Below are 72089 nucleotides of genomic sequence, written 5' to 3' on the forward strand. Positions count from 1 at the left end.
TCAATTGAAAATTTAAACTTTTTCCTTAAATAAATGGATAATACCTGACATTTTGAGCAATTTGATTTTCTTCGCCTCTAAAACATTTTAACCGTCATTCCAGATGAGCAAGTTACTGGGAATATTATGGCTAACTGGGCTGATTTTGTCTTGTGGAGGAGTCACTAGAGTCCCTCCGGCTGTGTGTGATATGAAGCAAGTCCGGTACGGCATGCAGTTTCCGATCCCTTTCTGCCGGGCCTGCAAGGATGACACCTGCTTTATGACGAAACTGACGGAGGATGCCGAGCGCCAAATCAAAGAGGTGTTCACCGGATTCTTCTTCACTTCCGAGCATATCGCTCGAGTGGAACAGGCCAACATTCAGGCGCGGACTCCGAAACGTCGCAAACGGGGCAACGTGGATCATGACGGCGATATTCACTGCCCGACGTAAGTTCATTTCTTTTCGAATTTTGGCATATTTATTTAATCTGGTATCGTTAATGACATTCTTATACCATCATAAAAGATGAAAGACATTTCAGGACCGTAAGAACAGTTTTCAAAACAATGTTTAATAAAACCAACGCAGACATTAGAAAGAATGATATTTGGGCGGACTGCAAACAGAAGTAGTCAACAGTTGTTCAATGGGGCCAGGAAAACTTTCCAGGGGCTTAAATTTGATCCAGTTCGTAACTGTTCATCTATTCAAAGTGGATAGTCAACCTGATGAATTAATTTACAGCCCTTAGAACCATATTAAGCCCTTAGAACCATATTAAGCGGGGCTAGTCACGATTACGATGAGTAGTAATCATCGATGCTCCATCTGTATATACTCAGAAGAGAATTATACTCATTGTTAAAGTTAAGACGTTTAAAGTAAAGGCGTTTGATGAATATCCATGACACTCAGGAGCGTAGCGTGGATCTTCAAGGGCGGGGGGTGGTGGTGGGGAGGCTGCGAATTTGACAATGGCAGAACGACTATCACAGTATATTAGGGAGGGTCCATGGGCCGCCTAGGCCCCGGAAGCTCTGGGATATTAGATTGCCGGACAGAGGATCTGAGTGATTTCGAAGTGTTTCGAATGCAGATTTGGCCAATGTGTACACATTCATTTTCACATTTAAAAAAAAAAAACGAAAACAACTCAAGTTCAGCTTAGGTGGGGTTGAAAGCAGGCAGTGTAAAACACCAATCATATAAATAACCACAATCTAAATAAAGATATTTAACAATGACAAACTTGAACTGTCTTTTTGTTGTAACAGACCACCTTAGTACCCGATATTTTAAAAACATTTTAACTCCTTAGAAAAAATCGATCTGTTTTTCAGGCCACTATGGTTTTTCACCAAAGATTCACCTTTATTCTAGTGTTTAATTTGTGTTCAATGTGAAACACACTTTATTTTTTTTAGTTTATCTCATTATTTCTGTTGACAGACAGCTGACATGTCAAAATATAACACGCATGACTAATATTAATGGGATAGAGCGTGAGCTGGTCCACCTTCCGGTGATTGGAGAATACCAGTGGGTTCTCATTGGAGAATGCGCGTAAGTTTTTGACACTTTTACATAGCCCTCACGAATTATTCTTTAACATATTTTTGAGTTTGTTTAACGGGTTGATTTCTTTGAATCTTCCATGGTTGGTGACGAGAATTGGTCGAATAACTCTGAGAAAATCTTTTTCCCAATATTGTCTCTAATGTAAAACTTTGTGAATTCAGCCCCATCTAAAACCAGTGGTGAACTTGTTAATAGCATTCCGGCCCTTGTACACCGGCCGAGTACTGTGCACTTTTTGTTCGTTCCTGACACTTCTCGATGTTTGTACGCTCACAAACAGGTAGTTCACGATGTGTTTTTTCTACAAACTGGATTCCATTCGTCTGGTGCATTTGGTGTGAAAGTCATCTAGGGAAATGGGTGAAGATATGATATCTGAACATATAATATACCATGCAATAAAAGAAAATTGTGACCACTGTGTCCAGCCTCAGTTCGAGGTATCTCTATAAAGGTTGTTTTGGTAGCCATATTGACAAGAATATCCACAAGTTTTTGGTAGGAACTTTCCAAACCCGTAAACGCGTAGGTAGATTTCCTTTAACAAGAACGCAGCGGATTAGTACAGACTTCATTCAAAGAAATCTGAGATAAGAGGAAAAACTATTCCATAAGCTATCTTTACGACTGGATCTGGCCAGTAAAGTTCTGGACTGGACTCCTTATCCGGGGAACAAGATGGCCATATAAAGTGTAAAGGTCGATTTTTACCATGTGTTGTGCATTGATAATAATAACCTCGCCCGTTTTTCGTTCATGAATCATATGTTTTTGTTGATATCCTCTTTTCATTTTTCCCGACTTGGTAGAAAAGTGGACGAGGACTGTCCCGGAAGCTGTCTAGAAGAGACAACCACTCAGTTCTTACTGGTCTGGAATCTGGATCACCCACTCTGCCCAATGTCCTTTGAAGCGTTCGATATCAAAGCCTACTGTTCCTGCAAGAATATATCTACCAGATAGATACGTTTGTCCCGTAAAATACCCATTGGCAATGCGTTTAGCACGAAAACTTGTTACTTCTTCCCATTATAGAATGATATCTGTTTTGTATACCCGTTAAGACCCCCACACATCTGTATCAAATTTCTTAGTGTTTAACCTTTTTAAAAGGTTTTCCTAATATCAATGGACAATAACATTTCTATGTGAGCTCTGCATTTCCGAGTTTTGGCTTTATGGTTTTTTTTTTTTTGCATGCGTTGTTGTAAGTATAGTCTACAGGCATCCTCACTGGCTGATCGGCCTGTCCAACAGACCTGCTCATGAACACTTGGAACCTGGTCTTGGTCAAGTGGTTACCTTTCAATCGTCCGACAACCCGAGGTGGGATTTCAGTACCACTGTTAGACAGTAAATATTCAAAATCGCCTTGCTGCCATCGTTCTCGAGGCCACGGCCGACTGTGCTTCTCCATGTTGTCTTACATAAAGCTCGCTGGATATCTACCACATGCCTTCCACCAATGTGAAGTATGTCGAACGTGGGAGAGATCGCCAGCCACATTTAAGTGGTTTATTTCGAGCACTACGATTTCCACCCTACTGACCTCCATTATTTAAGTAAAGAGTATGACGTTAAACAAACCTTTTTTTAAAAGCCGAGAAAGATCTCTTTCCCCAGACGATGGTGATCGCATGTGAAAGTCCAGTTCTCCATTAGCAAAGCTCAGCTCCAGGTGTGCGTTGGAAGGTTTACCGGGTGCCAGGTGTCTCGCTATACCACCAATCATGTTAATTTTTGGCATCTTTGGTGGATAATTCATGTTCAGTTCAAATACATGTAACAGGCCATTGAAGTGCCTCAGCAAAGGGAACTATTTTAACCAATTAGTTTGTTCGTCTCAATTGTGCACGGCAGACTTAAGGTACCGTAATTACGTAACATCGATTGAAAACAACATATGATTAAAAGATATCTATTGAGAGATTTTATTGGATAATTCGGTTAATTTAAAAACTAACCTGTAACTTGCTTGTACTAGTTTTGGTATATTGAACGCAGTCAATGGATCCTCTGAAGAGACCGAAAAGGAACCTATGGCACTATGTCGTATAATAGCTGGGTGCGTTATACATTTATGGACAATGATGCAATTACTTTTTCACCTCTAATCAAAACATCGTGACAGAATTCCACCAATAACCGTGAAACGAATATTCCACTTTGATAATATACAGGAACATTTACTTCCACTTACTATATAAACACATACCCTTAAAATGGGATAAAGAACAAAACTGGTTCGACTGCGAACTTTTGTCAAAGGTAAACTACGAAACCGACTGCTAAGGAGATCCTAAAGAGTCTGTTTATACATGTTCAAAATAGTGCCCCGTCCATCTTAAAGTTAGGAATCTGACAATGAGGTTTAAAGGGATACAGAATCGATTTTGATTGGCTGGTGTGAAAGATAGGCATGATAAGGTTATGCCTAGCATAAGCTGAAGTTCAGGTATGTAATATTTATCCAGACGTGAGCAAGGATGTAGAATTTAACCCAGGAAAGTTTATCTCCACACTCAGCCAACCAACGTCGAATCTGTATCCCTTTAAATATTCATGATATTTTCACTTGTCATCAAAGGCATGATATACAAGATCAACTTTATTGTCTTAGGTATTTGTAGTCTCATTTAAATGTTACGAAAGCAGACATGCATGAATGTATTACCTTCACCCACCTCAGTTATCAACTCTTTGGGTAATGTTACGCTATAAAAACTTACAGCTTCGAGAGTAAAACTAGAGCAGCGACGACAGTGTGATAGTTGGCAAATGATCACATATGACCAGTGATATATGGCCTCTTGTAAATTTAACTCAGTCAGGGTTTTATTCTAATTTTTCATGAAAATGTTTGAATACAAGTAATGTTATAAAACACTTACAGCTTTTATTCTAGCTTTTCGTGTAAATTTGTGACTGCCAGGAAAATACATACCCAAGTACCATGGTTTAACCAGAATTAAGTAAAAAAAAATGCAGTGGCGTTAACTGCAATTTGTTGCAGCGTCACTGGTCGAGAATTACTTAAATGCTGTGTTGTCATCACATTTAACATACAATAACATTAAAACAATGCACACGTGCCGTGAACTATCTATATACTGTATAACAATGCGTATACATTTAACCGCACGCGATCGAACACTTGGGGCAACCAGTTCTGTAAAAGGTTATTACGTATATCTGTAATCGTATATCATGAAGTTGATATTATCAAGATGGTCAGAAAACCATTACCATAATATGTCTGATCTAATGTATTGATTTGCCTGATTACCTGACAATTTCCCACCAATACACAAAAATGCCCTCATCATGACATACCAGACAATTTAACATACATGTTGCACACCAATTTGCTTAGGAATTCTTAAGAAAGTCGCTAATCGCTTTTAATGCAATCAACCATAACATCCACATTGAAGTCGCTATGAAGCTTATATGCCTGCATGCATTTGTACACAAAAAACTATTACAAATTCGAGAGAATCACTTTTCATTAATGCTGTTATTTGGCTGAGTATTAACGAATACTATTCATACACTTCAGCACATGCAAGTCAGCCACAACGATCATGCAGTCATGTGTTTCCCTATGATCTACAGGCCATGCAATTAATGCATTTGCCCACTATTAGGCAAGTGGGCACATGATATACATATTTATACTTAATTGCTAAGAAAAACCCTTCACCTTAATTATTATCATAATTATTTGCAAGAATGGACAGTTCTGACGTCGGCCAATATGTTCAACCATGAGGTTTTAATGTACCTGTCTATACATAAACTATACTATATATATATATATATATATATATATATATATATATATATATATATATATATATATATATATATATATATATATATATATATATATATATATATATATATTCTGCATGCATATAATGATTGCGATCAGTGGAAAGGTGAACGGATAAATTGATTAGAAATGAACAGCAAACGAAATCGCTGTTTTTTATTTCCACAAATAAAATCGATGACAAAATACCACATAGGCTGTGAATCGTAACACTTTGTCACTCTGCAAGCATCACGTTCGGCACAAAGACAGTTTTTTATGCATGAATGTGTATGTGTCACATGACGACGAGGAGTCATTAGGTGTGTGTGTACATATACTGTGTCTTCTTGTGTTAGGGCGAGCCCATGGTGTCTCATGCCGAACACACCACACATGACACCCTGTTACATTATACTGACACCGTGCATAAATGAAATAGAAACGGTGTGCTTAAAATAAATCCGCATTCTCTGAATTACAGCAAAAGAAAGCAGTAAATTGAAAAATAAGCAAACTCCCATGAACAATGTGATCAAAACTATCTCTGAAAGCGCATTTATTTTGTTCTTAACATGATTGTAAATGGAAATTACATGCAATGAAATGTGGGATCACAAACATTAATTCATGCAAAAGTAAATTTGTCCTCATGTAGAAATTCATAATGTGTATAGATGTATAAATGCCATGATTAAGCAAAGGTCCATCGAGTATAACTTTGGCTGATAAAATAGAACGAACCCATTCATGTCCGAAAACCGGTCCCTGCATATTTTCTCTTCTTTTTACCAAGTATAAACCGAACCAGTACGTTGTATCAGATTCCGGACAAAATACAGTCGTAAAAACAGGCCGTAAATATAAGTTAATTAGGAAGCAATAAAATCAGTGTAAGAATTAAGCATTATGAAACCTGTCTATAACACACAGTCATATTCTTCTGCCAGAGAATGTATTAATTATAAATCTATCTACGTTAGGGCCTAATTTCCGTTATACAGACACACATTTTATCGCATATAGATAGGCGGTTCTTATTCAACCGTCCCTATCTTTCAGTTTATAGAAAGGTCATCCAGTACTTGCTATATAATAACTCACATAAGCCTTTCCGGGCTTGTACAACATACCATTGAGAAAAAAATACATTATAGTAGACCTTTGATAGATCATATAAACAGCTTTTATGAATTGTTCGCCTCATATAGTAGGACACACATATTTGCAGCTGCCACAGCTGTTCTTAAACGTTTCCTAATTTCTTAAACTATTTGTGATTTCGTGTGATATATTTGACTGCACACTATAAAACGCGTTTATAGTTGTGAGTTTCCTCTGTTCTCTGCCCCGTTTCCTCCCACCATAATGCTGACCGCCGGCGTAAGTGAAATATTCTTGAGTATGGCGTAAAACATCAATCAAATAAATAAATAAAACGCGTTGAGCATGGTGGGAAAGAGAAACGAAAAATCGTTTAAATCAACATTTGTTGTCAGACATTTCCAAAAGAATGCATTGTAGAGGTAAAAAAACGCAGCTTCATGAAAGTCATATACTTGAACTATATCACTTAATACTGAACAATGGTTGGTCGTGAATATAACGTGTATTACCATTCATAGCTTGCATTTAGTATTCCAGTTTGATTAATGAGACTGGAAGTCAGCGTTGTTTTCAGGGTTTCCTACGGGATATCGAGACAGAAAACCATGTCTGCTGTCTCACAGGTGTGTTCTCTGTACTTTCTCATTTACCTGTACAGGTGCATTAACCAGTAGGCATACTAATGATCCAGAACACCTCTATCCTTTAACCTGATAGCAAAGCCCTTTAATGGAAAGGCATAAGGCTGGGATAATTATAGTGAAAAATCTGTCCGTAGTAAATTTACATGGTTAAACGTCGGCTGGCTTTATAATTAGACTGACAACGTCACGTTCTTGTCGCGGAGAACACACCACAAGAGCTGTTCTGTCTGAAGGTAGCTATGTACGAGTGAAGTCAACGTACGACCGGACAGGTGCGAGCTAGCCGGGCACTAGCCTTTACCGTCGGGGGTACTTGCCGAACCCCTCTGGGTGCATGCTGGTAAGCATTACGGTAAGTTTTAAGTTTCAAAGTTTTGTAACAGACCTAACTTAATGCATGAACCACGTCCAGATAATTTTTGACCTGCATTCTGCTATCAACACAAAGGGAACGCGTGCATACATATATGGAGGTAAAAGTATACTACCTCCAATACACGGGGCGGAATACATGTGTAATATTAAATACATACATATCTTTGAACGTTTAAGTATTTTATGTGAAATCAACCCACTTCAATCGCATTCACTTTTCGAATTTGTCTTGTGGTACAGAAAATATGATTATATGTCCAGTCAAAGTACGATTGGTTCCCTCGTGAGTACGTCCTGCATTGTTTCTGCGATGATTGTTGTTGAAATACCACATTGACGCACAAAAACAAAGGTGGTTAACCTCCAAACATTTCTCATTTCTATTTTCTCTAATTGCAAAACAAAAAGAGTCTGACACACACAGCCTTAAAAGTCACAATAATATTTACACACTGTAGCCAAATCGGTCAGTGGTTTCTGGCCGAGCGATTTTAGCGTTCTTTCTAATGATGGTATATATACTTTGATCAATTCGACAGTTGTTTCTATCCATTCTCAGCGCTCTATTGCTGTCTTTACGTCATACACATCTGTATAAACTAGAGGATTTTGATAGTTTAAGAAGCCCATACAACTTTTACAGTCTGTAAGTTTGTCTTTGTTAAATTGTAACAAATTATGCGTTGTAAACGAACTTTGGCGAAACTGTTTGAAGTAAAGACTTCTTTCAACCGACATTTACTTTAGACCTTTCATTTGTGTGGTTAAGCCAATCACTGGGTCGTTCGAAAGAGTAAGGAAAATGCTCTCCATGTTTGCTCAATACGTCTGAGCAAAAGTCACTACTCTGTATCAGACAAATGTTCCCTGAAAGATCAGCCGATTCTTTATCAATTGCTTGTTTTGCATAAGTTTTAGCGTCGCTTATAACATTCGCTGGATTTGTCTGCAGGCTGTTGTTTCCATGTATATAGCAAGCCGGCCGACGTACTGACAGTGCTCCCTCACTGGAACGCCATACTGATGACACCACAGATATGATGCCCCAGTCAATCGGCGGTTTGATTAGCTGTTTAATTATAGGAACAGTATTTTCGTTCTCTGATACCTACACTTTGGGATATAGCCTAGATTCTAGTTGTGGTTCCAAACTCCGGTTTCAGCCAATGAATTTGTGCTATAGCCAGAAAGTATAATCTCAGATAACGATAATATTGCCGGCAGCATTTTTTTTTTGGTCCATTTTTATGTTGAGGGAGTGCAGTATTAGATTATCAAGATTTAAGCCTTAGAAATGGTTTAGCTAAAGCTTTAACGCACATCTACCATTGATAGAGATGGTTCAAGCTGTGTATGTAGCCTGTGGTTCATGTTGCTGAGATTTGCCTTTTCCAAGCATAATGAGGTAAGGGTTTAGTGCTCACACGTATATATATTCAATCTCATGCCATGAAACATCCAACACATCAATTACGCGTAATCGTATCCGCTTTTGGCGAGAAAAGTTACCAAATCTATGTTTTGTTTTACGGATAATAAGTAAAAATAAAAAACAGGCTTAAATTCTCATTAAACTTGCGTATTATATGTCAGTGACAAATGAATAAAGGATACTGATGATAATTGGCCAGTCTTTCTCCATACACCAGCTAATTAATGTTTGCATTCAACATTTCTAAGGTATGCGCAATGTCAATGCGGCATACATTGCTATAAATATATTAATAGCGCAATTGCATAAATATTATAACTGCACATTGTTAGCATATTTTATGTACGTGATTAAATTATATTAACTTGTTTTCTTATATTTCCTACAAAAATGTTCCCGTCACTAATTCATTTACTAGCATAACTCATTCAGTATAACTGGCGTGCTTTCTACATTGAGGTGCTTTGTTTACTTCAGCTTGCAATTTTTCTGATATCCAGGTTATTGAACCGCTTTTTAATATTCACACCAAAATATCGAAAATAGAGCACTCACTGGTTACCTTATTACTTTAACTCCTTGAGCTAAGGTTTGATTCAAAAGTTTAATCATTTATGACGATATGCTGAAGTCTATTACATGTATTTAGTGAAAAGATTCATATGAATGTACAAACAATGATAATAAGTATACCTGCTCACAAGTGGTTGTGAATAAATTTTGATTCATATCAGCTTGAATAGCGTGACACGACATATTTGATGCAAATAAGTCTGGGTGAGCATAGAGGGTTTTATTTGGAGTTTAATTATTATCACCTGATTGAAGAGTTAGACACGAATCAAGAAGTGTCTTACGTGAATGCCATGAGTATACATACAGGCATGGCGTAAAAACTTCACTAGGGTGCTGTTCACTCAAAAATGCATTTTTAAAGTTTAGTGTGATAAAGACAAAAATACGTTAAGTGTACCCGGGACTGAAAAAATAAAAATGTAGCAAACCTGAGCTTCGTCTCTTCGGAATTGCATTTTGACACATATATATGTATAAATGCTGATATTTTGCTTTTAGGCTATATATAACTATAAACTGAAACAAATTTGGACTCGGGGTTAGTACACAGATATCTTTCCAGCATGAGCTGGACTTGAACTCACAGCGATCGCACTGGTAAGGGGCGCCTAGGTCACTGTGCTGCGTTAGCATGAAAATCACTAGGCCACGGTTGCCTGAAATTTCCAATTAAGACCTGGTGTAGTTACGATGTACATTGAACATGGATTACACGTTTCGCACGTTTTGAGATGACTCCCAGGGGAATATTATGCGCTGTGTCAGTGTGGTACACATTACCATTTCCGCATCCAGTGGTACAAGATGGAAAAATACGGCCTATGTAGGACATTCCATTAGTCTGCTGATATGCCCATCCCCTCCATTTTAAGAACTTCTGTTAGGCTCATAAGTGAAAACTTATAGAGACTTAAAAAAAATGAATTCACCATTCTTCAATATGGATCTAAAACACACGCCTACAGGTATATATTGTATGTATGTTTCCCAGGTCTGTAGGATTAATCTTTGCCGCCATGATCTGTCACCTTGTAACCGTTCTCCTGACAATCTCCACACAAGGACTCCTGCTGAGTTTCGCACTACCTTCTCTGCCATTCCCAGGTGTAAGACCACGTAATGACGGCCATTGTGACAGCGGCAAAACAAAACACTGGCGATATGACGCCGAGATTGAAGCTAGTACGTGTTGGTTAAGCAGTGGTGATGAAATAGTAGATGTGTCTGGTTTTTCTGAGGAAGACGTTGACGATATGTTAAAACTGTATCGTGGTCTGCTGAAAACCGAGGACGAAATACGGCAAGTGCCTGTTTCCGACGCCAACATTGTTCCCCTGGACTTTCCTCCACAAAGTGGAGCGCCGCCTACCGGTGGATTGGGAGAAGGATTGGGTGGCAGTGGGGTACAAACCATTGGCCTCGGCTCTCCTGATATTGGCACGTCAGTTGGTGCCTCAAATGCCAGAAGTCCCGCCAGAGCATCTTCTGCAGCCACGGCAACCAGGACGGCCGCGGGCGTCGGATGTTGTTCAGTGTAAGTGTATTGCAGGGATTGCGTGGTATAGGGCTTACCACCTGCACATTGTGGATAGGAACTTTGAATATTATTGTTTTGAAAACCTTTGTGTTGGTCGTAAATTATATATTAGGCTACATATATATATGTAATAAAATTTCAAGGCAAAGTTAGGTTTTAGCTCTTTAAAATATACAATATACACTATATACTTCAATGCACATGTAAAAGGATGAAAAATTATAGCTCACGACTTAATCTTTTTGGTGTAAAATGTTGAATAAGAGTACACACTGGAGTGTGGGACACACACTGGAGTGTGTTCTTGGGTTTTTGTGCGAATCGTCGGTTATCAGTGAGATGTACATCATGGACATCTGTTTGGTGGCTGTCATGTCGGTTTGGAGAGCGGCCTTGTGAGTAGACCATTGTTGGGCCTGTGTGGTAAGTGTTAGGTAGCTTATACAATAATCAGAGTTCAAGCCAAATGTCTAAAATTCATTGCAACATATTGTATGAACACTCAAAAAATTAATCTGTTAATTTTAACAGAGAGCCTGTTGTCTGAGTGGTGCTAAAATGTAGGCCTATTCTGTTATTGTAACATAATATACTGTCATACTCAACATATCTTGTTAGTCTAATATACTGGTAATCTTTATTTGAATAGAATAATTGTGTTATATTTAACAGAACAATCTGTTTGCAAAGTTACAATAAATTAATATCATTTAGGATGATTGCATGTGACAGACGACATTACGATGAAGATAAAAAAAAAACTAAGCTAGATTTTAATCAGATTGGTAAGGAGCTGACAAATTAGTCATTAATCATAACGGCAAAAGGGTGTGCGTTTTTAATTGTAACGGTGTTTTTAAAAGCTCATGTTAGTTTTGTATGATTGGTGTGCATCTGCATTAGCCTGTGGTTAGGTAGGTGTATTCGTTTTAGTTTAGACAAAGAGCACGAATGTTTTGTAAAATGTTTATGTCGTTGGATTATATAGTCTACTAGCAATATGTGTGGGGGTGGGGGTAGGTATGAATACACAGTAGGAAAAAGCGGTGTAATTAGAGAAAAGCGTGTGCGCTAGCATTTTGCAGGGTCATCGTGAATATACAGTTGTGAAACGGTCTTCAGTTACTTGTGTTTTGCACAGCGCTGATTCTTTGTTATTAGATAAGCATATACGTCACTGTGCTTTGTTTGATGAGTTAGAATGTACAGTGTATAGCGCGTGCTTATATATTGCATGGTAATTTGGTATGTATAGAGTCGGTAGCGTGTTGTTAGCTATGCCGTAACCGTGCGTCAAGTACGGCATAAAACAACAACCAAATACATAAAATAAATAAGCGTTCGTGCTTGTATTTTGCATGGCGAGTGTGGATGTATTTCGTGGATGTATTTTGCATGGCGAGTGTGGATGTATTTGGCATGGCGAGTGTGGATGTATTTTGCATGGCGAGTGTGGATGTATTTTGCATGGCGAGTGTGTGTTTTGCATGGCGAGTGTGGATGTATTTTGCATGGCGAGTGTGGATGTATTTTGCATGGCGAGTGTAGATGTACAGCTTTGAAGTCGTGTCAGTAGATAAGCTAGCGTGTATTTTGCATGCAGAACATAATGTGTGTCCATAATATAATGGATGGTTGTGTTTTTTTTATGCATGTACGCTTGTATTGTGTGTAGTAAGTGTGATGATACAGATTTAGTAACGAGAGGCCCTGTTCTTAAGCGTGACCACCTGCATTCTGCATAATAGTAAAGTGTCTGCTGAAATTACATTAGCTACATGGTATTATTTGAGTTCTGTGTTATCATGTATTGTGAAATGCGTTTGATTCTGTGATATTGTTGGTTTTTGTAGTGATGTCGTTTCTATTGTACCATTTTTTTTCTCAGATTAGATCTATGTAGCCATATGTTCCGTCCTGTAGCGTTGTTGTTTCTGGAGTGTGAGTGGTTTCGTACTGTCTAAAAATTACTTTGTACTAGTGGCACACAGTGCTGTGACAGAAGTGCACATCCATAGTATTTTGTGTACCAGCAGTACACAAAATGTGTAATTTATATGTAACGCATTCACAGTGACTTGCGTATATATTTGTGGGTACCGCTGATACACATGCCACTGTGGATGTGCAAATTTGTGCACACTGTTTTTAGAGAGTAGTGATATCGGTTTTGTAATGATGCAATGACCTTGGTGTCATCCATTCTGTTTTATTGTACACTGCATATGTTCGTCAATGTCACCCCGTTCTGTAGTACTGCCACTTCTGAACTAGCGCCATTTCCGTGAAACTAACGGTTCTGTGTTATCATATATATTCTTTAGTGGCATTAGTTCTGTAGCAACGACATTTCCGTTGTGAAAATGGTCCTGTGTTATCATATATCTTCTGTAGTGCCATTAGTTCTGTAGTGTTCTACAGTTCTGTAGCAACGCCATTTCCGTTGTGAAAATGGTTCTGTGTTAGCATATATCTTCTGTAGTATCATTGGTTCTGTAGCATTTCCGATTTTGAGGCAACGCCATTTCCGTGGTCTCAACGGTTCTGTGTTATCGCATGTATTCTGTAGTGACATTGGTTCTGTAGTGTTGCCGGTTCTTTACTTTGTATTAACGTCATTTCCGTGATATCAGTGATTCTGTGTTATCATATATGTTTTGTAGTGGCATTGGTTAGTGTTGCCAATTTTGTAATAATTTTGTAGAAACAATGGTTCTGTAGTGTTGCCGGTCCTTTAGTAACGCAATTTCCGTTGTGCCAATGGTCCTGCTTTGTAGTATACGTTCTTTAGTGACAGCGATTCTGTAGAGTTGCCGGTTTTTTCCGAGATATCAAGGGCTCTGTGTTATCATATAGGTTCTGTAGTAGCACTGGTCCCTTTCTTTCATGTCTCTGTTATATGTGCAGTCATGAATTCTTTGTTGTCATATATATGGGTTTTGTGTTAATACTTAATGGCTTCTCTATCTGCAACACTTGCAGTTCTTTCGTATATTCTCTGGTGCGTTTGTCTGTCTCAGTGCATGGGTCATATTTGTGCTTCAAGACCCACAGGTAGCTGATGTATAGTACTGTAGGTATAACAAGGCTTCACCAGTAGTGATGACCATGTCGCTTACGTGAATAGCCGACAGTTGGCATAAATTAGCTGTGCACGAATGGGTGAGACTTCCTAGGTGGTGTCTGTAGCATGGCATTGTAGTAAAGCAACACTATAAATTGGTTGATACTTTGACACGTCCGCGATATTATACCAAGTTAATGCTGAAAGCGCAAAGCAAAGTTAAATTGGTACGTGAACAGTTTTCCGTGTGATTCTTGCGAATAATGAGTCATGTTTTGGTCGTACCCATATTACCTAGGGAAGTCATCTGATAGATATAACTAAAGTCGATGTAATTTTATCGATAAAATGCACCTACTTAACTTATTTCAGATGAGAGAGCGAGAAGCGCATTTGTACACGAAAATATTACCTACATGTCGGCCTATACATATATACATAAGTTTATTACGCAGAATGAATTAACCCGTGCTGATACATCCATATTATTCAACACTGTATAATTAATTATCTCTCTTAACACCCCTAGGACAAGGGAATGGACCAGACCGAACACGATGGAGAACAGGGACGGTGTACTGCGATCGTTGGTCCATTTTCCCAGCAGAGGGGTTTACCAATACATAAACACTGGCAGATGCGTGTGAGTTACATATCTGGAAGAGTTTTGCCTTGCTGGGCAGCGATGTCATTAGTTCAAACCACTATAGCCTTTGGTTATTGATGTACCGAGTTCGAAGCCGAATTCTACCGGATTACCTGTGACTAAGTCTGGAGGTTTATCTGGTACTTCACGATATAAATAAATATCCTCACTTATGGATATGAATGACCCTGATCATATGTAGTATGTGAAGCAGTCTTTAATCGGCGAAAATCTGGTAACGAAATAGAAAAAATCATGAATATTATGAAACCTTTTCAAACCAGTGGAAAACTCCTACCTTATGATGAAATTAAATTGATATCCCTTTTTTTCTCTCCTGACAGCACTAAAGATTCATACATCCTATACAATCTTAATAGAGATTCTTTATTGCAGTTATGTTATTTTCTTTTTATCTAGCGGAACAAGTGTTTAATGAATGTGATTATAAAACAAAGTAAAATCAGTTTGTGTCGCTTTACTGGTACTTATTCCTTAACGATGTTATACAACATCATCAAGGTTCCGAAAAGACCCATATCTATGTTCTACATGCCAAAATGCCAACATGTTCATACTTTGAAAATAATGATAGATTACCACAGACAAATGATGGTTGTGTAAATGTGAAATCAGAGGCCCCACGTAAAACAGTGTTATTTTTTTCCGGAACTCATTACGTGCATTCACAAGGGCAGGTTGAAGAGTTTGAAACAGTGAAGAACCTGAATCAGTAACGGGTGTCTTTGGAGAGCTGAATTATAAGTACACATGTACCAAGAGACTAGTCAATATGGTCGCGTGTTCGAATCCAGCTTAGGATGCTTTGTAACTCAGCAGGAGAATTAAGAGCATCGGGTCCGTATTTATCAAGCGATTTAAAACTTAAGTCATAAACTGCAAGTGCTTAAAAAGCCAGACTCAGAACAGAAAAGAACTCGAATTGTGGTTGGTGCATTGTTCTGCATTAAAGAACCGGTGTACAAATTTTAAAATTTCTGAAGTAAAACACTCTTATTGTAGCTGTTTGAATATTTGACAAGTTTTAAGACGTTTGATAAATGCGTGCCCTGGTTTCTGCAGTGTCTGGAAGTAAACAATGAGTAAAATATGATACGAAGTTAATGAAAAGTATGAAAACCCCAACACGAAGCATCTATCAAAAGCAATACCAGTAAGCACTCTGTATGAAAGTACCTCGATGTGTATTTTCATCTAACATCATATACCTCATCTTAGTGTTTTCTTGCCTTTAAGAAGTGTCAGATGACGGTAAATGCTAGACCTATTCAGTTTTTATTTACTTTATACGCATGCGTCGTGGTGATTATGCTGTTTCACCTCTGTTCTACCCCTCAGCTCCCCTGGATCCGCGTGCTCCGGGGGACGGTGTTACACGGACCAAATCACCATCTATCTGGCTGTATTCTTACCAGAGCAAGGAGATAATGTCATCGGATTCGAAAGTTTTTCTGTTGATAACCACTGTACCTGTTTTAATTTTGGGAAATAAACTAAAATGTCAATATTTCAATTAGTTTGTCATTAATTGTAATCATTGTAGTTGTAGAAGCAAGCGGATGTAGTTAGTTACTGCCGAATTCTGTGACGTTTTTGTTGAATTACTCTCTAACAGAAATAGAAATCTTGTAACACATTAGCCTATGGATAAGTAAGCTTGTGGACTGGTGCTTGCCCAAAAATTTAGGGTTAAGTTATTTTTAAAATTTCATTTAAATCCCTGCATCTCTTTACGCGAAACTGTCTACTGGTAGCCGTTTATACAGCGTACGGAAATTTGCACAAGCGTATACTGTTATGGTAACACGTTCTGAATCTAGGTGCCAAAATTTCAAATACCAGTCCTAAAACAAAATGGACGTTCCAGTTGAATACTCGTAAGACCAATTCCCAAAATAACGTTCAACACAAATCACTACAAAACAAAGAAAATGTATTTAGACCGCGAGGCAAAGAGAAGCAGTTGAAAAGACGCGAGAAATGCTCTAGGCGAAAGATACACGTGCATGTGCGACTTCGGTAAACCATTTACCCCGTATCTAAACCTGATCTTCTCTTTATAGGTATGTATACAATTCTTGGCTTATCACGTTGCAATAAGTACCATTTTTTGGTATGACCCCACTCGGGTCTCCAGACTTCGAGGCAAACGCTCTAACCATTAGGCCACCGAAGATGACCTCTACCATTTTATTAAGCTGACAATTAGAATATGTCCCTCGGAAAATGACAAAACCATAATAATTTTATGGCCACCCTTGTCCTAGCCTATTATCCATGTATCAGAGAAATGAAAACAACAAACACTTCAAATAAACCTAGCTAGAATTTAATTTACCGATCCAATTATCGTTTCTATGGCATATGATATAATGAACGATACAAATTACTTCTCTACAAAAATGTGTCACTGAAAGCGTTAAGCTTGCACTATGTACAAATTGTCACATGCTCCCCTGTGTACATCTAGTTCATCCCTTATTCCCACGTGAATTTGTTAAGCTAGTACACCACGACTGCCACATAGTTCCCAGCGTATGAGAAATCCCTGATTACAACTGTTTAGTCATGCACTACTTGATATCTACCGCCATTCCCAAGAAAGAGATTTCCAAATCTTGTACAAGATGGATCAGTCAGTCCATACAAAGGAAGTCATCTAAAACAGGGTTTATTCAGCTAAAATATACATATAAGTCGCTGGAAAGTTGGTTGTTTACTTTGTAAAAATGTCGTATTTATTTCCTAAGAATGCATCATATCTCCACACAGCACTGTCCTTATTTCACTCTGTATAACATTTTTCTCTGCATCCTGTGCTGAATCTCACCCCTTCTCAACATAAAGTGAATAACTTTGAAGATTGCTCGCTCAGGATATTTCTGAAAAGCAAAGATCACGAATATATAGCTACTAGCGTATTGCAAATACCATTAAAAAAGCTCTACTGGATTTTTTTAAAGGAATAATACAATTTTTTTACCTGAGAACCAGGATACGTCTTTATAGCTTTAAAAGGCTGCATTCATATTTATTCATTCATTTCACTGGTGTTTTACGTCGTACTCAAGAATATTTCACATATATGATGGCGGCCAGCATTATGGTGGGAGGAAACAGGGCAGAGCTCGGGGCAAACCCACGATCATCCGCAGGTTGCTGACAGACCTTCCCACGTACGGCTGCTTTAAACATTACTGTTTTCTAACAGAAAAAAAAAAGGCAATGTCCCATTAAATTCAATACTTTTCTTCTGAGGCCATCAATTTGTGGTGGGGCCTCCGTGGCTCAGTTGGTTAGGGCGCTAGCACAGCGAAATGACCCAGCAGTCTCTCACCAATGCAGTCGCTGCGAGTTCAAGTCCAGCTCATGCTGGCTTCCTCTCCGGCCGTATGTGGGAAGGTCTGCCAACAACCTGCGGATGGTCGTGGGTTTCTTCCGGGCTCTGCCCGGTTTCCACCCACCATAATGTTGGCCGCCGTCGTATAAGTGAAATATTCTTGAGTACAGCATAAAACACCAACCAAATAAATAAATAAATCAATTTGTGGTGAAGCACCAATGATCATATTCCCAATCTACAACAAGAAATCAGAAAAAAGACCAAAAACACAACAGCAGATCCACTTAAAATCACATTCTCAAAGACCCATTCTCACCTGACGCAGGAAGTCCTGGACAATGGCGTGTTCCGAGACTTGAGAGCCGATCACAAACCTTCTCTTCAGCTGTTTCTCTATCCGGCTAATCATCTCCTGATCTTCTTCAGTGGTGAAACCCTCAGCACCTGTAAAATATTACAGAGCATTAACATCTGATAACAGCAAACAGACGATCGACATCTGATAATACCAGGCAGACGATCAACACCTGGTAACACGAGACATATCAACATCTGATAACAGCAGACAGACGATCAACATTTGATAATACCAGGCATCTGACAGCAGGAGACATCAAAACCTGGTAAAATGACACCTATCATCAATGTTTGATAGTATGTGGCAATATCACCACCTGCTAACACCAGACACATTAACTTCATATTGTTTCTTACATTGCTTTCAACATTTACACCAGCTGCAGCATATCCCCATACTAGATATTTTTATCTGATTTTCCACTTGTTTCGCCATGCACTCTTCATCTCTTTTCAGACAGTACTATAACTTAAATCTAAACATATTTCATTGGTGTTTTATGCCCTACTCAAGAATATTTCACTTAAATAACGACAGCCAGCATTACGGTGGGAGAGAGCAAGGCACAGCTCGGGGGAAACCCACAACCATGTGACAATGCGTACATGTTTGCCAGGATACTGCAGTAACTTGCCTGGGTCGGTGGGCGGGCAAGGAAACCGCCTTGAGAGAGCCGTTGCTTGAAGAAAAATATTGTGATATTACCAAAATCTGAATGCAAAAGTCTGCTATCAATCAGAAGGTCCTGCTATGTTTGGTAAATTCCCTGAGGTCGGTACAGCCAGGTAAGCCAAATGCTTACACCCATGCAGGACAAGGACATACAGGACCACTAAAACATGACGCTTGCTCTCATGAAGATCGCCAAGCTAAAAGAAACATCGGCCCTTTGAACAAGTAACAGAGCCGATACTCTTTGGTTGGGTATCAGGCATTTTTGTTAGCATTTTCTATTTGTCACATTGTTTAATACCGATGGTATGGGGGAGCTCCTAGGTTTTGTGACGTCACCCCTGATAGTTTTAATATGGCAAAATGGCGTCACCAAATGAGTGGCTAGGTACTGACGATTGTTTGCTATTTATTCTGTTGATAAATTCTTTAAATATTTCAGAAAATTTCTGGCAAACTGCTTTATTATTAATTCAGCTTTAGTGGCTGACTTTTTGTTCACTTTAATGTTCTGGGAACAAGAACATAAACATTGCACCTCTCGCTTCTGTCACTTGATTAACATTGAGGGATCTTCCTGTGTTGATATTTAAAAGGTTACTTTTGTATGTAAATCATATGGAGGACAGAAAATCCAGGTTCACTTCTGTCATCCGAATGTTGTTGTATTTGAAGCTTTTTAATGGCTCTGAGAACAGAAAGGTCGCTGTACTGGGAACACAAGACAGATTACATTTTAGTACACTAGGGTATTTGACATCTTGGTAGTATTTTATCATATCGAGGCAAGGATATCCTTGAAACTGAACATCTCGGCATACCTGCCAAATTTCCGGAGGTTGCTGCATCAAGTGTGGACACCTGAAACAGACGAAGTGCTTCATCCACATCAGCCTCTGTGGCGAATGGGGCCAGCCTCATTTTGGCGAGAGACTCAGAAATACGAATGATGGCTTCCAGTTGTCTACAAGAGAAAACACAGAAATAATCACATGATTCAAACACAAATTAACGATGTTTGATCCAACTGACAGGCTTCAAGGTCAGAACTATGAAAACTTAACACTAGTTGTACCCTGGTACCAAATAGCACACTAAGCATGTTATGGGCTGTATCAAAGTACCAATATGCAAAGGAGACAACTCTTGTGATAACTCAGATAAATCTCAATGCAACATTCTGTGAATCTTTTTCTCCACAGCTGCTTTGCCATATTTGACAGTATTCCACAGTAAAATTTAAAAGCAAGTTGGCTTCACCAGAATAAAAGACTGATGAGTACAGGCAGCCCCACCTGACAGTAATAGGGATGCTGACTTTCTTCCCTGTCTCACGCTCATACTCCCCGGCTCCGTTTCTCATCAAGACGTAGCGATTCTTTAACTTCTCAGCAGCCTCTGCAGACAGTCTAGGTCCACATTTTCTGTAACAGAAGATAGTGATACAAAGTGAAGATTTTATAAGTAAATCAACCAAGACCATCTATTATTTTACTGAGCAAGTAGAAAATATAACGAAGCATCCAAACATCCACATTAGCACTAGTAAGGTCATTTATGCCGCAAAAAACAAAATATTCCACTTTTTATTGGACAGAAAGTCAGGGGATGCGTATATTCCCATATCCTGTAGCCGATGTCACATGTTGGCTGACTGGGTTATTCCCCTTTGTTCAAAAGTGAGTGAGTGCTTGGGGTTTCACGTCGTACTTAACTATTTTTCAGTCATATGACAACGAAGGAATCCTTATGGTGCATGTAATGTGCCTCCATGTTGCAGGAAGGAATTCCACTGCTCTTTCATCTAGTGCTGTTTCACTGAGATGCCTTACTTAAGGCAAGTAAGGCACCCCACCCAAGCCATTATACTGATATGGGTCAACCAGTCCTTGAACTATCTGCACTGAACGCCAAGTGAGGAACTTACAACTTCCTCTTTTAAGGTCCTAGGTGTGACTCAACCCAGGACTGACCCTGGATCTACCACCTCCCGAAGAAAATGCTCTACCGTGCTATTAGTGCCGGTTTGTTCAGTTGTGAAAACAATGGTCACATTGCCGAAGTCATTCCTGTATGTCATTATTCTGCACTAAATTCATGGGTCTTTAGCAGGACAAATTATCTACATTTTTACAAAGTGACAGAATAAGGAAATATATGGCATCACAACCCTCATATTTCCGCATCCTACATGTGTATCACAGAAACCATGTAATTAATAATACTAATCTGCATTCAATTTTGAAAAGTTCAGACAAAAAAAAAATATATATATACATATAAGTTTTTCATAATTCTTACCCTCTAACGTAGGCAATGAATTTTTTCAGTAAGTTCAGGCCAAGTTCCCCTTCAGCTGGCTCTTCTGTTGTTTGCAGGGAGTTTAAATGGACATTCATTACATGCTTGGCCAGTACCTGAAGAGAGCAAACAAGTCATGAGGATTCATCATTGCAAACTCACATATACATGTACTGCGTGAGGGCTTTTCATCACTTGTCAAAATCTGGCCGCCAAAGTATTTTCGAAATGCTGTGAAGAGTGGTGTATAGGTATGTGCAAGATAACTGGCAAATTTCTGTATGTATTTTCCATTTAGAAAACATGACACAAAAGCTTTACACACAAACCAGGTAACAGATGTTACCTGATAAATTACTTGTCTTAACACTGATAACAGACTTATCATTTCGACTAAATACTTACTGTGTCCCTTTTTTCATCATGCTCATCTTTGACGATGAAAATCATGTCAAAACGAGACAAAATGGTTGGCATAAAGTCTATGTTCTCTTCTCCCTTGGTGTCGTCCCACCTCCCAAACACACTGTTGGCTGCAGCCAGTACAGAGCAGCGCGAGTTCAAGGTTGTTGTGATCCCAGCCTGAAAACAAGCAGTGATTTGGTTCATTAACAGAAAGCACATTTTCTTTTGGGGTTATATTATGTGTCATGTTTCGGAAAATTTTTCACATGAAGAGTCATATGTTTGCATGTTCTGCCACCTAACCACACACCGGAGAAACCAGCTGACAAAAGGCCAATGGTACATAAATTTTCCAGGACTGTCATTACCATTCAATGACCCTTTCTGGCGGACATTTGACCATTTAGTGACATACTTATATTTTGCAGTGCTTCGTGCATTAATGACATTTCATCAACAAATTAATCCATTTCTTCTCTCAAATGTCAAATTCCTAAACCAAAAACTAGCCATCTGTAAACAGATTTTTTTTTGGTCCTTTTAATCAATTTACAGGAGAAAAATTTTAATTTCCAATTCCATGACTTTCAAGGATTCTCCAGGACTGCATGAACTCCATCTTTTAACAGTTAATATATTTACTTGCATTGTTTTCTGCACGTGCATTCAAGTTACAAATGCAGACAATAAACTTTGAAACAGAATGCCACTTCACAGGTTTTCAGTAACTGTTTTTTTACACATATCAAACGTGTGACTATACTGTACATGATTTGTCCCCTTTTTTTGTACCATTCAATTGTTATTTATTTAATTGGAGTTTAACAACATACCTCACGACATTTCACCTATAGAGCAGTGGTCTGGTTTTTAGTAGAGGTAACAGAATCCCAGTCCTTTCCGCCTCCACGGCAAATCTTGTTCCCCCACACCAGTAGTACTACTCTCAATCTCTCCCCTGCTTATCCTGTAACGCATGGCTTACCTTAGCTATAGAGATGGTCTGCTGCTCCATTGCCTCATGAATGGCCACCCTGTCATCCTCTCTCATTTTGTCAAACTCATCAATGCAAACCACACCCCCATCTGCCAGCACCATAGCTCCTCCCTCCATGATGAAATTACGCTGAAGTCAAGACAAAAGAAAAATATACCTTTGTCTTCTATTCAGCTGTACAATTTATCTTGTTCACTAATAGGATTCTTAAAATACAATCACACTAAATTTTTACTGGCTTTTTTAAGTCCACATTTTGTTGTTTACTGTTATGTTTTGTCAACGTTCTAACAGGTTCGTGTTTTTTTACTCCACATGTTAATACAGCCGAACCGTTCAAATTCAGATTGGAGTACACTGCTTTTAATCAGCTTGGACCTGGGTGTAAACTCACCGAGGCTGGGTCCCTAATGACGGACGCTGTTAACCCAGCAGCACTGCTTCCTTTACCCGATGTATACACCTGAAAACATTAACACATATCCACATATTTATCCCAATTCTATTCCATAAATGCGTCCATGAATCTGTCAAAACAACGATTATGTATTACTTTGTCATTCCTGAACAGAATTTCGCTTTCGTTTTCCAGGAGTTCCAATACTTTAATCTCATAAGTCATTTCATAAACAGAATCAAATGATCTCCTGACAAATGATTTAAATGCTACGTCAGTGACATGACATATTTGATATTACAAATACCATAGCTACTATGCTCTCAAACATTAACTTTATGGAAATCGCCTTAGAGATAGAAAATTTAAAGCAGTGGTTGACATGCTTTTCACTGCAGCCACAGGTTACCTTACAGATTTTTTTCAAAACCCCTCAACCACCCCCACCAAACTTTGCTTGAAACTATGGTTTGTAAGAAGTCCTTACCCCAATAGGAGAACATCGTTCCACAAACTTCAGCAGCTGACTCTTAGCTGTACCTGGGTCCCCTAGCAACAGGAGGTTGATATCCCCACGACGACACAGGCCGTCAGGCAATCTGTTACACAAATATAACATTTGACATGAAAACAGTGCATCAGACTTAGAAGGAACACAAATCGGCTGATTAGAAAAGTACTAAAGGATAACATACACAGCTGATCATTGAGATGTGCTGCCATCTCACATCGGAAGTCAAACGACTTATGACTTAGTGTACATCCAAAACCATCTGATGTTGATATAACAAAAATTCACAAGAACCTCATTATCTGTAAACATTTACCATCTGTTCTTAAGCCGATGTCTTTAAAGCAACAAACTGAGAATAGCTCCATGTCTTGGAGTTCTTGAACTTTGTACTGCTTACACTTCTGTACACATTTCTGACAAATTTACAAAGTACTGTATTCTACACGTAAGCAAAAGTGACACCCACCTTTTCCTTGATCCACCAAACAGAAGGCAAGCTATGGCTTTCTTAATGTCTATGCTTCCAAAAATTGAGGGCGCCACACTCTTGGCTATCGTCTCAAAGATATTTGGTGTGGCAGCCAGACGTTGGAATTCATCTTCCTCTAACGGAGTGACAGGTGTTCCTGTGCTTCGCCCCGCCCCTTCCGTGTCCACCTGAATGCCCACTACACGGAAGTACGGCAGACGGATTCCCACATTGACTTTATCTCTGGCGGAACTCTGAGAAATAGTTATGCATTGTGGTAGAAGACTGGAACAATTACAGATTTTGCCAGTCAAAGATACACCAGTCACTGAGATAGTGTCTTCTTTACATTCAGAATAAGACTTGATTGCCCTCAAAGTAAGCTTTAAAAAAATGCATTTTTTGAAGGCAAATAAGGCAGAGATTAGATATTCTTATAGTGCCGAATTGTACATTTCTTTCAGTAGGCTATCATCTTAACTTCTGAAAACACCTTTTTTAAGAGAATTCTCAGAATCAAGCAAAATGAGCAAGTTGGTGATGAATGTCAAGCACAGAAAAAACTACACCAAACTGTTTGCTTTCTTTATCATGGTGTTTATTTAGGTGCATGTTGAGAGTACTTCTTCTCATTTCACTAAATCAAATCTAGAACCTGCTCTAGATACTATCTAGATCCGAACAAAATAGTTTTAACCCAGCTGCTATTGGTCCAATTCTTGCTACCATACTCTGAGAAGCTGCATTTGCTTTTCCACTTTTTGTGCACTGAAACAACAATTCTCATAGCTACGAAGGTTTTTGCCCATTCATTTAAACAGGGGTCATCATAAGGGCTGGAAGGAAGGCTGGAACTTCGAATCTATTTAGCTTCACTAGAGGAAGTAGCCACTAGAACGGACTATAGTGAGATTATATTCTGTCTGGCAGACAAAGAGTTAAAAAAAAAATGTTTCATCCTGATACAAATTCGCCCAATTTCTCTGTTTAATCTGGGGTAATTTATCCTTATAATTCTTTCATACAAGCAAATGAACAATCAAATTTCCTCTTCCAAAGACCACAAAATTAATGTACCATGGAAATGCATCACCCAACCAGACATCACAAAAACAGGCAAACCTTCACATACCTTGGTGGGTTTAGCAGTTTTCTTGATGGAATAAATGCCCATGACAGTGACTCTGTTCCCTGGTACAGCCTTTTCACACAGGTATCTGTAGTGGAATACATCGTTCACGTTAAGACAGGATGCAGGTGAAAACGCTGCTTATTTCATTGACTAGGGTTTAATGTCACATTCAACAATATTTCACTCAGAGAACAAATCAGTTTATAAGTTGAGTCAACTACCAGTCTTCAACAAGAAACGATGCACAAATTAGCGTTTGTTGGTCTTTAGGATCTTTGCCAAAAAATTGTAGGCTACACATGCATATTGAAGTCAATATGGTCAGTGGCAGAATTGGGGAGTGAAGGGGAAAAGGCGGGAAAGCATTTTCAGCTATGAAAAAAATAGAAACCAAACGACATTTAGAAATAGGCGACATTGTCGATTTTACACAGCTGACCTGTCACAGAAGAGCTGCATGTGGCGAGGGAGTTCCCCATTGGGCACATCCTCGGGCGTTTCCTGTAGCTTGAGGGTCTGGAAATCCACGCAGCGACATTTGTCTGGGATTATGAAGTATGGATCCACGGGGCATTTGGGCCGGCCTGCTTGCTCACTGAAACAGTTCACCGATCAGGTGATGAAAGCATTTCTAATCTGTACTTCAACCCATCTGGGGCTACCAGCTTATCTTACACCAGGGCAGTTTATGTATACAAAAAAAGTACTGGTCAATTTCCAATAGGAATAATAAATATATTACCATGCTTTTTTATGACACACAATGCCACTGCAGAACACTTAATAAAATGGTTGATGCAATTGTTTCTCTGAACTACTTTGTTTTTTTAACAACTACTGTTCATGCTGATATACATGTATTTTTAGTTGAACATACTGATCCTACATTTTTTTGAAACACACAACTCCATTAGAGAACAATAATAAATTGATTAAAGTAAATGTTTCTCTTTACTTTTAATTATTATTGTATATACCTAAATATGTTCAAATGAACAGACTGACCCTACAATGACGCAAACCGGCAACATCCAGCCACAAAGGGAAATTACTCTGACTACCCCTGTAACACTGTAAATTCCACACACCATTTTTTACAGACAACTAAACATACGTGTTACACTTCCTGGGTAGTGGGTATCCCTCCAGACCAGGCTTCACTGGGATGTTGTTGATCATATTTCGGCAACTTCTGCACTGGATGGACAGACGGGTCGCCTTGGCACGAATTGCTGAGGCGGCTATCACAATACCGGGGATCTTCACAAGTCTTGACATTTCATTGGACTGCAAACATAGGGAACGTTTGTCATGTAGCATTTCAGAGGAAAATAGGATACAGTTCAGATATTTTATGTGAAATCCCACTGAAACCTAACAGGAAGTGAGAGAAAACGTGAGAGTATGAGAAAAAACTAACATTCTGCAAAAAAAATCATGAACCGCCATTTCTAAATTGGGAGGGACTCGCATCAATCTCCTCCAAGAGCATGACTGCTTGATCAGAAGTAATCTTTTTCAAGGGAGATCACTCTAATGAGACTATTTGCCCACCTTGAGATTCCTGATGCCACATGGATTAGCTGCCGACGACAACATGACCTGGATATCCTGCACTTCCTCCTCGCCCTCTGGTCGTGGCTGAGTGATTTCATCAGCGACTTCCTTTGCAGCATCTTCAAACTGTAAAAGTTAAATGTTCTCAAGATAATCATAACTGGCTTTGTTCAATTAGTATTTTGATGCCCACATTCAACAGTGCTGATAACACATTCAGTTCAGAGTTTTCGATGTTACCAATAAAACGCGTCTCCTTAGAAATTTAATTTACAAGAAGTAACTGGCATTTACCAGGGTAAAGAGGATGGAACAAATAACCTTGGAAGTTGGATCTGGCCCACCCCATCACAGAACCACTTCTCCCATGGCAAAATATCTTATCCCCATTTTTAGATATGTCCTGAATCATAGATGTAATACATGTACAGCTTCATGAAGACTACAGATTTTAATGACCCACCAATGGCAAATGCTCTGTGGGTACTTTGAGTAACTTTTCGGCAAGGTTTTCATCAAAACTGCTCAGATCTTCAAGTGTAATTTCCAGCCAATATTGTCCCAGGTTATAATGTCTCTTCAGCTGATCTCTGAAACATCAAAACAACCATGATGTTTACAATAGACAAATGACGAAACAATACAAGGCAAAATGCATCAATAATGATCATGTAGATAGTATGATGTGAAGTACTGGATTTTTATCTTGATTACAAGCAGGATACCGGATCTGGTATGATCCACAGGAACTGGGAGAATTTCTATTTGTCTTTTTCATGTCTATATTATGTCACACAAAATAAATATTTTGTTTCACGAAGAGAATAAATCTTTATTCTATATAGCCAAGGGAATAAAAGCATTTTGGGAAATAAAAAAAACTGTGGGAAATATAGATTGTCCCAGCAAATGTTCCTTTTAAAAACGTATTTAAGTGGCTCGAAAGCCTTGACAAACAGGAAAATCATAACAATCTTCCCTCAGGAATTTACATTGACAATTATTGCTGTTTTTGATTACCTAGTATTATAAGGGTACTCAAGCCATTGGATTATTTTAGGTCAACAGTCTATCTTTTAAACAGCCAGATGGAACACTGCTTTGCTTGTACTTTAAGGAGGTTTGAATTCAAGGCACCATGGAGACTGTTTGACTTGCTCAATTCAAAAGTTTAAACAGCTGGATTGCTGTTAAAAGATGACTTACCAATGCCTGCTTTGATGTCTCTACCATGTACACTTCGGATGACTTAGGGAATCAGTGTGTACCAAATATGTGGATGAGTTGGAGTTGTAATTATCAGTGAAATTTTCAATGAGGGATCACATGAAAGTGAATCTAAGCTCGACATAGGGCGAGCTCACCTAGCCTTTGAATTAACTTAGAAACTGAGCATCAAAAAGTGTCACTGTCGATGATGGTAATGTAGTTCAGTATGGTTAGCTAAAGATATTGTGCAAGTATATGGGCTTGCTCTACTGGAATGAATGAAAGAATGCTTAGGGTTTTATGTATGTACTTAACTATTTTCCAGTCATATAAGCAAGGGGTTATTATGGGGTTATTATGTGCAAGTACGTATACCATGTCTTCTTGTGGCAGGGTGAGTCCATGCTGTCAAAGTGCTGCTGCTACTGAAATGTCCTGACAAAGACACCAGACATGACACCTCACCCAGTCACAATATACTGACACTATGGTCAACCAGTCCAGCCGAGTCTTCAGAAAACAAGTTTACGGGAGTTTAAATGCAGTCTGCTATATTGGACTAGTGTAAGCAAAAGTGGAAATATTCGCCGCTATATCCATACCGGCGTGAACTCGCAGCACTCCTCAAATGCTGCCTCAGCTTTTTGTAACGACTAGGTTGATTCTTTTAGTAGTCAACGAACCCGTTCAAAGAGGTTCATTCTGAAAAGCCGTTTCCCCAATGAATTAGCCTCATTTTACCACGTGACAGCAACCAGAACTTAAAATCTCCCGAAGTTACTTAGACACGAAGGGTATGGCCTACCGCACGTGCTCTTATGGTTTGATAGCCTACTGATCCAAATATTTGAACTGACTTTCTCTGAATTCCTGAGTTGCACAGATCCAAGACTGGCAACCTATATAGTGAATACAAAGAGAAAAAAAAAAAAAAAAAAATAATAATTAAATAAAAGTTCAAGGAATGTGGAGAAAGAAAAACACGCAGTCAAAGACGTAGGTCCAAACTGAAAACTTTAAAAGCCATTTAGTCAGTACCGTAAATTGGGGTGACTTCGGACAACGTGGTGAATTCAGACAGTGAGCCAATAAAAGTATAGAATAGTATCGTTATTGTTGCAACTTACACTGTGTATATTTTTTGCACTTCGAGCACCCCATATATGCATTGGTAGTTTTCCATAGACCATCGGTATCTGTTATACATACGTTTAGTGTCGCAGGGCCGTGTTCCAAGGTAGGTGTGCAAAATCGGTCTCCATTCAAACTTTTGTAAACTTTCTCTCGATATCTTTAACCACAAAACTTAACCTTGTATCAGGCGATTTTTTATAAGTCATTTTATTGAAGTATTCAATATAACAACTATATTAAGCAAGCGCAATAATTCTTTCCGTTAAAGGGAAATAATATCACCCTGTCTTGTTTTCTTTGGCGGTTAGGGGTGTATTCGGACAACTTTTGGGGTGGATTCGGACACACAAAAACATGCCAAGGAAATATAAGAAAGTGGTTGGTGGTCGTGCCATGAATACATCTCTTCCCGACAAGCTCGAAAAGGCTGTTAAAGCTGTAAAAGACGGCAAATTGTCTGTTAGAAAAGCTGCAGCTCAGTATAATGTTAAACGCTCTACTCTCCAAGATCATGTAAGCGGACGTCATCTTGGTAAGCAGGGAGGTCAACCAGCTTTGTCTCTTGAAGAGGAAAATTTACTCACTGATCGCCTAATACTGTGTGGTAAATGGGGGTTTCCACTAACTTTAATGGATCTGAGACTTTTTGTTAAATCCTACCTAGATCGGCGTGGCAAAACAGTGAGGGCCTTCAGGAACAATATACCTGGGCCTGAGTGGGCTAAAGGATTTATGAAAAGGCACCAGAAGCAACTTTCGGAAAGAAATTCACAAAATATAAAATTGGCCAGAGCAGAAATTGGCGAAGAAGTTTTAACTACCTACTTTAACAACCTGGAGAAAGAAACCCAAGATGTTCCGCCCAGTCACATTGTAAACTACGATGAGACAAATTTGACCAACGACCCCAGCCGAAAGAAAATTGTTGTGAAAAGAGGTAGCAGATACCCTGAAAGAGTTCAAAATTTTTCAAAATCCGCTACCTCTCTCATGATTGCTGCAGCGGCGGACGGTACAGTTCTCCCGTACTACGTTGTATACAGATCCAAGCATCTTTATGACACCTGGACAACTGGAGGTCCGGAACGATGTCGTTTCAATCGCAGTCTAAGTGGTTGGTTTGACCAAGTTTACTTCGAAGACTGGTTTTCCAATGTCATTCTTCCTTACATGAGGCGCTTGAACGGCAGGAAAGTATTGATTGTTGACAATTTTAGCAGCCATTTGTCGCCGTATGTAATTGAAAAGTGCCAAGAACATGACATAGCCTTTGTGTTTCTTCCCCCAAACTTAACCCATCTTACTCAGCCCTTGGATGTTGCATTTTTCAGACCAATGAAAATATTTTGGCGCCAAATATTGGACAAGTGGAAAATCAGCGGCGAAGGACGACGATGCACTTCCATTCCAAAAGATGTATTCCCACGGCTACTTCATGAACTTTCAGAGAAATTATCTACCACTCAGAGCAAAAATGTAAAATCTGGGTTTAAAAAGTGCGGCATTGTCCCTCACGACCCAACCCCTGTTCTTGATAGGATTCCCAGGGAAACCGAGAAAACTCCTGAAGGAGCAGGAGGCCATGGAGTGGATGGCGCATTAATAGCGTTGTTGAAAGACATGCGTGGTGCAGATTGTCAACAGCCAATGAAACGAGCAAAGCGTCTTCGTGTTGAGCCGGGAAAAAGTGTTTCTTCAGAGGATTTATCCCACAATGATGATGACAACGGTGAAACTAGTGACTCCGAGGAAACAAGTTCAGGAGTAGAGGAATCTACAGAAGCGTCGTCTGAGAGCACAGAAGGTGAAGATTCCGATAAAGGGGTTAGCAGCCATTGCAATAATATAGAAACAGAAGGTGTCCAGGGAACCTCGTCATCGGGAAATGCTCAGCGAAGCAGTGGAAGGACTGGACTAACTGGCGTGGTTAACGTGAAGTCAATTAAGGAGTTACACCGTTAAGGATCGACACCGTGTATTATTCAGATGGGGATCTTGAGGTTTCTTTTCTAAGAAGAAAAGGTCTGCAGACAAATGTAATTTGTTCACCCCAAAGAAGAAGACTGTGCATTAGTGGATTTCAACCAAATAGTTGGAGCACTTAATCAACCACAAACACTGCGAAGAGGTCTGCTCAAATTTGCGGTTGACGCCAGTGAATGGATCCCATAGTCAACAAAAGGAATTCTAGAGACGTTCTGTTCCGTATTTGAACTGTGTGTTGCAAAGCTTTTGTTTTTAAACTGTAAAATTATGCTCCCAAATGGTGTAAACGTGATTGCGGTTTCTCAAATTTGTTTCATTGTTAAGCAAAACACGTGCATTTATAACTTTTCAAACATCCTGAGATGTTTAAGTTAAAATTTGTATTTTTTAAAAACCTAATTAAAGTCCGAAACCAACACTTTGGTTCGCTTATCTCGTTTATGTGTTGATGTAAAGTAAATGTCCGAAGTCACCACCTCCTGTGGGGGGAATTCGGACAACTATCAAACAAAAAAAAATCGCAGACTCTTATACATTTAAGACTTGTACTAATGCTGGCTGAACCCATATATTAAATGCAAACTGATAAGAAGAAAAAGTCCTTATTATATCAGATATTCTGAAGCACAGAAAGAAAAGACTAAAAAAATCGTCCGAATTCACCCCAGCTTACGGTATCAATGTTGTTGTGGTACGGTTTGTCATGCAACCAAATTACCTGTAAATGTAGGAAAAGTTTCCCTCGTGAAACTGACGAATGAAATCCTTGAACCGTTTCTTCACTTGCTGTCTGTTAATCTGACTTTCATCAGGGTGATCTTCGGACCCAAAATTATCAGAAAAGAAAACACCAACATCGTCAAAACCAGACATCTTGGCTGTCAGAATATATCGTTGTTTCCCGCAATTTACTTTGTTGTACTTGTTCACGTGTTAAAACTGGCGCGAAATTTCCCCGAAGCATCTTACGGAAATACCCGACTTCATTATTGTCCTGGAATTTATTATATTTTTCGTTTTAAAACACACACGCACATCTATATTCTTTTTTCATCTGATTTGACGATACTATAGATTAAAATAAATAACTTTTCACATTGCAGACTGTTTTTTTCCATCATCCAGAAAAATGATTGACAGGCCGTTTGGAGGGGTGTGTTTAGACGGTTGTTTTTCATTGGATGTTAGCACGTGCGCAATCAACATGTATATAGATTTAGCAGCAATTTGATGTCAGTCGCTACTATAAGAGCGGAGTTTACAGATGAAGTGGGTTAACGTCATACAAGCCCGAGGAAATGTTTTGTAAATCATTACTGCGATGTGCTTTACCACAAATCAGACACTCAAAGCTTGTGTCAAGAAGACATTTCCATAGGCGCGTCGGGCTGGTTGGTGTTCCGTTTTCGAAAGGGCAGGTGAGTGGCATTTTTTAGCTAATAAATAATGGTACAACGTACCTATGTACATGTATGTATATCACTAGTGCATAGTTACACGAAGAATATCCATATAGGTGCCTTGTTATGCTTTGTAATTCCATTATTTGCATGATGGATGAAACTCAAGGCCTTGTATAGTGTATAATTGATGCATTTCAAAAAGTGATATTGGCGTTTTGGTCACGCTTGCATGTTGAAGAAAACTGTCGCAGCGATCCATGTGCAAGTTTTAAATTGATCGATAATGATTTACTGATTAGGCCTTCTGACAGCTGGAAAGACATGTAGGTTGACCCAGCCCCTTCTCAGGTGTTCAGTCTCAAAAACTGGATCTTCGGGGAAGTGACGCCACTCTTCCAGCCTCAGATTCAAAATTTCTGATATGCTTAATTATGGTAAGATCAGAAATCCCACATGTGAACCAAAGCCATAGATCATTGGCCACTTTAACAAACTTTCATTAGTCAAACATCTGGTGACTTTTTTGGAAAAAGACCTGGTCTAGGTAATAGTGCCCGAAGGTGACGTCAATTATGAGAAAAGTTACAAAAAATGCTTTCTTGAAGTTTTGTGAAAGTGGCCCCAGATTTATAATGACTCTAAGCCACAGTGTAGGTCTAGGTTTTCAGGCTGAACATAATTCACCTAGATTTACAAGCTGTAGTGTACTAATCTAGTGTCATGTAGTGGCATGATTGGAATGTGGAATGTAGTAAGTCACATCAAATTTCAAAAAAGTCACACAACCAAAAATATTAATTATTCATTGACTATGTATGTTACTACACAAACACAATATACAGACCTCCGGAGGAAGGCTGTATATTGGCCAAGTTGAAAATTGTATCGGCGTACATCATACATGATTCTATGCACTGGGGGTTAGCATATAACATACGTTAAAATGGCCGGATAGCAGACATCAACTTTGACAAATGAAGAGTAGTACTACAGTGAAACAGTGGAAAAAAAATTCATGCAGTGTAGCAATAAACAGACCTCCAGTGTGAGAGCAAGGCTCTATACAGGGTGGAGCAAAAGTCTGGACCCATAGGCAATTTACTGGATAACAATTTACAGTTTACAGTAAGTGTTCAAACTGACTTCCACCTTCCTCCAAACACTTTCTTACTCGGGAGACACATGGTCTTTGCACATTTCAAAGCATGGAGTTATTCCCCCTTATGGTTTTAATTTCTTGCGTGATGTTATCTTTTAGTGCCTATGGGTCCAGAGTTTTGTTCCACCCTGTATAAGCAGGGTCAGCATTTCAAGAATTTCGGCTCTCGCAAACTAACACAGCCAAAATGCATGATTTTAGAGCACTTGCTAACGGTGCTGTTGGGCCATCAGACCCGGCTATGCAATATGTATATTCAGCGTAGCAAATACTATAAAATGTTGTCTTTTAGCTGCGTTAGTTTGCAAGAGGCCACACCTTGTCTCATCCATATTTGCGTGAACTCGCAGGTTTCCTGAAATGCCTCTCGGCTTATTGGCCAAGTTGAAAATTGCATTTGTCGAGATCAAGGAGTACGACATTGTACATTGTTCTATGGGGGTTAGTAATGAGGATAGCAGACGTACACCTTCTTTGACAAATGAAGAATACTGGTAGTACTATGGTACAATGAAACAATTTTACAGTGCAAAACTGTTATATTGGAGAAATGTAGGTATTGGACATTTGATGAATATTCAATGTTTTAGAAGAAATCAAGTAATGGCACTCAAAATATTTCCTGTCTGGAAAGTATAACACCTGGAATATGATGGTTTTTTTTTTTCACTCCTATATGCTCTATAGAATAATATGAAAAATGTGGTGGATCTTCGTTTCTGTAAATATCCTGTTGTCAGAAAAACTGGTGCATGGGATGGTTTCAACTGCAAATACATATACTTTCTACCAAACAAATGAAAATTTCATCTGAAATATTTGATTAATTGATTTTTAGTGGGTACCAGTAGTATTTTACACGGTATTTGAGATGTCTGATATTTCATTTTATATAACAGTGGGTTTATGATCGGGAGAAAACTGGGCCTGCAGTTCACCAGTACACAGAGGACTACTGATATTAGAACATTGCCTATCTAGCAGGAACTGGTTTCACACGTGATCTCATTTTTCAAGGTCATGTGTGAAGCCTTGAAGCCTGTATAGACTATTGAGCCAGAGACAGCCCTCAGCAGCTAAGAAAAACTATAGCTTAAAGTAAAGGTTATGGTACTATGGCAAAGACTGTCTGCACAATATTGCTGTGCATGTGTAAAATCTTGATCATTTATAAGAGCTATTTCCAATCATCTTTGCAGGCAATAAATGCTGAAGTGAAAGAGTGTAACAGTGTAATGACTGTGTGGATGTATCTATATGTCATATTGATATAATGATGTGTTAACATAGCAAATTTGTCTATGTTTATTTATTTTTTACAAAAATAAAAAAGGTTTTTATAAAACATTTTTTTGATGTTTTACACCATGCTCAAGAATATTTCACGTATACACCAGCAGCCAGCATTATGGTGGCAGAAAACCAGACTCGGGGAGTGTTTGGTTATAACCACACAATATCTGGCTATAACTTGAATTAGTAAATTATCTATCACTGCTTACCAGTGCAGGAAATAGTGTGATTTATAGTTTTCCATCCTTCAAGTAATCCCCTAATGACTTCAGCTCTGTAGATAGACATTTCAGTGTACTTACTTGTGGGCGTGCATGTGTATGCATATATGTATATACCAACCATGTGAGTGCAAAGTAATTAGTTCTGGTATGTGGTCCTTATTAAACTGACCTGTACTCAAGACTTCTGAAGGATGATGTGACTTGTGTTAGAGTGTGTGCCCTTGTTCAAATAACCCACAGTATATAGCTTCATGTAGAACATTATGTAATACTTGCAGGGAGGTACAGGAGGAAGTGTTTAACCTCATGCTGAACTGCTGGTGTACAATATGCATGTGTACAGCCATCATGGAAGGAAAATCCATTCACTAGAACAACACATTTAATCCTCCGTTTAATTATATGATTTAGTTTTACCTGTGATCATTCAGTTCAGTCGGCCATTTGCACGTGTGTTTTTGATTGCACACTGAATACTGTAACATTGACATCTGAAAACAGAGCTTCTGAAGTGGGTAAGGATGGAGATGATCTGAATTGCTTTCCTAAATTGTAAAAAAAAAAAAATGCTTTTTGTTAAAATTACTGTTAGTTTAGGAAGAAAAAGAAAAATTTTCTGTTGTTTCCAATTTTGCCTGTTGTGAAGTCATACGGGACCATTTGGCGTCACCCATTGCTGACGTACGTACAGCCACAAGTGACGTACGTTCATATATCTACGTAGCTGTATGATGTCATTCCAGCTTAATTGCCTTACTCAGTATCATATCTGCCTGATTCATTGTCCTGTAAGGAATATTAGTATGTTACATCAGGAAATGTTACAGAAACTGACGAAGATCTTGGTTTGAGGACTCGTTATCTACAGGGGTTATATAGTGCTATTCATCAAAAATCTGTTTGAATCACAGTAATAGCTGTTCCATAGGGTATCGTTCATATCATTTCAATATTTTGCCTGATTTCTGTTGAGACTGAAGTAGCACGTTATTTAATAACCCATTTTATTAATAACTATAATTTTATTAATAACTGTGATGTTGTCATTTCAGACCCGCGGTGGAGTAGATACTGCCCCTCATGTATTACGACAAGCAGGGTTGATTGGGAACTTAAATGAGCTGGGTATGTTCATTACATGTACATATGATGTTATTGTAAAGTTTGTTTTAATGTGGTCACACGTGATAAGGCTGTCAAAACTTTCACACTTACCTGACTACTAATATTGAGTGTAAGTATGGCTAAACAGGGGCCTCCGTGGCCCATGAGGTTAGCACGCCAGCCTGGCTTAATGACCTAGGAGCCTCTCACCAATGTGGTTGCTGTGAGTTCAAGTCCAGCTCATTCTTCCTTTCCAGCCGTACATGGGAAGGTCTGTCAGCAACCTGGGGATGGTCGTGGGTTTCTGCCAGGCTCTTCCCGGTTTCTTCCTACCACAATGCTGGTCGCCGTCATATAAGTGAAATATTCTTGAGTACCTGTACGGGGTGAAACATCAATCAAATCAATGAATAAATATAGGTAAACACCTATGCAGACAACTTAATTATTCAGTGAAATAAATATGTTGGTATTTACATGTATTTATTTGATTGTCATTTAATTTTATGCTCCAGAATTTTTCATTCAAACAATGGCAGTCCGGTTTATAGATGGAAAATTTTTCCTGTGAGTTGTTGTTGTTATTTCAGGTTATGAAGTTCGAGATTATGGGGACTTGAAATTTGAGCAGTTCAGTGATGATCCGCCAGTCCACAACGTGAAAAACCCACGATCAGTTGGGAATGCTGTGAAGAAGGTTTGTTTGGTTTTCAGTTTTTTTATTTTGCAGTGTTACATGTTTATCTAATGATGTCTGGTTGACTGTTTCCAAAAATCTTGAGAACCAGATTTACCGAAGAAATTTTTCTAAACTTGATTACATAGGTGTTCACTTCAGTGGAAAATTTTGAACTACATTTAAACTGACATTTGACCTCAGGTCATAATACAGAAATTCACAGCGTGGCCTTATGTGGTCAAAAACAGTTGTTTTATCAGGCCATAATATGGAAAGGAAGCAGAGTTTGCTCTGGTAAGGGTAATAGCATTTATGCCTTTAATAAGGAAGTAGCCAACTAACATTGCATAGCTGAAATAAATTTGATGAAACTTCATATATAAATGTATATATTCAGTAGCGGTACTAGATTAGATTGTGGCTGTCCAGAGCAAATGACCTGTGACCTGTGTGAGGTCAAAAGTTCGCGAGGTTTGGATCTCCAAGCTCTTTATATGTAATGCAGTGTGTCTCAAAAACTCTATTGTGATACTTGGCAGTAACTGTCTAATCTTTGTGATATTAGAGGACTGTATTGTAATGAGACCACTGGTTTAAGTTGAACAAGCTTTATAAATACTTTTCACTCCAAAGTGGTCAGCCAAGTGAAATGAGACATTATTCGGCTAACTGTGGCATTTTCTTGCAGCCAGCCAAAGGGCGGTGGTTTTTACTAGCCTGTGTCAAGGTTCTTCCACCCATTTAAGCCTGACGGCTGTCGTATAAGTAAAATATTCATTAGGAAGACATTCATCCCAATCATGTAAATAAATGAATAAATAGATATGAGATTTCTATTGATGTTAGAAATATGTGTTAAGGTTTGTTTGCAAGGTAGGATATCCTACTGGAAAAATGTAAGTTTCAGTGCCAAAAATGATAGTTTATGACTTTTGTTTGCCTTTAATAGTCGGCTTTTTGGGGGAATACAGTTACATTTCCATATTTTGGGTGTCATTGTACGGGTGTCATCTCTTGGTACAGATAGCAGACACAGTGAGCATGATAATAGAAAACAACGAGATCTGTTTAACGATTGGAGGAGACCACAGTATGACAGTGGGAACAGTGAACGGACATGCTGAGGCAGAGCCGGGTATTGTCATTGTGTGGATCGATGCACATGCAGACCTAAACACACCCCTCTCCTCAGATTCGGGCAACATCCATGGCATGCCGCTGTCCTTTGTTGTGAAGGAGTGCCAGAGGTATATGCCCAATGTGCCTGGCTTTGATTGGGTCAAACCACGGTGAGTTTTCCATTGTATATTGAGCTATGGTACTTACACAAGTCAGTCTATTGGCCTCTGGGCTGTGAGTTAATGAATTTGCAGTTATTAGATCAGCCATGACGTCACCCATGACGTTTGAATACAGCTGTGACTAGGTCAGTGGCAGCTGAATTGGCTGGTCAGAAATCTGCCAAGACTGACTGTGTGATTTTAAGTTGTCACTCAGTTTTCATCTACCCATAAACCTAAAACTGAAAGTTGTAGAATGTCATGTTAACCGTTAAAGTAGGTAAGTATGTAAATAAACAAATAAAGAACATAATCTTGCCAGCAACAGTTCTAGTTAGGGCATATCATTGTTTTTTTGTTTTGTTTTTCAATAAAAAAAAAGGAAGCAGATGTACATATAGTAGCTTTCAACATTGTTTAATTTGATTGATTTAATATATTTTATTATTTGTTTATGAGTTAAAAATTGTGTATTGGCTTGCTTGACAGATGTATGTGATACTAACTTTGTATGCAGTTTATTTGTACAATGTTAGCTCGCTAGCAGAGCATAATGACCCAGGAGTCTCTCACAAATGCGGTCGCTGTGAGTTCAAGTCCAGCTCATGCTGGCTTCCTCTCCTGCGTAAGTGGGAAGGTCTGTCAGCAACCTGCGTATGATCGTGGGTTTCCCCCGGGCTCTGCCTGGTTTCTACCCACCATAATGCTGGCCGCTGTCGTATAAGTGAAATATTCTTGAGTACGGCGTAAAACACCAATCAAATAAATAAATAAATTTGTACAAGGGTGGTGGTGTTATAAGTTGCATTTCATCTACATGTACTACTGTCAATGTAGCATTGTAGTTGTGTTCGTTTGTTAATGAAATTCATGAGGAATTAACAGTGTGATTCTTGAGTTAAGCTTAACTATGAGCCCTGGGTCAGTATTTATGTAACGTCTTAAGAAGATGTTCAGACTACAATTAAAATGTTTTGCTCTGAATTTTGTACACTCATTCTTGACTGCAGAATAATGTACTAATCACAATATGAATTCTTTCCATTCCAGCTCTGGACATGTGGTATTCGACGTGTGTAGTTGACAATGTTGTGACACCAAATCTAAAACACACATTCATTCAGGCTTATATATAGTCTATATGCCATTCTGAGTTTGCTTATCCAATTGAATTCAATATTTCTTTAAATTCTATCTCTGCCATTTTTCTTCTTTTTTTTCTTCCAGCATCTGGGCCAGAGACATTGCTTATGTAGGTTTACGAGATGTGGATCCAGGGGAAAGGTAAACACTTGAATGGTCTGATAGAGACCTTAAATAAATCTGCCATAGTTTATTATGTATAGCAACCCACACCTAATCAATGTTAGCATCTTTATTCACCTGTCAGTATGCCTGATCTCTTGTGAAAAGGTAAGCTGTTTCCTTTGACTAAAAAGTGTTTTTTTTTCTATCTTTGTGTGTTCTTTCAATGAAGTAAGAAGCTGCATGGCAAATTCCCAGATTATGGAAAGAGAAATTTGAACTAGCTACACATTGATGCACAGGTTCTAACAAGACAGATGCGCCAGTGCTTTTAATGCAGCTACACAATTGAGCACGTGTAAAGGTTAACACAGACCTACATGTTCTGTCACTCTTCAACCTTTCGCATGTTTACAAGGTGGTTATTCAAGCAAATGCTAAGGGTATTATTCTGTGTAGATTGATAAAATTAATCTTTTTGTGGAATCCTGAAATTGGCCTATAGAATCAACATAGTTTTGTTTCCAAAATGGAATTAAAAACATGCGTAAATTGCACTGAAAGGTGCTCATTCATATGTGGAAAGGTGGAGGAATTAGGGTAAGTATTTTGTTTTTACTTTAACTTGACAAGTTGAACAGCAAGACCATAGTTAATATTGTTGTAAATATTTGTAAAACTCGCTGGATGCATTCACTTGCCAATCAGATAATTTGAATGTTTGTTTTTTGCTGTGCTGCTATATGTAGTAGCTAAAAGCAATAGATGTGTGTAATCTGAAACTCCTTGTTCATTGGCTTCAGTCTCGTTACACTCGACTGCAGTTGTTTTAAAATCTGATTCAAAAGTTGGTCATAGGAATTCAAAACATTTCAATATGACAAGATTTTCGTGTTCAAAATAAAATTCATTGCATGCTTCAGAACATGATCTTTTAATCAGCACAGAATTTTGTTGTTTTCATTGTGCTGCATTTTAGAGATTTATGTGAATCTTATTAAGCTATCGTACATGTAATATTGGCAGAAGAACATTTTCAGATGCTGTTATTAGTGTCAGTACAGAACGCTGGATATTATCAGAGATCTATATTGGCACCTGCTCTGTCACCTGTTCAACAGAGGTTAATTAGGATGAAATAAGAAAATTGATTTCCATCGTGTGCTGTTCAAACTATTCTTGGATTAGACTAGAATATTGCACAGTCTGAGTGTCCACTTATAACGATCTTCAGCTTGTTTGCATTCAGTGACCATCATTAGTGAAGGTTGAATAACACTCACCTTATGTCTTCAGGGAACAATAACTGTTATTGATTATGACCCAGTGAATGAAGGTGTCCAGTTTTGATAGAATTTTGATTGCAAGTCAGTTTTGTGTAACATACGTTTAGATCAAGTTTGAAAACTAACTTGATCTCTGCATAAGTTTGACCTATATAGCATGGTACAATACATAATTTGTCTGAAATTTGCGGATTCATCTCTATGCTACGAGCATTCTCTGATACCTGATAAAGTGCAGTACAATCTCCCAAATGTGTCGTCTTTTTGCAGGTGTTGCATTGAATGATACAGTGGAGAAAAAAAACTGTGCGGCTTTAATTGGTTTATGTCTTTGGCTTAATGAGTATATGTTAATTGATTTCCCCAGGTGGTTGATAGAACAGCTTGGCATCTCATTCTATTCTATTCATGAAGTGGACAGATACGGCATTAGTGAAGTATTGAGCAGAGCCTTGGAGGAAGTTGACCCCACGTGAGTGGACTTGCGTCAGAAACACATCTTTTTCTTTTCTTGCTCACAATTATGGCTATTTTCCTTAGTAAAAATTATTAGGTCTACAAAATTGCTTGCCTATTTTTCTCTGACCTTATATTTTTAGAAGGACTTCAATACATAAGATTTATGAATTGTTGTAAATATATGTATTTCATATACATACTTGTACATTTTCTTTACCAGTCAAGAGCCCACCTCGTGATGGTGAAACCAAATTATCTGGATCATTTTTCTGTGGGCAATTTCTAGGTTTTCCTCAATGGATGAACATTTGCATGGAGTTTGCCAGTCATAAATTCTGATGTGTTCTGCAATCTCCATTGCCTGTATATCCAGGGCTCTTAGGAATTATTTATTTATTTACTTGATTGGTGTTTTATGCCGTACTCAAGAATGTTTCACTTCTACGACGGCTACCAGCATTGTGGTGGGAGGAAACCGGGCAAAGCCCAAGGGAAACCCACGACCATCCACAGGTTGCTGCAAGACCTTCCCACGTATGCTAACTGAACCAGGGAGGCGCTCAGGGCTCTTAGGGGACTTAAAAGCAACACAACCCGTACATACCCTCCTACTGCCAGTAAATAACAGCCTCCAGACCGGCCTAGTTGTGTATAGGGATTTAGTGAGCTTATGACATGATTCTTATTTAACAGCGGCAAGCGCCCCATCCACCTGAGTTATGACATTGATGCCTTGGACCCTGGTCTGGCCCCTAGCACAGGCACACCTGGTAAATTATACAATTCTTAAACACAAGAAGTTTTTGTCCAGTTTTGTTTGCAGAGAATTGTTATTGACATTCGATGATGACCACTGTGTTCCACAAATATGGTGTGCATATGTTTATGTAGTGCGTGTGAAAGTTGATCAGTAACTTGCCAGAAGGTCGCTTTTTATACCGGGCATTCTGTCTTCCTCTACCTATATAACTGACAGCCAGTGCATAGTGAAGCAAACGAGGAAAATTCTTGAGTATGGTATTAAACAACAATCACATAAATAAATAATTAAATAAATATTTGGAAACAAGGGTCAGTGAGACAGTGTACCTGTAGTCCAAACGAATGACACGGGCTGAAATTTAATTCACACTGCTACGTGGTCATTTACAGTCGTTTGATTTAACATTTTTAAGAGCTTTTTTTCATTTATGTCATTATAGTCCTACTCATCAAAAATCTATTGCCAGAAAATAAATTTTTTTTCGACAAAAGGATATAACCTTCACAAAAAACTGACCTAACATTTGAAATGTCTTTAAATGTAAGACATTGTGTTACTGTTACTTCAGCACATTTTGTGAAATAATCTCTAGATTCATGTGGAATATTTGTTTTTTTGATGAAGTTGAAATCAGCCTTTTTACTTTTGCAGTGATGGGAGGATTGACGTTGAGGGAGGGTCTGTTCATAGCCGAGGAAGTCGCTGCAACAGGTATGTGCAGAATCAGTCTTGTTTTATACTTCTTGTTATTACAACACTTTGAGCAAAATACTGAAGTTCGGCTGTTAAAATGCACTTTCAGAAGCACATTAAAGTCTTAAAATGATAGTTTTGATGCCAACACTTGAGTGTTTCTTGTAAGAAATTAATCAGTTTTCACAAAAAAACTCTTATGTTTCCCTGTAAGGTGGATGAATCAATCAAAATGAAGCAAAAAGATGATGTTTGAAAAAAACAATTAAACTAAAGCAAAAATTAAAAAAATGGATACTTTTCGTTCTTCCCCAAAACTTGTTTGTCGTCGTGTATACCTGGATTACTCAGGCTCCAGAAGTAGTTTTTTTGTGTCAATGTAGACTACAGTGTGTTACTGTCATAGTAACAAACAGTCCTGTGGCATGAAGTTTGCGACACAGATTTGCTCAGACCACGACCATGAGGCTTCACGCATGGATATCTGTACAGAAAGTAGTAACTGATACATTGAGGAAACCAAATATTATGTCTTACTGGGTTATAAATACATGTACATCTCACATATGTATCTGTTTATTATCAGTATAATGTGTCGACTGTGTCTTCTCAGTCCTGTCAGTCTGTCTATGCTCATCTCAAGTTACCGTGTGGGAGGGAGACAAGGTCGGGTATCAGTATTAAATAGGGTAGAGTGTCATCCTACAAATGAAACTGTGCTTGTAAATACAAACCCTCCACTACTTTCAGTGTCAAGGAAATCGCGGTAAACTTTGCTTTTCATTCATGTTCGCTACTATCTACGAATATGTCATATAAAACTGAGCAGCAATAGTTCACTTGCCCAAAAGCAAGTAGTTTTAAATTTTGGCATCTGTATCTTTCTGTTCCTACTGGTCAGTAGGCCACCTTCAGAAAACTTTGCAAGTCAAACTTTTTCGTAAATGAAGTTGTCTGGAAAATAGTGCCATAAGGTGACCAGATTTATGAGAAAATTTGATTTAGAATGTTTTTTAGCAAGTGTAAGTAAAATCATGTTTTTGATGGAATATTCTACGCACCTTTGTTATTGAGATCAAATTATATAGGTTGACTGAATTCAGAGCTTTAGAATTCAGAAAAAATCTGTGATATTTTATCAATCTAGGAAATACAACACCCCAGACAGTGTGAATTTACAAAGAACATTACAAGAACTAAGCCACAGGTAAACCTATACACCTGTTGGAAGGGCCTGGGAGCAGGAAGTGACTCTGTGGTATTGAAGGTGTATGACTCTACTCATGAGGCACATCGGGTGCAGGTTCAAATACAACCCTGGACGGGGACTGATTGCCCTACTCTAATTGTTGACAAAGCCTCGGTAACAATCAAACATGCCATTTGCACAGCCTCGTGTGTTGAATACAACTTAACCTCCATCATTTATATGGTCTGCGTGTATGTATGTGGGGAAGTTGGTCAGTATCTTGCCAAAACTCTAGGTTATACTCCTGTTTCTTCCACTCATAAAACTGACTGCTAGTTTATATAGTCTCAAAAATTTCTTGAGTATGGCCTTAAACAACACTCAAATAAATGTGTTCGTTAAATTTTAAAGTTTTTGGCTGCTGTTGTTTTTGCTCAGGTCGTCTGTCGGCCATGGATCTGGTGGAGGTGAACCCCGATCTAGGTGATGAGGCGCAGAAGAAGAGGACGATAAGGACTGCTCTTGAGATCATTAAGCACTCATTTGGCGAACGCCGCCAGGGTACCTACCCGCCTGGCTATAGCCTGCCAGTGCCGGAGAATAACTCTCCCTAACAAAGTTAGTCTGTGGACAGCAACCCTCCGTAACATGCTACATGTACTTACCTGTCTCCAGCCTGTCAATCTTTCCCAGTGCCTTTAATCATAAAACTCCACTTGGAGGAGTTACAAGTCTGCTAGGAAAATGTTGATTCAGAACTACCACCCCTTACCACCAGAAGTTAATAGTTAATTGGAAAGATTTTTATTATCTGTTAAGAGGCCACCTTCCACCCTTGCTCAGCCTGTAGACCCCATTAAATTTTGTTTGTTTTTGCTTTTTTTATTTGTTTTTGTTATGACATGGAACTGTTTCATAGTTGTCTGTGTTAACTCTATGAAGATAAACATCACTACTGTATAACGTTCTCTACCCTCAGACTCTAACATTTGTTGCAGTCTCATTTTTGTGACAACAAAGTCACTTGTGTACTCTTCCTATAGGGTGACCAGTTGTACCTATGATTCAGCAAGTAGTGTGGATGGCAGAGTAAGTGAGGAGTGATGGAGCGGTTTTAAAGAAAGATATTCAGTAGTTTACAAGATGATGTCAGTTAAGATTTATTCATTTATTTAAAGACTAAGTTTTATTCTCAGGGGAAAAAAACAAAAATAAACACTAGTTCATGAGTTTCTTTTCTTGCCGCAATCAGAAGGAAATATCTGAGCATGATATTGTGACATCTTAGTTTTATATACATTTTACCGTTTGTTAACAATAATATATTTGTGAAAATGTATTTGACTTATTTTAAGAGATCTCCATGGCAGTGTTAGTCTCACAAGGCCTGTTTTGTGTACTTACAATCACATTATTTAATGTGCAGAATATCAAACATGAAGTATTAAGCATACTTTTAACTGTGCTTTTTGCACATAAATGTAAATAAGCCATTATTTAAGATGCTGCAAGCTGTACCTGCTTCTTATTATTGCTATTTCCAAGGTTAACACAATTCTTTTGGAAATTACATGTTATTTTAAGAAGTTATTTTAACATACCTGCTTTGGTACGACCAAATCAAGCGAAAAGATTTTAATTGATGTCACCAGCTAACGTTTCCAACTTATGAATTAAGAGATATTCAAGAATAGGGGAATTTTAGGATCAAACTCTTGTGTCGTTAGAGATAAAAAAAGTCCTGCTGTATCATGACTTGCCAAAGTGTTAGGCAACTTTTGTTGAGGTGTTGAAGAGGCACAAATGATTCCTCTTTCATTCATGAACTTAACTTTTCAGCTTCACAACCCTAAATACATGCAACTTCTTGTAAAACCTCTTCAGATGCACATTTTATACTGAAGGTAATCAAAAGTAGTTGCCTAGCATTTTCTCACTGGTCCCAGGGTACAACAGGACTTTCTTACCTTTTACGAAAAAAGAGTTCCAGCTTGAAACTTCCCTATCACATGTAGCTTATGTCAAATATCTCAGCAGAACTCAGGACAAATGTTAGATATACATTTATGTACATTTTGTGAGTACAGGGTATGCAGGTTCAAGAGATTTTATGATATGGTACAAATATTTTTAATATTTATTTCAAATAAAACAAGCAGTAGTAATATCCTACACTGGCAGATTTCCAATCTGAACCAAATGAATAATTTGGAATATATATATTGATTTTCAAACGTGAATAAATGTCATTTGTTGCATGGTTGTATTATGGAAGTGTAATAAACAAGTAAATAAATTATACACATTGTGATCATCATATGAGAGTACAGTGGTGTGAAAAAAATTATGAAATCCAGACCATTAGAACATTTTTCTATGAAGCAATAGCGAAATTACATCTGGGGTAACTCCCTTGACAACATATAGTACAGAGATACGTCGTCATGGCAATTGCACTTGACGTTGCGATGCAACAATTTGTTAAACATGTCCCTGGTGTCTTTGCTTAGCAATGCAGAAAGATAACCTACATTGACGTGACGTTAACATTTTTAGTCGTCACTTTAGACGTGTATGTTTTTGCACTGCTATTGGCTGATTCGTTGTTGAATCATGGGATGTTTTGTCTTCCTGCCATTCCACATGTCCATATTTGGACCACCCCACCTCCCAAAAATGGTTTTCACCTTTAGGGTGCCATTTAATCAAGACAAGTAATGCAAACTTGGAGTAAGAACGTGAAACAATTGTAATTAGTGCGTGGACATCTGGTACAGTGTGAAAGCTTACCACTATAAAAATGTTTATTTGCCTTGGGTTTTCTTTTCACTGATGTCATATTTTGACTGTAGCATTAAAGAAAGTGACATAGTTTACCAGTTGTTGAAAATAGAACATGTAGACATTTTTACAACTATTATTTTGTATTGTAAACTTTGTACATTGTGTGTATTTTGTCATGATCATGTTTAGATTTAGATGTATACTGGGGAGTTAGGTATACACATCCTAGACCGAATATTGTTACCTCTGTCACAGTGTAAGTGTAGGCCTACTCACTTAAAGAAAAAGGTTGCAATAATGAAAAATACTCAACTCTGTCTTCAAGCACAAAGTATCTTGTCCATATTTTATTCCATAGACTGTCAATATCAACATTTTATGTTTGCTCATATTTTGGGGGTTGGGGGGGGGGGGGGGGGCTAATTAAAAGCACTTAAATTTTTTTATTCCGGGGCTGGGCTGTATTGATTATGATGGATATAGTTGTTTGAAATGTCATTTACAGTGGTTTGCAAAGTTCTCCTAAGAATTTGGTTTAATCCTAAGAAGTAAAAAAAAAATTAAAAATTTTGAATAGTCATGCATACTGATAAGGTTTGAGTGGTCTTTAAATTGAGACTTAACTTTTTTTTTCACTTTAAGCATAATATGACTGAACAAAGTGTACAACGAAGAGAAATATTTGTTATATTATAGTGCTCATTGTTCATTGGCTGATTCAAACATCATACATGTCTTTGTGATGTATAGTCTACCTTTAGTTGCTTTATACGATGTCTCAATTTCAGAGATACTTTGATTGTATACAGGTACAACAGTACTGAAGAAGAACTGTTAAGTATCATTAAAATTTTATCTAAAATGTTTGCGATTAGTTTTCCTTCTTTTGCCTCAGAAGATTGCGTGAATTAATTGCCCACTGGACCCAGAAATCGCCCCTTTCAAATGAAGTGCACGGAGTGGAAACTCTGCTCCTGACATGAGTAAGCCCTATGCCATCCATGTGAAACCATATTGAGTTTTAAAGAATTTACTTGCTGTAGACGGATCGATATGGCTCCATTCCAGTTTGGTTTTGTTGTACAGCGCTGTGTGGTTTTCTCTATATGACTGGGGATTATCAGATTTCTGCCATAAATAAATCTATATATAAAATGAAACCATATTAGTTTTCTATGAGACAGGTTGATTGATAATGTATTTCACATAAAGTGTGATTTATTTATTTATTTATTTAATTGGTATTTTACGCCGTACTCAAGAATGTTTCACTTATACAACGGCGGCCAGCATTATGGTGGGAGGAAACCGGGCAGAGCCCAGGGGAAACCCATGACCATCCGCTCGGTGACCTTTCATGACGTGGAGTGTAACGACATTAGTCTGTACCAGTTATGTGTTGGATAAGGTAACTATAATCCGCTTGATCTGTGTAAACACTACTTAAGCTAACTTAAAGCATCCAGGGCAAAATGACCGAATAATTAGTGTCCGAAGGATAAGAAAACTTACGACACACCCTTGCATTTGCTGAACTTGTAAGTGTCTCACAAGGTTGTAGACCTATCAAGGTTACCTGTTTTAAAGTTTTAAGTATGACTCCACCCAGGATTGAACTCTTGGTCTATACCGCACTCTACATCTACAGGGCCACTCCAACCAAGGTAATTGCCATCTGACGGAAAGTTGTTTTTAAGCCGTGACTTTTTAGAATGCGGATGTGAACTGCATAAATTACCAATTGAATGTTTTTCGTAATGAACAGTGGAAAAGTGTATTGGAGGAAAACGTACAGGAATAGCCGGGTGTCGGGGGAGTGAAGGAGGTGGTGTTTGAGGCTGGTCATTACTGCGCAATGAACAGTGGAAAAGTGTATTAGGTGAAAAGGTACAGGAATAGCCGGGTGTTGGGGGAGTGAAGGAGGTGGTGTTTGAAGCTGGTCATTACTGCGCAATATATGCCGATCTAGCGAGAGATGGATTCGAATACTTGAGCTTATGGCAAGTCTGGGTTTTAGTAACCAGTATTGCACTCAGTAGACCGCTCTGCCCGTCAGTTCTGTGCCATGTAAAAACCATGATAAATACCTATAAACCTGCGTTACTTAACCACACGGCTCTGTCATAGTCTGCCATAACGGTACACGCGTATAGTTTCAGGTCTCTCCCGGATATATAATTACACATGACCAACATATTTACGTTACGCATGACGTATGCCGTTATATTAACACATTAACCGGTAGAAACTGGATCAGGTTAAAGGACACTATGGGGAAACAACAAACCAATCCCTCTGTATTGGTATGACCCAGAACAACAAAGACGTTCGAAAACTGTGTACGACAAAAAAAAAAACCTCTTATAACTAAATAACGGCGAATGATGTCAGTAAGTCAGATTTGCTATGTGCGTATTCACTTTGTAGTTGAGGCTTAAGATTAGCCTATATATTTCACTATGAATCAAGCAAGCCTGGCACAATAGTTTTGCTATCAGGACAGGTATATAACTCGTTTGACTATTAGATTATAAGCCTAGGCACTACAGCTTTATAGTCCAATGGGTAATTAAGTATAGGTCACAAATACCAGTTGTATATATACGAAGGAAAGTACTGTGGGTTAAGATGATCCTTCCCCCGACCCATCATCCACAAATTCAATGTGTCCATCTGCGAAGACCAATGCTCTTCTACACTCGCTCATAATGTAAACTTAATTTTGTGACTAGACATTCAAGCAAAGAAAAACAATAAAATCAAGCAAGTTTCATTAAAAATATATTCATCTGAATTTAACCGTTAGTTTTTACTTTTCAGTTCTTTTAATTGATAGTATCTCAACCGAGACTGCAATCACAAAATGATGTCAAATCACTTTCTCTTTTGGGTTTACAGTATTTATTTGGAGAATATCGAATGTTAATTTACGTCATCGCTGTGAATATACATATATAATTATAATTATATTATTTAGAAATCCGCAACGAAAATATCATTGTATGTGTTTTTGCTCTGAAGGGTATAGAGGTTTACATTATGTAATGTGGCTGAATTCTGATGAGTCAGGCTTGGTATGCACTCCGCATAGCAGCAAGCAACCAGAATACACGTGCCTCTCCTTAGGTTAATATTTACGTTGCCGTGGTACATGTACATTTTTGGTTTGCTTATGGCTTTTTATGTTGTCATGGTACGTGTGCATCGGTGTACTGTCTTTGGTTTGCTTATAGCCATTTATATTGTCATGGTACATGTACATCGATATACTGTCTTTGGCTTACTTATAGCTTTTTATGTTGCCATGGTACATGTACATCGAAGTACTGTGTTTAATTTGCTTATAGCTTTTTATGTTTTTATGATACGTGTACATCAATGTATTGTCTTTGGTTTGCTTATAGCCATTTATATTGTCATGGTACATGTACATCGATATACTGTCTTTGGCTTGCTTATAGCTTTTTATGTTTCCATGGTACATGTACATCGAAGTACTGTCTGGTTTGCTTATAGCTTTTTATGTTGCCGTGGTACATGTACATCGATGTACTGTCTTTGGTTTGCTTATAGCTTTTTATGTTGCCGTGATACATGTACAACGCTGTACTGCCTTTGGTTTGCTTATTACTCTTTATGTAGCGTCGACCTATAGTGGAGGCATGGTTGTACTTATCACTGATCAACTGCCATACTACATCGACGCATAACTAAAACTGATAACTCTATGGACATTTTTCAGGACATTGACCAACTAAGACCGCTTATGTAGTACCTGTACCTATATAAGTATACTGTATTTCTCTGGGCCGAGTCCCGTTTTCCGTTGTATACACCAATACAGCATGATATATTTGAACTACATGTGTTATCCGGGACGGCTTAAAAATCTAGTTAAATATTAAAATGTGTACATTTCCTGTTTTGAATAAATGCGGGTTGGTGCATTATACTCAGAATGTGAAAATAGATATATATATATATATATATATATATATATATATATACTTCGAGGTACTGAAGTGACTTGTATTATACATGTATATAGGAGACGTGTGTAGCTGGCACTTCCTCTATGTATATATGGTACATCCTCTGTATTGAAACCTAAACCCGCTTTGTCTTCCGCCCATCAAACTATTCACACACATCTACATGACCTCTTAACCCGGTTATAATTGCATCTGGGCCTCATTAATCCCAGAATGTATATACAGTTAAGACGCTGACAAAGATTTCTTGCCGAGCACATTTAGGATTGCTGCTTACTTCAGGCCCATATTTAGCTGAAAGTATTTATGTCATAAATAGTTCTGATAATAGAAGGGAAAATAAAAGAACTGCAGAAAAACTTAAAATGATATGACTATACAGTATTGACTGACTGAGTGATTGATTGATGATTTATTGTTGTTTGACGCCATACCTGTATTCAAAATGTGTTCGTGCATATATACGACGGCTATCAGTCTCATGGGCGGAGGAATCCGAACTTTTCGGGAAAAACCTACGACCTTGGGTAAGTTTCTCACGAATTTTAAGGAAAAAAGCTATATTTTCACACTATTATTTTCATATCAATGCATAATTTTGGTCGAAATTTAGGGTATAGTTATGGTATTCAGATACCATGATGCAATACATCCATGTTATTCCCATGAACATTTATGAATTACAATAAAATGTAAACCAATGTACATCTAGTCGTGTATATATACGTAGTAACGAGTTATGGTATTAGAGCTAATCGACGGTGTCATTTATCACTTCAGTCGGCTGAAATATTCACTTTAAATATGAAAAAAAAATCATGATAGACCTATTTCACTTCATGCTGAATTATGTAACAATTTTTCTTTACTTTTTCCCACTCGTTGTATACAGCCTATCTATACTAGATCCATGCAACCGAATCCACGAATTATCAGAATGACCCCTGCAAACATCGGCGTAGGGCCTACCTGGCTAGCATTATGGAATGTTGGTATCAGGGACAGCATGTAATATATTTACTAAGGTTAACTCACTGTGACATGACAATCTTCATACGCCATGACAAGGTATCAAGATAAACATTGACAAACTATAAGCAGACGGTTGAGAGGCATATTATCTTTGTCTCTGGGTTATAATCCGTCAGCCACCGTTATAGTTTACACACGTATACATACTATAGGTCAGTTACTCCCGCATGTTTACAAAAAAAAATGCGCTTTGATTATTGTTTGTCTTTCAACAACTAACTTTCAATCTCAACTTCAGAAATTTTCCAACAAACGCCTTCAACGTCATTTCATCAATGCTAAAACAACCTTCCCTTGACGTATTACTGCTCGTATTACACTGGGGCAGATAGTCAGTCATTATTAAAGTGCAATTCAAACCGTTGTTATTAGGATTGAATGTTACATTTTGTAACTGAACGCCTCTTACCGGTCCTAAAAACTACCCGTAATCCAAAATGACATTTCTTTTTGATATTACATAAGAGTCAATATCTGGCAGTACACCTCAACACCTAAGGTTCTGAATGGCGATGAACCTTTGGTTATGATGATTACAAACCTTTGGCCACAATGGTGATGAACCTTTGGCCATGGTTGTGACAAACCTTTGATCATCGTGGTGACAAACCTTTCGCCGTGATGATGACAAATACTTTGGCCATAGTGGTGACGAAGCTTAGAAGATCCATTCAAAACAATGCTGTGGCAATACCAAGCAAGTTTTCCTATATGTCAGCAGGCCAATTAGCGATGTATGTATGTATACTTGGGTTTTTAGGTCATACTTAACAATTATTCAGTCATATGGCGACGAGGAGTCATCAGTTCTGTGTAAATATACTGTGTCTTCTTGTGGCAGGGCGAGTCCATGCTACCAGTGTACTGCTGCCACTGAAGTATCAGGCCGAAGACACCAGATGTCTCTCCCCAACCAGTGACATTAGCCAACCAGTTCTGTTCCATGGCTTTGCTCCCGGTTCCCCTGAACTCAAAATGGAGGCTCTAACCATTAGGCCACCCAAGCTGTTCCATCAGTAATGACAGGAAGCCAAATGTTAGCTGGACATTATTTATTACAAATTTTGATTTCACATCTTTTTTTTTCATTTTACACTGTACATAGTACATCTTAGTACAAGAACAAGTGGAAGTATTTTCCCCTTAATTTTCCCCTTAATTTTCCCTTATATTAATGCCAGGTAATATAGACTTTGTTATCTGAAAAAATCATGAATTTTGACAATGTAGATGTAAACTTCAGCACAAGTCACATAATGTAAGACAATGATGCAAGATGATATATCAATGAATCTATGAACAGGTGAATTTAAAACACACCAAATATGATCATCATGCAAGGGAGCACACTACTTTCACTCTGCAATGGATTAGCATTTAGTTCTCAAACTTCTGGTGCATGTTTATAAAGGATGTACCATTGTCTAGCTCATGTCATATTCAGTGCTTAAGGATTTCATGGGTCAGCTTCTGGTTCAGTTACTAGTAATAACTTAACCAGAGTTCTCCCGTAGAAACTTCTGATGAACCTTTCAAGAGAATTTGTAACAGCAACCATTCAAGAGCGTGTTTAACAAGAACCTTTCAAAAACATGTGTAACGGATACATTTGAAAAGGATGTTTACCACAACCCTTTCAAGAACATGTGTCACAGCAATCTTTCAAGAGGATGTACAAAAAGAACCTTTCAATGGCATTTGTAACAGGAATGCATCAGACATGAGTAATAGGAACTTTTCAAGGGCAGGTGTAACAGGAACATTTCAAGAGCATGTTCAACAGGAACTTTCCAAGAAACTTTTATGCATTTCCTTACAGGTACATGCAGTAAGAACCTGCAGAGCATTCCACAATATTAACTTATAGTTCGGCTTCCAAAAGGAACCTTAAGAGTCAAGCATCAGTCACAGATGAATCGCTCATTTACAATTAACTCATTTCATCCAAGAACCTTTTGAATCTGTTCATAACCAGCTCGCAGTAAGAACTGGAAGTTTTTGTTGTGTCTAAGCTCCCCGAGCTCTTCTGCTGCAAGCAACTGATCTGCTTGTGGAAGATAGGAGCTTAGGTCTGCACCTGCCAAATATAAATTTATATAAAATTATCTCAAATTAAAAGAGGTTATTTATTAAAATACATTATTAGTGTGAACAATGTAGAGAAAAATATAGCAGAATTTCAACAAACCAAACTTTCTTCACTTGTTTTTGTTTCTTTTGTTGTTGATGTGATGTGTCGTTTTGGTGGAAGACAAGTGGTCTATGCAAACTTCATGTAACACCACACGAGAGAAGTGATTGAAAGCAAGCTTCTAAACCACTTGATCTCTACCTTTATCAGATAAGAACATGAGCGCATTATTCTGTGTAGACTAATAAAATTATACTTTTTGTGAAGCCCTGAAATTGGCTAATTGAACCAATGTAGTTTTGTTTTGTACAGAGTGAAGTATACCGCATTTACAAAGTCACAAATAAGAGGGCAGATGAAACATGGCATGACATTTACCTTCGTAAAAAGCTAGTTCCACTGTTTTGAAGAAAATTGTATGTTTGTTGCCTTCTAAAGGATCATCTGTTGAAATATTAGACCAGCTGAAAAACAGAAAACAAAAAGGCAAATATCATGGTAAGTTTCAACTTATCACATAATTTCTACTTCATAATATCATGCTAGTGTATGCTTTTGACCACAAGTAAGTGTTAAAAAGATTTTCCAATGTAGGGTGCAGTTACCTAATCCAAAAGAAGGTTATCATTTTGTCGATGTTTACTTGTCTGCCTGCCAGCAATTTGGCAGAAAAAGTTCTCAACACAGTTGGATGAAATGTTCTGCACTGGTTGGCTATTAAAAGACCAATCCATTGAATTTTGAAGAAAATTGTCCTTTTGCCCTTAGTGATTGGTGGAATTTGCTGGAGTGGCTTCTAGTTTTAATAGGAAAAAAAACTTGATTATGGCCCATGGCCAAGACAGGCATGGCCTCATCTGGATGTTGTTTAAGGCAAGATAACTCAGTGATAAAGCCTCTTCCTCAGTGGTATAACTGACAGAATTGTACCTCAGAGTTATCTCCCTTACACATCATCCAGATGGCGATACGCATATCCTGAACATTGCCCATAACTGAGTATGGCTGCCTACTACTATGAGAGTATATTCCAGCTTTCTTTAGTTTAGGACAAAGCTAACTTACTTGTCCCTGAGTACAGCCTTACACCAGATATGGAGCCTCACTTGGTCCACTGGAATATCAGGCTCAGACTGAAACAGGTCAGAGAAGATTATATGAGATTATTATGAGATTACAATGCAATATTTAATGTATGAAGTTAGTCCACTGTTCATCAATTGAATTACAACAAGTCTACAATGTGTTCAACTTTGAAGTAATGTATATACCCAGGACATCATTTTAAAATCCAGGATTTTTTTTTCTTTAAATTCAAGATTAAAGAAACTCATGAAAATGAACAGAATCCCTTTCTACACATTCTCTGTATTGCAGAGGTTCATGTAAACTGGGACAGGGTATTTTTTTTTATATTGTAATAGTTTTTAAAAACAGAATTCTTATCTTATAAACAATCAATCTGTGAAACAGCTGTTACCTGTGGAACATAGCTGAGAAGATCCAGAGCCTTTTTGAAGTCATACTCTGTTGCCCCTTCATTGTCATCACTGATGTACAACTACAACCAGATAATTCAAGTCACGTAACTACTGGGTATGTAATAATGCATTTACTTTTGACATTAAATTAAAATTAAAATTCTTATGGCAATTACATTGAGTAAAACTTAATCTTGCAACTTATATAAGTTGAATTAGAGGTATTATTTATTATATGTTGTGTTTTATGGGCAAGTTGGCACTAAAACATCCAAAACATGAACTAAAAAATCACCCTGAAAATCCACCTTTTTATTTTGTCTCCTCTTGATGCTTTCCACATACTCCTTACGGTGCAAGCTCAGCTCAATAATTTTGTTTTACATCATCGCCACTACTAGTAGATTTTGTACAGAAATCTTGAACAACACCGTGGTCATTGAGGTCACGGAGATGAGGCAGGAAGTGATGTCAGAAAGCACAAAAACTGTCTCAACCTTTGTTTCTAATGATACTCTATACAGATCCATTCTCTTGATCTGAAGTACACACAACATGATTCAAACCAACACCTGAAATAGTTTTATTTCTCAATGCTGATTTAATAGTTCCGTGCATGGACAACAGCAAGCCTAGGTGGGTCGCACAGCCTCCAAAGGTCAAGATTGTCTAGTGGTGGCAGTAGGGAAATGTAGAGAGCGGTGCATATGCTGTAAGCAGTATGGGATTTCCAATCATATAAATATGTCAACATCAGAAATTGGTGTGAAATTTCTCGACAGCTAAAAAACTTACATTGATGAGTTCCAACGGGGAGAGAACTCTCATGTTATCAGGCTCCATACCAAGACTCTGAAGAAGAGAAATGGCCCCTTATCACTCAAACATACACAAGTGAGATGCCTTGAGGGGTAAAAGGGGGTAGGAGACAAGGGGGGTTGTTTACATGACATGACAGAGCTGCATGAATAAAATGCAATACTAAACCTGGTATAATTGTACAGCTTCAAAAACAGACTGACAGTGCTTTTTCTCTTAGTTTAATAATGTTCTTTCCAAATCGTCAATTCCACAAATACTAATTTACTAAGAGTCATCAAAGAACAGAATACATGTCTTCCTCAACCCAACACCAATGAAACTAAATTATGGCTTTTTGACAACTCAAAAAAAAAAAAGAAAAAAAAGAGAGAATACATCTGTTAGAGAGGCTATCAAAGAGCATCCTTATAAGAGACATGTGTACGTAAAGCGGCTCAATGCATAAAAAAACCTTTGGATTTACCTCTGCCTACATTAACATAACTTAATATTGATTGTAAAACATTAAAAACTTGATGAATTTTATGATTTATGGTAAGTGATATGTGCACAGGACATCAACAATGGAACATCCTCGTCTTGCTATTGTGCTTTACATGTATGCAAAACTGGAGCTCAATACATGCAATACTATTTGAGATATCACCTATTAATATACATTTACTTCTTTTGAACGTCAACAATAACTCTCAGGGTACGACACAAGCTACAAGCACAAGCTAATGGGCAGAGTATGATAATCTCACTTCAATAAGTCCGAGCGGTAAGTCCTCCTGGTGGCTAAGGAAGTTGTGTTCATCATTGATCACTGCAACCAAGAGGATAAAATAAAATCTCTTTTCTTAAATGGCTTTTAATTAACACATTAATCACTGGTGCAAGAGAATTTCCAAAAGTCTTTAGAAATATCAGTTTATTAACAAGATTTGGACATGCAAGAATCAACACCACACCAAACTGATGCAAACAACAGTATAAATCATTACAAACAGAACAAATTAAAGCATGAAAACCTTTTTATCTCTGAATATCCCGGTGAATACAATTAATACTACTTAACAGAATGTGAGTGAACCACATCTCCATGTACATGTACCTTTTGCAGTAAATTTACTTTCTTAAATACTCTATATACGAGTTGAAGTTCAGCTCAAGCTAGCTTCCTCTCCTATCATATGCAGGCAACCTGCGAATTTCCCCTGGGCTCTGCCAGGTTTCCTCACACCACAATGCTAGCCACCGTCGTATAAGTGAAATATTCTTGAGTACTGTGTAAAACATGAATGAAATAAATACATCACATAAATACTCTAAATACATACACTAATGTTTGGCTTAAGACTTTTAGAAGCCTTGACAACACTAGCTGATGTTTTAGAAATAGTGCATGTATTTCCAAATACAAAATACTAAATTATATGTATATGAATAATTGGATCTTCTTAAAGACAAATTAAAATGACTTCCTTGTAAATGTTATCACTCCATGGTTGTGAAGTGGAGATAGTGGACACTAAATGCACAGTCAGCTACTCTAAAGTGATAAATTATCTTAATCTGAAGTGTCATATCACAGTAATCTCAGCTCAGGAATCTTTAGGCATACACTTATCTGACCTACATGTTCATGTACAAATCCAATGACCATGAGAGGATATTCCAAGGCATTGTAAATCTTCATGATTACTTTCTTTTTATGCACAATATACTCAACAAGGCATGTTTTCCCTTAAAAAATGCTTAAATATACTCCAATAGAGCATGTGACAGAGCTAAATAAACAAACAAGACACTTCAGTTCTTGCATAACATTTATGAAGAGTACTATAACAATATACAGCTATACCACCCAGTTCAGGATCATATCAATCTTAAATGATTCTCAGGGGGCTTGCATGGCTGAGGGGGTTAGCATGCCAGCAATGACCAATGAGCCTTTCACCAATGCGGTTGCTGTGAGTTCAAGTCCAGCTCATGCTGGCTTCCTCTCCAGTCACAAGTGGGAAGGTCTGCCAGCAGCCTGCGAATGGTTGTGGGTTTCCCCTGGGCTCTGCACAGTTTCCTCCCACCATATTGCTGGCCGCTGTCATATAAGTGAAATATTCTTGAGTACGGCGTAAAATACAAATCAAATAAATAAACGGTTCTAAATCACAGAACTGAGTCAGTCTGTGAGCCCAGATGCGCTAAAGCTGGTACCATTCATAGGGTGCGATATACCCTATCAACTTCTTGAATGACACAAGTCAAATGACAATAAAGCAAGCTCTATTTTCCTACAAATTTCTACTAAAATTGCTTGATAGTTAAAACATGATGATCTTGTTGAATTTTGGGCCTGAAAGAAGTTTAAGAAATGTTAGTTTCATTTTAATCGATGTTTACCCCACCCTCACTGAAGTCAGATCTCTATACTGAACATTTTATTTCCCAAGCTTGAACTCACAACAACCACATTTACAAGGGGCACCCAAGTAATTCTACTGCGCTAACAGTAGAGTTAATGCCGGGTAAATTGGTATACACCAAGGTAAATTCTTACAATCTGCAAATCTGGTAAAGTAGCCAGAGAGACAAAAAGGTTATCTACATTAGTGATTGCATAAGAAACTGTAGCCCTACAAGAAAGGCTTGTACAAATCCATGTTAACAGGAGGACAGAATGAAGTCAACCTGAATATGTATCCACAAAACAGGAAAACAATAAAAATCGCCAGAGGAACCCAATACCCTTCTTGTTCTCCTACATATAGGCAGGCATGCGCATAAAAACTGTAGCTCTACATGCAACTTTTCTTGATTACAAAAATGGTAAATCTGGCATAGTCCATAAATCTCATAGGCAATAAAGTCATAGAAACCCTGTATACAAGAAATTGTTGCCGTGCATGGAGGCTTAATTTGTAGAGAACATGTTTACTACAGAAACCAAACTGAAGTCTATATAACTGGCAAATTTTTGAACTGAAAGGCTATCAATTAAAATCATTAAAAACATTCACAAAAAACTTAACCTGCCATCTGAGAATACGCATTTAAACACCATACCTTAAACAAGGAAGGGAACAAAAGCCTAACCTTCAATCCATGTGTGACAGCCCAACATACAAGAGCTAACAAAAAAAGCTTAACCTGCCATCCAAGAATGTGCATTTACACACCATACCTTATACTAGGGAGAAAAAAAAACCTAACCTTCAATCCATGTGTAATAGCCCAATAAACAAGAGCTAAAAAAAAAACCTTAACCTTCCATCCAAGTACGTGCGCTTACACACCATACATGTACCTCAGACTCGAGAGCTAAAAAAAAAAGTTTAACCTTCAATCAGTGAATGAAAGCTCATTATGCATGTACAGGAGCTGAAAGAAAAAGCTTAGCCTTCAATCCATGTATGAGAGCCCATTATACAGGAGCTAAAAAAAAAAGCTTAACCCTTTTACTGGTGATTTTTTTCCAGTCGCCCAGTACCATTCGGTGAATTATTTTGCGGAAATACTTAAAAATACGACAATGCACAAACAGTTCGCCCAGAAATGAAATGACACTATTATTTCTGTATCCAGTGTTTATTAATCATTACTATGATTACAACAAATGCTTCCAGAGGTGCAACAGTCATGAATTTGCTACAAGTTTGTCATATTACTGGCCCTATTTGTGGTATTTTTCAAAGCACTGATTGCGGCACAGCCCAACTCCACAGTCCTTACACCACGTACCAATTCTGCTTCCTTGGTAACCTAAACCAGATTGTCTAGATTTGGCACAAACAACACATTTCCTTCTTTTGCCATCTGGTATTTTACTGATGAAATGCCTGGCTGACTTTCTTGCCAGTGGATCACCAATACTTGGCCTGCCTACCTTCCTGCGTGGCTCCTCATACCCACCAATAAGTCCCTCTACAACTGATATGGTAAATTTCAAGTGTGTCATAGGAATTCCTTGTATGTTGGAATTTTCCTTGTACAAGATGTAGGCATTTGTAAGGGTTCTATCAAGCAAGTGAAACACAATCTTTCTCCAACATTTTCTACTTTTTAGTTCACAAGAATATTGATCTGTCATCTGGTCAGATTTATCAACACCACCCATACCGGCATTGTAGTCAATAACGACATTGGGTACAGTCTTCTTTACCTTGTTATGATTTTCTTTTTCAACTGTTCCAGCATTTGAAATAGTAGATAAAAGCCTGACCTGTTTTCTGTCCATCCAATTTACTGCCAAAATCTGTCCTTTGCGTTGGCAAACCATATCACCTTTATGTTTCAAAGTTTTCTTTATAGGGTCAGGCAGTCCCACACGGTTTGACCTGACAGTACCAGTCACATATATCTGTTTATCCAGCATATGTTCACACAGTGGAAGGCTTGTGTAGTAATTATCCACTACAAGATGGTGATGTTTTCCACCATGATTTTCCAACAACCTATCACACACATCGAATGGCTGACCATGATTTGAAACTTTCATATTGGCAACATGATATATGGTTTCATACACATAACCACTGTTAGAATCTGCAAGGGAATACTCTTTGGGTCCCCATTGGTGGTGTTTTTTTATGCGAATGTAATTGACCAGTGTGTGCCTGCCCTTGAATCCAACAATTGATTCATCAATAGAAATAACAGGGCCCAAATCATACTCCCTTGCCCATGACTCATTGAGAAAATTCAATATTGGTCGAAATTTATACTGAGGGTCATAGTCTCGATCTCCGCGTCTTGGTTCATTTTCACTATCAGAGCAATGCATGAAGCAAAGAATATTCTCAAATGTCTGAAGTGTCATGACACGCCTAAACACTGGAGTGTCCTGTGAAAAATTAGTTGAATTCCAGTACTCCGCAATGCTGTGCTTACGAACAAGTCCCATGTTGAAGTACAGTCCAACAAAAGCACGCAGTTGTGATACATCCATTGAATTCCATTTGTGATACCGTGAATGCTCCTGAAGCACACCAGCTTTTCTCAAACTAAAGCTGTAGTATTTGTTAGTCTCATCAACAATGAAATCCCAAAGTGACTGTCCATCAGGCTGGGAGCATTGGAAAAATCTGTCAAAATAGTCAACTGGTGGTGTGTCCTGTGGCGGGTTCCATACTGGTCCTCTGTGTGACACAAAGTCATTCACGTTTGGAGGCTGGTCTTGTTGCAAGTTTCGAACAGTTTGCCAAATATCATAATCCACTGAATCATTGGAGCGATCACCATTGTCAGCAACCCCAAGACCTGCATCCCCATGCCCGTGGTCAGTTTGTTCAACCACATCACAGCTGTCAGAATTTCCCATATGCACAACGTTACGGTTACTTCCGGGTTCACTATCGTCCGGTTCAGACGACGAATCTGAATCCTCATAGCGAAATTCACTCACATCCATGTCACTGCCAGAGTCGTGGCTGTCAGAAGAATCATCAGGATCGTCTAAAAGGCTCACAACTTGCCTGACATCGTATAAGCGTACCCGTTTTCGCACTGACCGGCGTGGTGTTGGACCTGGCGCCGCCATTTTGAAACCGCAACCTACAAACTCGCCAAATTCCGGCTAAAACGGTCTCTGATTTGCTCCAAAGTGTTGTGTCAGCTCGGCACAGTGTCTATGCACTACATGGCGCAGAGATAAAACTTGGCCCTGTATGGAGTTTGTTCCCAGAATGCATTCAAATCACTATGGCAGGAAACGACAATAATGTCGCTCTACCAGTAAGCCTGGGGCGACAAAAATGTCGCTTTACCGGTAAAAGGGTTAACTGGACACCAACACCAACCCTGACAATGACACTTACGCTGTTCTCACAATACCTCGTCTTGCTTCGTACATGCAAGCTAAAAGACTTTAGCATCAATACTTAAGCGTTGGAATTAAAAGCACAATTTTAGTTCCACAATTTTTATGTGCTTCAGAAAGAGCAGTTTTTAAGGAAACTCTATAGGTAAAGTAGAGTAGTAACAAGTAGACAAATGAGTTACCCACGTTCAATGCTGTCATCAGCTTGTTCTGGTTCAGGCTCAGATGCAAGGGCTGCAAGCTTACTTAGGCTTAACAGGGTCTGAAAGGAATATACAGTAAATGTCCTAAAATTATGTCCAAAAACTGCAAATTAAAGGCAAATATAAGATGTTACAAAATGCTCAAAAAACTCCATATTAAAGGCAAATAAAAGATGTTACCAAATGCTCAAAAAAACGCATATTAAAAGCAAATATAAGATGTTACAAAATATTACTTTCACTGCTAAAACTTGCAAACAAACCTGAAAATAGAATTTTATCCTTTTCTCACTTGTATTCAGGTGAAACTAGAAGTTTTTAAAAGTATATTTATCCGAATTCACTAGACCTACTGGCTTTATCACGTTCCATCATGTCTGTTACAAAATAAAACGCCATTAAGTTCATGACACCAACTATCATCAATGTCGGTGACGCGGATCACTATAACGGTTTGTTTATTCATTTTATTTCATTGAGTTTTATTCCATACTCAAGAATTTTTCATCTATATGACAGTGGTCAGAATTATGGTGCAACAAAACCAGGCTCAGGAAACCCACAACCATTTGCACGTTGCTGGCAGACCTTCCCACATACGACCAGAGTGGAAGCCAGCTAGCATGAGCTTCACTTGAACACAGCTATTGCACTGTTGAGAGGCTCCTGGGTCCTTGTGCTGCGCTATCACTCTAACCACCAAGTCACAAAGGCCCTATAAAGATTTATGACACCAACTATCATCAAGTTTGAGACAAATCTACTGCCTGAAATTAAGTCTGTGATACATCAACTAACATGAAATGTGAAAAACCACATGTAATAAAGTACTGACAAGTTTAGGACAGTACTGTCATGACACAGTACAAACAATCAATTCTGTGACAACCACAGTATGATCAAGTTGTGAGTTTACCTTTCTCTTGGCTACGGACCCTCTCTCCTCTAGCCCCAGCTGTAGTAAAGTAGTGTGAGCCTGTCAACACAGCATTGTCACAAATAAGACTTACGCATTTCTTCTACTGACGTTTCTTTTAATGGTGCAGATTTACTGCACAATCTGTCCTAAAATTTAGTTGTGTTAACACTTCTTTTAAGCTTCATTCCATGAGACATGTTTTCACAAAAAAAAAAACATTTCTTGCAGGTTTTTAACTAAGGCTGCACAAAGTCGACTGTTTGCTAAGATACAGGTAGAGCCAAAAATGCATAAGGTGAACATCTTACATTATTGCTGTTGGGACTTTCACCACTAATTTGGCCATTTCCTTTCACAGAAATGTGTTCATCTCTATACTGCTGCTTCACTGAAATGTCGCTCTGAACATACCAGATGTGACACTGTAGCGGTCATAGTATGGTCTCACATACTGGGCCAATTGTCCAAGTTAACTTTCTTTACAGTACTTTGGTTTGTACACTATGAACGGAATCCTGATCTTCCGCTTGTGATGCAGATGTTCAAATCACTTTCAGTTCACAGCCTACATTTAGATACAGTCAAGGTTTACACTATTTGCTTGGGATTTAACACATTTTACCTCTAGAGTATTTCACCTTTTCATCACAACTGCCATAAGGAGTAAACAAGGGATGAATGGGAAGCACACTAAGGGGAGATAATCACAAGTAAAAAGCAACAGTATCATATTGGGAATGTTCATGAATTTGGCCAGGGACAGGTTGTTCAAAAGATTATTAAATCTTAAGATAAATTAAAATCTTAAAGTTAAGGCCCATTTTGGAACCCTGATCTTCTGCTTGCAATGCAGATTTTTAAACCACTTTCATAGTTAGAAAGTTTAGGTGGGTTTCCCCGAGCTCTGCTCGTTTTCCTCCCACCATAATGATGGCTGCCATCGTATAAGTGAAATATTCTTGAGTACGGCATAAAACACCAATCAAATAAATAAATAAATAAATAATTAAATAAATAAATAAATAGAAAGTTTAGGGCAATCATGATATTTCACTGTGGCAAATAACCTTTATTTTGAAACACCCCAGTTGATTTTGGTATCAACTGCTGCCGCATCATATATAAATCATTCAAGAACAAACTGGGATATTATGAAATGAGAATGGTAACAGTTAACATTGATTTGTCAATATACTTACAGCAGAGAAGTTGTTAGCAGCAATATCATGAACCCAGCTGAGGTAACGATTATTCCCTGACTTCAGGAACTCTGACAACTCAGACTGATCACGCACAGGCATGGCCAGAAGCTTCCCACGTTTACCTGACGGGGCAAACAGAGGGTTAACCTTACAACAGAAACTCAAAACGGTAATCAATCTCATCATTTATTTATTTATCTGATTGTAGTTTTGAGTAATAACCCAGAACAATCCTCTCAAATGTTTCCAAATATTGGTTGCAGAAGCGGTTGAAGAGGCTGAAGAATCAGGGCAGCTTACAATGCTTTCTAATACAAACTTACCTTCTTGTAACCATCCTCATCTGGGAAAAAAATGCCATTTTGGGAGAGAAAAATTGCAGAGCCAGAGGAAGCCAGACAGTCGGAGAAAATAAGGCAGTCAGAGAAAACCCCCACAATGTACCCAGCAAACCTCCTAACATAAACCAGCAGCACAGCCCAGAAAGACGCCATGATTTCATTTGTTGATGGTTTGACATGTCCGTCCAATCACAATACCCAAACTGAGAAATTCCTAATTCAAAATTCCATAATGCACAAGTATTTACAGCAAAACCTACCTTCCTTAAGATACCACTTGAAAAGGGTTTCTGAAAAGCCCTGCAAAGATAAAAAATAAAATCTTACCAAAAAATTCTGGAGGTATATTGAAAGCAATACATGTAGAATACACCAAAATAACAGTCCAAAAAAAACAATAAAAATGACCAAAAACTCATACTTGATCTGCACTGAAAAACTGTCCAAAACCAGAAATGTACTTGTATATGAGATCACTCAGTTGAGAGGGCAGGACTTCAGGTGCTTATTTGCCATAAACAACTGGGTTTACTATAATCACCTTAAACGACCATAAATTCCATCCATGACTAATGTGCTCATTTTTCCGGATTCTGAGAGTTCTATTGATTTTAGAAAGGTGTTTTGATGTTTGCTTGGAACATGAGATGACATTCTACTGGAAAATTCTGAGTTTCAGCACCAAAAATAATATTTTGTTACATTTATTAGTCTCTAAAAATGCACTTTTGTGGGCGAAATTTTAGGTCATTTAAGGTTGGTCCCATGTACAGGTGTATAACAGACATCAGTGGTACATAGCACGGACTTACCCTGTTAGCAAACTGTGTGATGTATCTGTCCAGCCTGTCCTGTTTATTTGTCGTTTCACAGATTTTAATCAATGTAGGGAAATCGTAGTACTTCTCCGCTAATGAGGCTGCTCTCTCATACTCTTCATACTCAACTGAAAGATGCAGGATTTACATAACGGATTTATGAAACATGGATTTAGATGTGAAATTGTGATCATGTCAAGTCTTGATATTTAAGCCAATAATATAGAAATGTTCACAGCCTGCATTCAGATATAGTCATAGTTTACACTTCACAATTTGCCTGAGATTTAACACATTTTAACTCAAGAATATTAACCTTTCACATCAACAGCTATAAGTACTACACAAGGGATGAATGTGGGGAACACTAATGGGAGAAAACTGCAAACCGAAGATTTCAGTCATCAATTTGCCCAGGAACTGATTGTTCAAATCGGTACAAAACTACATGTAGTTGAATTTCAGTCAATCCTGAAGTTAATACTAGGCTTAACAGTTAACTGACTCTTGAACAAAGGTGTTTCTGAATTTTTCGGGTCAAAATTTGAGATACCACTTCAGAAATTACTTTTTGCCCTAGAACACCTCATCAATGTTATCTTAAAACCAATATATCAAAATATCAACTTCCTTCACCAAAAACAAAGCATTCTGACGAAGTTTTAAATTTTGACTTAAGATAGAAATCTCTTTCCTTCACCAAAAACAAAGCATTCTGACGAAGTTTTAAATTTTGACTTAAGGTTGTAACAGTACATACTGAATGGCTGCAGTAAAGCCTGTCTGTCCTCTTCGTATTTCCTTAACACCTGATCCAGCCTTTCCTTCTGTCCCTCCTCTCTTTGCTCTCGGATAGAATCCAGTTGACATGAGTAACCATTCAGGATGAAGTCTGCCAGTGCCAGGGCTTGCTGGAAAAGTCCGCTCCTTGTGTCCATGTCCTTAGCTTCTGGTACAGCATTCTCAATTGTCAGCGTAAACTGAATCATGACAAACAATCCTTACAAAGAGTTGACAAACCAATCAATGTGCACGCAGCAAAACTGCCCTATTTCTTGGGGCAACGGGTCTCCTCATTTTAGCCAATATATATATATAATTGTAACAGGAATATTAGGTTTCCTTTCTCACATGGTTAGACCATCTAATGAACAGCATACTCATATCTTTTTTTCCAAAGGCCTGGTAAAGAAATGTAATATTCTACTTTCCACACTACTAATATCTGTCCCAAAAATTAGACGAATAAGAGTACTTAAGTTAAATCCTGCACAGGAAACATAAATGGAATGGTATTATCACTGGAATGAATGATGGCACTGTGGACCACTAACTACGAATAGAATGCTAAGTTAGAGCTGAATCTGTTTATTCTGTTATTACAACTCTGTGACAACTATTCATTACATCTGACACAACAATAATTCTGATGCAAATGTGTTATTACACTATGAGAGAGAAGAGATTCATTACATCTGACACAACAATAATTCTGATGCAAATGTGTTATTACACTATGAGAGAGAAGAGATTCATTACATGACACAACAATAATTTTGATGCAAATGTGTTATTACACTATGAGAGAGAAGAGATTCATTACATCTGACACAACAATAATTCTGATGCAAATGTGTTATTACACTATGAGAGAGAAGAGCCTGTTGTAAGGTACCTCACTTCATGGCCAGAGAATGCTAAGGTCAATTATTAATTTGCTCATTGGCTAATACATTTACAAAGCTACCATTCTAAGTACCCTGAGGTGTTCCGTGAATTTTAAATGTCTGGCTCAAGTTAAGAAGAAAAATTCAATCACTTGTTCTCTTTTCTGGGTGAACAGTACATGTTGAGAGGGTTTACAAGTTCCTTCATTTAAACAATAAACAGACAGGCCTTCCATGAAACAAAGCATTTATTTCCATCATTACTTTTAACTGATGCCACAAAAATCAATCAAAACAAAATCTGCCAATATAAGGCCTTCTATGAAACAAAGTATTTCTTTTTATTATTACTTTTAACTGATGCTGTGAAATTTAATCAAAACCAAATCTGCAAATTTAAGCCACAAAAACTGCAAAATGAACTGAAATTATCACCCACTGTTGCTCACTGGTGTTCACAGATCTTGTGTTTTTATAATGGTTGCAGATTTAATCAAGTTTATAACGCACCTGTCTATGGAGGACGGTACGAGCACCTTTAACCCCAAGAGATGACGTCCACGGGCAGTACTCTGGCAGTCTCCCTTTGGCACCAGCCTCTGACTGGTACATTTCTGCACTGGTCATACGGTACTGAAGCGCTTCATGAATCATTCCCTGAAAGATGGAAAATAAAAACAAAAAACAGAAACATGAGAGTTTACTATCAGAGAGATAAAAATTGTATTGAGATACATGTACATGGACATCATACAAAAACCATACAGCACATGTTAAGCTAATTGGTTCTGTCCTGGATATTTGAACTCTGCGAAAAGCAAAACTTTATGTATTTGTTTTCTGTACTCATCAAGTAAAATAACACAGCCTAAATCAATGGATTAGATCTTTTTAATACCTAAGGTCTACTTCTAGATGAACTCACCTCAATGATGGTGTCTATGGTCATGACCAGATTCACCTACAGCTACCTGAACTCACCTCAAGAATAGTGTTTATAGTCATGGTCCGATTCACCTCCCACTACCTGAACTCACCTCAAGAATGGTGTTTATAGTCATGGTCCGATTCACCTCCCACTACCTGAACTCACCTCAATGATGGTGTCCATGGTCATGACCAGACTCACCTCCAGCTACCTGAACTCATCTCAATGATGGTGTCCATGGTCATGACCAGATTCGCCTCATACTACCTGAACTCACCTCAATGATGGTGTCTATGGTCATGACCAGACTTACCTCCAGCTACCTGAACTCATCTCAATGATGGTGTCCATGGTCATGACCAGATTCACCTCATACTACCTGAACTCACCTCAGTGATGGTGTTTGTGGTTATGACCCCATTCACCTCATAGTACCTGAACTCATCTCAATGATGGTGCTAATGGTCGTGACCAGATTCACCTCCAACTACCTGAACTCATCTTGATGGTGTTTATGGTTATGCCCAGACTCACCTCATACTACCTGAACTCGCCTCAATGATAGTGTTTAGATTCATGACCCCATTCACCTCATACTACCTGAAATCACCTCAATGATAGTGTTTATGGTCATATGAGGTTTATGGTCATTCACCTCATACTACCTGAACTCACCTCAATGATGGTGTTTATGGTCATGACCAGATTCACCTCCAGCTACCTGAACTCATCTCAATGATGGTGTTTATGGTCATGACCAGATTCACCTCATACTACCTGAACTCACCTCAATGATAGTGTTTATGGTCATATGAGGTTTATGGTCACTCACCTCATAGTACCTGAACTCACCTCAACGATGACCTTTATGGTCATGACCAGATTCATTTCACACTACCTGAACTCACCTCATAGATGGTGTTTATGGTTACAATCCGATTCACCTCATACCACCTGAACTCACCTCAATGATGGTGTTAATGGTCATCACCAGATTGACCTGGTCCCGGGGCAGGAGGTCTGTCACAAGGGTCTCCTCTTCATACTCTAACAGGGCTCCTATTACCTCATCTACCCTGGACACCTGATAATTAAGCACCAGTTGAGAATTACAAACAGCTTGTAAACTATAACTGTTTTACAACAAATTCAGCTCAACACAATGTTTAGTATGAGTAAATTTGCATGAACATTAAGTTGTTACAAAATTCAGCACATTTACATCCCTTTTTAGAAATTTCCCATAAGTCTACTGACAACTTGTCAAAATGTCCAATGAGAAAGCTTGAAAATAACATCAATTTCGTGCCACTGGTGTAATCTTTTTAGTCAAGCTCTATCCATGTGAAACAGCCAAGCAGGCTGGTACACATGGGCAAGCAAAGTTGACCTCAAAAACCATCACAGTTCCCTGCAATTTGTCTGTCAAAATCAACACGCAAACCGTAACACATTCATATGTCCAAAATATGATTAAAACAGTTAATTTCTTTCTTGTACTTTCATGTTCAAGGTAAGCAAGCACAATTTAAATCGAATAAACAAATTCAGAGAATATATATGCACTGTCTCATGGTAATTATGCAAAATGTGTTCAGCTGTTTAGAAGTGTACTGATACGTCAGACATATACTTACTGGATTTTAATCTGGATTAAAAGTTGATAATGTGTAGAAACTATAGAAGAGAAACTGTTCATATCTCTCTCAAGATTTATTGTGAAGAAACTGTTCCTACCCCTCTATAGAAGAGAAACTATTGATACCTCACTCTAGATATATTTATCTGTTTGATTTGTGTTCTACGCCAAGCTCAAGAATATTTCACCCAAATGAAGATGGCCAGGATTGTGCTGGGAGGAAACCACAGGAAAAACATGACCATCCACAGATTGCAAACCTTTCCATGTATGGCCAGAGAGGAAGCCAGCATGAGTTGGACTTGAGTCATGAGTCACTGCATCCTGTTGGCTTCTTAACCACTCTGGCCATAGGGATCCTCTTCTCTCTGCAAGACAAACTGTTCCTACCTCTCTGTAGAAGAGATCTTGAGGAGTGAGTCCTGGGACGAGTTCTGCGTCTTCTCTGTTGACGAGGACTCGTCTGATAGCCAGGTCTACCAGGGCAGTGTGCCTGAGGGAAAAGAAAACCAGTGACTGAGATGATTCAATGTGGCTGGAACCAGCAGGTATTACTAATCATTACACCACCTTCTCAATGAGTTCACAAAGTAAATCAAACAAATTTATTCCTGATGTAACTTCTTTATATACATTGTATTTCATTAGATTTTTACCAAGTACTTATAGAATATTTCATTTATTTGACAGCGGTCAGCATTTTGGTGGAAGGAAACCGAGAAGAGTCTAGTGCCCATAATCATCATCTGCCCATGACCATCTGCAGGTTGCTGGCAGATATTCCTACATGATGCCAGCATGAGGTGGACTTGAACTCACAACCACTGCATTGGTTGAGAGGCTTCTGGTCATTGTGCTGAACTAGGAAGTTATAAACCACTAGGCCAGTTTGAGATATTAGAAATAAAATGAAATTGCGGCATTGATTTACATGAAACTTTAGCACTCCTGCTTTTATTTCAAGTTCTGATATAATCCCTCACTACAGCAGTCAAACTTAATGTGTAGTAGTCATTATGCCAAATCCAGGGTCTAATGCACATGAATTTTCAATTGAAATTTCCTCCGTTATAGATGATCTGCAGAAAAATAGAAAAACAAAAAATATTCTGAAATTTTGAATTTACACAAAATCTAACTCACTGTGAATGGAGTTCTCTGAGCACTGTAGCAGCCACAATTTTCTCCACATGTTCACAGAGCAGAAGACGTGTTAGCATAGGTCTATCCCGGACATGAACAGTCCATAGCTGAAACACATTGTGGGTGATTTCAAGTGTCAAATAAAACTAACAATCTGATTTTTACAGTTCTTTGTGTAAATATGGATTTTTTACAAGAACAAACATGTAATGCTGAGTCTAACTTTGATAAGTCCGAGCAGAACGATGGCATGTGTTTAACAATGTCTTGCTCAATCTACAGAATGGGCAAAAAAAAAAAAAAAAATTAAAAACCAAAAAAAAAAACAAAAACAGTTTGAGTCAGCCCAATTTTACCGGGTCTGTTGCATTACCTGCAATGTCTTGATTTACCTGCAACAGACAACTTTTTACTGATCGCCTTAGCTGACAGACATTCTTCTACCAGATAAAATCAGAGAACTTACCTTATTCCACAAACTAAACTTTTTCAGGAAATTTATGAAATAGTTATGTGCTCTTTGTTTGTTTGTCTCGCAGTTGATGTAAAATGATGAGAGAGTTGGTACTACTACCAGAATCTGAAACAGTGAAGAAAGTAAAATAATTCATGAAAAAATAAAATAATTCTCGAAAAAAGTAAAATAATTCATGACGAAAGTAAAATAATTCATGAAAAAAATAAAATAATTCTCGAAAAAAGTAAAATAATTCATGAAAAAAATAAAATAATTCTCGAAGAAAGTAAAATAATTCATGACGAAAGTAAAATAATTCACAAAGAAAGTTAAAATAATTCATGATAAAAGTAAAAAATTTCAAGAAGAAAGTAAAATAATTCATGCCGAAAGTAAAATAATTTATGCAAAAGGCAGCCAAAGAATGAAATGCATACAAAAGTTTTAATTTCATCATCAGACGCAGGGCAATTTATTAAAAACCAACTTCCTCAGTGTGAAATTTTTTCAAGTCACACTAATTCACATACACTTATTTTCTTAAGGCTACATAATGTTCCAGTTTAACACAATACACCAAATCTAAACAGTATAAAAACAAATTAATGGCAATATGGTCAACCCACATTTTCACCTGTCTGTTCACCAGAAGATACATATCATTTAAATTCATGCATCATATTCAACAATCCAGTACTT

General features: G+C 38.1%; 4 protein-coding genes across 4 annotated transcripts in view; 1 reads left to right on the forward strand and 3 right to left on the reverse strand.

The window, feature by feature from the left end:
* Nucleotides 1-17103: 17103 nt before the first annotated feature.
* Nucleotides 17104-32162, reverse strand: LOC135468527 (DNA replication licensing factor mcm5-like). The gene is made up of 16 exons (XM_064746826.1): nt 31973-32162; nt 27389-27515; nt 26923-27051; nt 26483-26655; nt 25808-25963; nt 25369-25453; nt 24234-24490; nt 23741-23852; nt 23251-23319; nt 22845-22985; nt 21860-22036; nt 21455-21570; nt 20449-20577; nt 19975-20117; nt 18440-18567; nt 17104-17662 (listed from the first exon to the last, which is right to left on the reverse strand). The coding sequence occupies exons 1-16, from the start codon at nt 32125-32127 to the stop codon at nt 17561-17563; spliced, it is 2199 nt and encodes a 732-aa protein (XP_064602896.1). The 5' UTR covers nt 32128-32162; the 3' UTR covers nt 17104-17560.
* Nucleotides 32163-32483: 321 nt separating this feature from the next.
* LOC135466387 (arginase, hepatic-like) lies at nt 32484-45695 on the forward strand. The gene is made up of 9 exons (XM_064743834.1): nt 32484-32672; nt 36386-36458; nt 37028-37134; nt 38140-38405; nt 39624-39680; nt 41295-41399; nt 42080-42156; nt 42801-42860; nt 44470-45695. Exons 1-9 carry the CDS (start codon nt 32553-32555, stop codon nt 44643-44645), a joined length of 1041 nt encoding a protein of 346 aa, XP_064599904.1. The 5' UTR covers nt 32484-32552; the 3' UTR covers nt 44646-45695.
* A 7073-nt stretch (nt 45696-52768) lies between these two features.
* Nucleotides 52769-72089, reverse strand: part of LOC135466586 (nuclear pore complex protein Nup133-like) — a 32765-nt gene continuing 13444 nt past the window's right edge. The window contains 18 exon segments of the mRNA XM_064744141.1: nt 52769-53916; nt 54349-54434; nt 55036-55103; nt 55451-55531; nt 56247-56303; nt 57020-57081; nt 62260-62335; nt 63193-63252; nt 64395-64519; nt 64999-65038; nt 65551-65684; nt 66317-66536; nt 67734-67880; nt 69116-69235; nt 70181-70283; nt 70934-71040; nt 71400-71459; nt 71461-71513. Of these exon segments, the coding sequence (XP_064600211.1) occupies nt 53780-53916; nt 54349-54434; nt 55036-55103; nt 55451-55531; nt 56247-56303; nt 57020-57081; nt 62260-62335; nt 63193-63252; nt 64395-64519; nt 64999-65038; nt 65551-65684; nt 66317-66536; nt 67734-67880; nt 69116-69235; nt 70181-70283; nt 70934-71040; nt 71400-71459; nt 71461-71513 (1736 nt within the window). The 3' untranslated portion in view covers nt 52769-53779.
* Nucleotides 59929-61794, reverse strand: LOC135469275 (piggyBac transposable element-derived protein 4-like). Its single transcript, XM_064747890.1, has one exon. The coding sequence runs from the start codon at nt 61792-61794 to the stop codon at nt 59929-59931; it is 1866 nt and encodes a 621-aa protein (XP_064603960.1).

Source organism: Liolophura sinensis, chromosome 6 (genome assembly GCF_032854445.1).
Source record: "Liolophura sinensis isolate JHLJ2023 chromosome 6, CUHK_Ljap_v2, whole genome shotgun sequence".
Classification (NCBI taxonomy): Eukaryota; Metazoa; Mollusca; class Polyplacophora; order Chitonida; family Chitonidae; genus Liolophura; species Liolophura sinensis.

What these genes read in the sequence shown, in the direction of transcription:
- LOC135469275 (XM_064747890.1), bottom strand. Translation starts at nt 61,794, where the DNA reads ATGGCGGCGCCAGGTCCAACACCACGCCGGTCAGTGCGAAAACGGGTA.
- LOC135468527 (XM_064746826.1), bottom strand. Translation starts at nt 32,127, where the DNA reads ATGTCTGGTTTTGACGATGTTGGTGTTTTCTTTTCTGATAATTTTGGG. An exon ending in CCACAGAGCATTTGCCATTG is followed by an intron (nt 27,052 to 27,388) that starts GTGGGTCATTAA and finishes TAACTTTTACAG; the next exon opens with TTTGAAGATGCTGCAAAGGA. An exon ending in AGCATCCCTATTACTGTCAG is followed by an intron (nt 20,118 to 20,448) that starts GTGGGGCTGCCT and finishes TTTCTCTTGTAG; the next exon opens with ACAACTGGAAGCCATCATTC.
- LOC135466387 (XM_064743834.1), top strand. Translation starts at nt 32,553, where the DNA reads ATGTTTTGTAAATCATTACTGCGATGTGCTTTACCACAAATCAGACAC. An exon ending in TTGGGAATGCTGTGAAGAAG is followed by an intron (nt 37,135 to 38,139) that starts GTTTGTTTGGTT and finishes CTCTTGGTACAG; the next exon opens with ATAGCAGACACAGTGAGCAT. An exon ending in TTGGAGGAAGTTGACCCCAC is followed by an intron (nt 41,400 to 42,079) that starts GTGAGTGGACTT and finishes CTTATTTAACAG; the next exon opens with CGGCAAGCGCCCCATCCACC.